General features: G+C 45.6%; 1 pseudogene; it reads left to right on the top strand.

Moving 5' to 3' along the window:
- Positions 1 to 37,497: 37,497 nt before the first annotated feature.
- LOC140493865 (beta-1,3-galactosyl-O-glycosyl-glycoprotein beta-1,6-N-acetylglucosaminyltransferase 3-like) lies at positions 37,498 to 53,199 on the top strand (annotated as a pseudogene).
- Positions 53,200 to 72,089: the final 18,890 nt, after the last annotated feature.

Here is a 72,089-nt window from a genome sequence, read left to right as displayed (position 1 = left end):
TCAAAATATACCCGCCAGGTTTGAACTCCCCTACCCTAGGGAAAATACCCCTGTCATTCAACTTATTTATGCCCCTCACAGTTTTTCAAAGATCAATAAGGTCACCCCTCACCCTCCAATGCAGCAGCCCATTACTATATCTCAAGCCCTCCATTCCTGGCAACATCTTGGTAAGTCCTTACTGAACCCTCTCCAGTTTAATAATATCCTTCCGATAACAGGGCGATGAGAATTGCACACATTAATCCAGAAGAGGCCTCATCAATGTCCTGTACAAGTTCAATATGATGTCAGAACTCCGATACTCAAAGGACTGAGAAATGAAAGTGTGTGTGCGAAATACATTCTTAACTACCCTGTCGAACTGGGATGCAAATTTCAAAGAAATATGTCCCTGAACCCTGAGGTCTCTCTGCTCTACAATACTTCCCAGAGTCCTACCGTTAACTCCTGACCTTGTTTGTATTACCAGAAAAGTGCAGCAGTACTGGCAGCATCCAAGGAGCAGGAGAATCGACATTTCGGGCATGAGACCCTTCTTCTTCAGGGTCAAGCCCGAAACGTCGATTCTCCTGCTCCTTGGATGCTGCCTGACCTGCTGTGCTTTTCCAGCAACACATTTTCAGCTCTGATCTCCAGCATCTGCAGTCCTCACTTTCTCCTTGTTTGTATTACCACAATGCAATACCTCACGTTTATCCAAATTAAACTCCATCTGCCACTCCTCAGCCCTTTGACCCAATTGATCAAGATCTCTTTGTAATCTTGGGTCACATTCTTCATGCGGTAAAAACAATGACTCCAGATGCTGGAAGCCAGATTCTGGATTAGTGGTGCTGGAAGAGCACAGCAGTTCACTGTAATACAGTAATAATTACATTCTTCACTGTTCAATTTACCGTTTTGGTGTCATTCACAAACTTACTAAACATACCTCCTATATTCTCATCCAAATCCTTTGTATAAATGACAAACAGAAATGGAGCCAGTACCGATCCCTGTGGAACACCGCTGGTCACAGGCCTCCAGTCTAAAAAACAATGTCTTCTACCATAAAGCCAATTCTGTGTCCAATTGGCAAGCCCACCCTGAATCCTATTTGATCTTACTTTACTAAAGGCCAAGCAAACAACATGCAACACTCTGTCTTCATTAATCATTTTGGTTACTTCCAAAAACAAACCCAATCAAGTGTGAGACATGATTTTCCTCGCACAAAGCCAGACTGAGCATCTCTAATCAATTCTTTCCTCTCCAACCTCTGTAAATCCTATCTCTAAAAACTTACCCACCACCAAGGTCAGACTCACAGGTCGATTGTTCCCAGGCTTCTCCTCACATCCCTTCTTAAACAATGGCACCACATTAGCCACACCCCAGTCCTCCAGTTCTTCACCATGTTTATGGATGATACAAATATTTCTGTTAGGGGCACTGCAATTTTTCCCTTACTTCCCACAACGTCCTGGGACACACTTGATCAGGTCCTGGAGGCTTATCTATCTTTATGTTTTTTTAGGTTCTCGAGCACTTCCTCTTCCATTACTGTGAACTGTTTCCAAACCATCAATATTTATTTCCCTGATCTCTCTCACCTCCATTTCTTTCCCAACAGTAAAAACTGATGCGAAATATTCATTTAGATCTCTCCCATCTCTTGAGGTACGACACAAAGACAACCTCATTGGTCTTTCAGGGGTTCGACTCCCTCTCCAGTTGCTCCCTCTCTCTTAGTGTATTTATAGAATCTCTTTGGATTATCTTTACCTCATCTGCCAAAGCAATTTCCTATCTTCTCTTTGCCTTCCTCATTTCCTTCTGGAAAATGTCCCTACACTCTTTATACTCTTCAAGACATTCAGTTGATCCTAATTGTCTCTCTAATAGATGAGCAGCTTTTGATTCTTGACTTGAACTTCAAGATCTTTATTCATCCATTGTTCCCGAATCTGACCAGCCTTGCCTTTCACTCAAACAGGAACAGAATATTTCTGAACTCTTGTTCTCACACATTGGAAGGCCTCCCACTTGTCAGTCATCCTTTTCCCTGTGATCATTTTGCTCCAATCAACTTTTGAAAGATCTTGTTTCATATCCTTTCATACCCATTTGCTTTACTCCAATTAAGAACTTTAATTGCTATCAATTTACATAACTATTTTAACATGACTAGGATTATGATCATTGGTCCAAAAGTGTTCCCTGACTAACACATTTGTCACTTGCCCTGCCTTATTTCTCAAGAGAAGGTCAAGATCTGTTTATCAAAGGAAAATTTATATCTTGATAAAGAAAATGTTCTTGCATTTGAACAAATTCTTCACCATCAAAACTTTTAACACCACAGCAGTCTGAGTCAATGCTTGGAAAATTAAAATTCCCTACTATTGCAACCTTATTATTCTTACATATATTTAATATCTCTACATATTTCCTTCTCAATTGCCCTCTGACTATTAGGGAGCCGATAGTACAATCCCATCAAGGTGATCATCTCTTTCTTATTTCTAACTTCAACTCATATATTTTCACTAAATGATCCCTCAGAAATACCTTCTCTAATTCCAAGAGTAACATTTTCCTTAATCAAAAATGCCAGTCCTTCTCCCACCTTGCCTCTTTCTATCCTTCCTGTACCATCTAAAACCCAGAACACTGAGCTGCCAGTCTTTTCCATACCTCAGCCATGTTGCTGTAATAGCGATGACATCCCAGGCCCATGTTCCCTTACATGCCCTGAGTTTATCAGCCTTACCCATGAGACCCCTTGCATTGAAATAAATGCAGTTTAAGTGTTCAGTTTTCCTTTGTTCTCAGACTTGTTCTTGTCTGTCTTTTCTCAATAACTTGATGTTTTCTGATTCAGAATCAATGTCACCTTTCTTTCTATTTTCATTGTTGTTTAGAAAGCCCCACCCAACCTCTCCCAGGAGGACCAATTCCACCATTGAACATCCCAGATGCCCTCCTTCTTCAAGGATTGCACTTTCCCCTCCCAGGTGGTCGATGATACCCTCCAATGCATCTCATCCACTTCCTGCACCTCCGCCCTTGAACCCCACCTCTCCAATCGCAACACGGACAGGACGCCCCCCCCGGTCCTCACCTTCTACTCCACTAACCTCCGGATACAATGCACCATCCTCTTCCATTTCTGCCACCTACAAACAGACCCAACTACCAGGGATATATTTTTCTCCCCACCCTTCTCTGCATTCCACAGAGACCATTCCCTCCGCGACTGCCTTGTTAGGTTCACACACACCCACCAACCCACCCTCCCCTCCCGGCACCTTCCCTGGCCACGGCAAGAAGTGCAAAACCTGCACCCACACCTCCCCCCTCACCTCCATCCTCGGCCCCAAAGGATCCGTCCAAATCCAGCAGAAATTTACCTGTACATCCACACACATCACCCACTGTGTCTATTGCTCTTGTTGTGGTCTCCTCTATATTGGTGAGACAGGGCGCCTACTTACGGAATGTTGCAGAGAACATCTCTGGGAGGCACACCCTAAACAGCCCCACCACTCTGTGGCTGAACACCTTAACGCCCTTTCCCACTCTGCCAAGAACATTCAAGTCCTGGTCCTCCTCCACTGCCAAACTCTAGCCACCAGATTACTGGAGGAAGAATGCCTCATCTCCCACTTTGGTACTCTCCAACCACACGGGATCAATGTAGATTTCACCAGTTTCTTCATTTCACCTTCCTCTACCTTATCCCAGATCCAACCATCCAACTCAGCACTGCCCTCTTGAACTGTCCTACCTTTCCATCTTCCTTCCCACCTGCCTGCTTCACCCTCCTTTCCGACCTGTTATCATCACCCCCACCTCCATCTCCCTATTACGTTCCCAGCTACCTTCCCCCCAGCCACACCCCTGCCTTGCCCACCCACTGCCATTCCTGATGAAGAGCGTGTGATTGGAGCATCGACTCTCCTGCTCCTCGGATGCTGCCTGACTGGCTGTGCTTTTCCAGCACTACAATTGTCGACTCTGACCTCCAGCATCTGCAATCCTCACTTTCTCCAAGAGCATGATTCTGCCAAGCAGAATGTCCAAATGTATACATCATCACCACCATCGACAAGTGGAAGGGGGAAGGAGAGCACTGTCTCTCTGTCACTGAGCCAGAGGGGAGCAGACTGACCCCACTATGTCTCTGTCACTGACCCAGGGGAGAGCAGACTGACCCCACTGTGTCTCTGTCACTGACCCAGGGGAGAGCAGACTGACCCCACTGTGTCTCTGTCACTGACCCAGGGGAGAGCAGACTGATCCCACTGTGTCTGTGTCACTGACCCAGGGGAGAGCAGACTGACCCCACTGTGTCTGTGTCACTGACCCAGGGGAGAGCAGACTGATCCCACTGTGTCTGTGTCACTGACCCAGGTGGAGTGCAGACTGACCCCACTGTGTCTCTGTCACTGACCCAGGGGAGAGCAGACTGACCCCACTGTGTCTCTGTCACTGACCCAAGGGAGAGCAGACTGACCCCCCTGTGTCTGTGTCACTGACCCAGGGGAGAGCAGACAGACCCCACTGTGACTCTGTCACTGACCCAGGGGGAGTGCAGACTGAGCCAACTGTGTCTCTGTTACTGACCCAGGGGAGAGCAGACTGATCCCACTGTGTCTGTGTCACTGACCTAGGGGAGAGCAGACTGACCCCACTATGTCTCTGTCACTGACCCAGGGGAGAGCAAACTGACCCCACTGTGTCTCTGTCACTGACCCAGGGGTGAGCAGACTGACCCCACTGTGTCTCTGTCACTGACCCAGGGGAGAGCAAACTGATCCCACTGTGTCTGTGTCACTGACCCAGGGGAGAGCAGCCTGACCCCACTGTGTCTGTGTCACTGACCCAGGGGAGAGCAGCCTGACCCCATTGTGTCTGTGTCACTGACCCAGGGGAGAGCAGAGTGACCCTACTTTTTCTCTGTGACTGGGTTCTGTGTGTTGATGTAAGTATCAGAAAGGAGCAAAACTTAACTTTCTCTTGGTAACTAAGGCAGGGCAGGCAGATGCAAGACTGAGGTGTCAGCTGAGAACACTTTGGGGTCAGCGATCGTAATTCAACTTGCTTCAAACTCATGACGGAAGAGGATGGATTGGATCGAAACGTTAATGTTCTCAATTGGAGTCAGGCAATTTTGATGGGATTAGACAAGACTTTTCAAAAGGTGATTGGGGCAGATGTTTGCAGGCAAAAGGAGGGCTGGACAATGGGAAGCCTTTGAAAATGGAGATAGTGAGTTTTCAGTGACAGTATGTTCCTGTTAGGGTGAAGGGCAAGGATTGTAAGTGTAGGGAGTGCTGGGTGATCAGGAATAATAACATGCTTCCCTATCTACCTAACCTTCTCCAGGACCTGCACTTCTCTAGGTTTCTGTGACATCACTCTGTTCCAAAACACCACCCTATCATTGTAACCGCTTCCAGACACTACAATCCCTTCCCTATCTCTGTAATCTACTCCACCACCTCCACCCCTCCCTCTCTCTGTATCCTCCAGCCCCTTCACCACAAACTATCTCTGTCATATCCAGTGCACATGTAGGAGACACGTCAAGTGCACAAAGGTTGCTTGTCAGTGACAGACTCTTTGTTTCATGCGAATTTCTCAGGATCTGAGAGGAAGGGTCCATCACACCAACAGCCAGAGGACATTTCCCTGTGTCTTCCCACTGAAACTGGGCTGGAACAGAATTTCTGTAAATCCCATGAATTGGTTGCTTGACTCCAGGCCCGTTTGCTGAAACAGGATCCTTTAAAACTGAGAGTAACTGGCAATGCGAGAGTTAATGATGAGAAAACAGATTCATTCAGAATCGGAGAGTAAATGTGCATCCTGTAAACAGTGAAGGGGGACATGACAGAGTACCTCACTTTCTTATCTCTGTCACCATTTTCTTTTGTTTAGTTTGTTTTTAGATGACAGTCAGTGAGGATAATTTACACCCCAATCTTTTGTTTCTGCTCTTCTCCCATTCTCCCACCTCACCTCCACCCATGGTTCCTTGCACCATTTCGGTCAATATTGTTACTCTGGTCATTTCAGCCTCTCCTGCTCTCCAGCCCATCACAGCCTTTCCCTTCTGCTCTTCTTCCCACCTTCCAGCTGAGCCACAAGTAACAATGCAGGTAGTTCCCTCTCACACACACTCACATTATCACTGACAGAGATACAGAGACACAGAGGGTCATCACTCCCACAGACTCAGACAGAGACACTGTTCAGTCCCACTCTGATCCCACCTTCCAGTGACATTTTTATTTGAACACTCAGACAGAACAAGAGCGAAAGAAATGATTTATATTTCTGTCCAAACTGGTCTGTAGACAAATTCCTGCCTCCAATAATACGTTATGGAGATTTATAATTTGAAAAGCTGTATAATCCAGATACATTAAATTAAATAAAAACAGAGACTGCTGGAAATATTCAGTCACTTTCTCTGATGAAAGGTCATTGGCCAGAAACGTTCATTCTGTTTCTCTCTCTCTACAAATGCTGTCTGGCATATAAAGTATTTGCAGCATTTTCTGTTTTACATCATGTTCAGAAGGCACGCAAGTTATTCAATTCAAATGGATACTCCCATTAGAGGTCAGGTTCTTTATTATTGATATATCACATCGAAAATTATTTGTACACTGCAATATTAGAGATACAATTACAAACACTAATAGAGATAAGCATTAAATATATAAACATTATCCATTAGACTTGTAAAGAATAATAGAGACCTGAATGCAGAGTGAATCTCACTCTCATTTACAAGACTCAGAAAAAGATTCTACACATCACACTCACAGATTGTAATGTCCAAAGACCCCACTGTCAACTCCATACACTTTAACTTGTCGACCAGTCTATCCTTTTCCATAGCTATTTTAAAACTAATAGAATAGCAGTTAGTGCTCCCCCATTAATACCTCCATCACTTGTCCTGCCTTATTTCCTGTCAGAAGGTTGGGTTTTGCCCCTTCTCATGGAGGGCCGCCTTCATATTAATTGAGAAAGTTTTCCTGAATATACCGAGTAAATTCTCCAATCCATTCCCAGTCTGTATTTGGAAGGTTAAAATCCCCTTTTCTTGTAACCCTATCATTCTTCCAGCCTTTTGCAAGCTCCCATCATATTTTCCCCCCAATTTCCTGCTGAGTCTTGGGGGGGTAGGGGGAGTGGAGTGGGGCTAGTGTATAATCCCAACAACATGATCACACCCTTCATTTTTCTCACTTCCATCCATACAACTTCACTGGATGATCCATCAGGAATATCCTCTCTGAGTACTGCCATGACGTTTTCCCTTATCAAAAACACCACTCCCCTCCTCTCTTGCCTCTCCTTCTCTCCTTCCTATAAACACACCTTCAGTGCAGGTTTGCAATTGACCACAGACCTTGTGTTTCAGAGGTAGGGGCACTGCCACTGCACCACAAAAACCCTCACAAATCAGAATTAAACCACCGAGAACATTCATAACACCTGACATAATAAGAGACACCAATGTTCGAGTGTCTGTATAATGGCGACCACTGGACCAAAACATAACATCTTCGATCACAAGGTGCAGGGAGCAACTCTCACCCAGATTTACAAAGTTTCAAGAGTTTAAATCACTTATCAGGAATACTAACATGGCAAGAATCATTTTGAATAATTTATTGATAATTCCGGATGTTTTCAGCGTTGAGGTAATCTGTGTTTTCATGCTGCAGTCAATCTCTCTCCATCAAACACTGATGTCCCACGTTTCCCAGCCCTTTAACCGATACCATGGAGGATCACCTGGGGATTGTGAGGTGCCACCACTCTTCACATTAGTGTTTCATTCAAATGTGAACAAACAGATCAGGACAACGCACATTAAGTGCTCACATAAATAAACATGTATTTGTGAAATTAAGTTTTAAAGACTGGACAATTCTGATCACATTAATAAATGAAATGAGAACTTTCATTCCGCAAGCAATATTGTTTTCCAATCAAACACTCCCATCTCTAAATCTCATTGTGTTCCAAAGGTATCCTTCTCTCCAGAATGTCCACTCAATAACTCGTTCCCTCAGTGAGCTGGATAGCTGGTTTACAATGGAGAGGCACACCAACTGCATTGGCCCTATTCCCACATTAGCTGATGTTACCATGAAGGACTCTTCTTCTTACCCTGGCCTGAGCTATGGTGACCCTGAGGTTACACTCAGCACCAGTTGCCCCTCTCCGATGGGGGACTGGTGTGTGACCATGGCCTTGGAGAAAAAGAGATGATACCAGAGGGTGGTGTGAGTATGACTGGGCTTAATGTTAAAGCTGTGTTTGACTGAGTGTGACATCAAGGAGCCTGAGCAAATCTGGAGCCAATGGAAATTGAGGAAAACTCTCTGTTGGTTGGAGTTGGACCTGACACAAAGGAAGAAGGTTGTGATTGTTGGTGGTCAGTCATCACAGCGAAAGAACATTTCTGTTGGAGTTCCTCAGGAGAATGTCCTCGGCCCAACAATCTTCAATAGTTTATAAATGTACATCGCTCCATCTTAAGGATGTTAGTCAATGTTTGCACAAAGTTCAACAGCATGTGTGACTACTCAGATACTGAAGCAGCCCTTGGCAAGTGCAGTAAAACCTGGATAATATCCAGGACTAGGAAGAAAAGTGACAAAGAACATTCGTGCCACATAAATGCCAGACACTGATTATCTCCAACAACAGAGAATCAAACCATCATCCTTTGATATTCAATGGGGTTACCGTTGCTGAATCCTCTCCTGTCAACATCTTGGGGTTACCATTGACCTGAAACTGAATTGTACCAGTGATATAAATACACTGATAACAGAGCAGGTCAGAGGCTCGGAATACTGCAGTGAATGACTCACCTCCTGATCCCCCACAGACTGTCTACCATCTACAATACACCAGTCAGGATTGTGATGGAATACTCCCCACAGGCCTGGATGGGGGGCAGCTCCAACAGTATTTCAGAAGCTTGGCACCAGCCGGGATAAAAGACCCCACTTGATTGCCACGACATCCACAAACATCCATGTTATTTTCCCCACTGACCCACAGGAGCAGCAATGTGCACCAGCGACAAGGTGCCCTGCAGAAATTCACAGAAGCTCCTTAGACAGCACTTTCCAAACCCACAACACATTCTCAACAACCACTAGGGATGAGCAATAATTGCCGACCCAACCAGCGATGCCCAGGAATGGATTAGAATTCATTTAAAATGTTACCCAATCACAACCAACAGTGGGCACTGGGTTTTAGGTTTTGTGAGTGTAAGCTGGTTGGGTCCAGGCTGTAACCTGTTTGTTATGAAGACCTGAAGAGAAATGCTGTCTGGAACAATCAGTCAGTCTTTCAGAGGCATGGCCGACATACATAGCGTCACACAGACACTGACATTCATATACCAGATTACTCACACGGGAGAGAGGTGGAAGCAATTTAAAATGTATTTGTGTCTGGACTGAAGAATATTTGGAAACATAATTAAAAATATTGTCATGAAAACAATTTGGTAAGGAAGCTATTTCCAAATTCGATATTTTCAAAGTGTTTGACCTTTATAATACTTTGAGCTGGGTGTAATAACCAGGCACGTTTGTGCACTTTGTGTTCAACAGATTTGAGTCTGAAAATTAAACCAAACGAATGGGTGGACCTGTGATTATTGGACAATTAAAGTGGACACGGTTAGTATTGAAGAACAATCATTGGACACAAAACAATTTCTCTTCACAGATGCTGCTGAGCTTTTCCAGCAAGTTTTGCTTTTGTTTCTGATTTAAAGCATCTGCAGTTTTTTTTTGGATATGGTCAAAAGATTTTTGACCTTGAATAATTAGACTTTGCTGTTGAAGGTCAGGGCAATCTTGAAATCAGTGACATTCTGACTTGAGTCACACACAAAGATGTTGGCTGGGATTATGCCGGACATCAATGTAAATGCACAGTTCTGTTTGGACCCTGAAGTTGTGGAGCTGACATACACTGGATATGGTTGATGAGGGATTCAATGTAAGACCCCATGTGCTGCAGTATTCCATCACCTTTGTAACACCTTCATTAAGGATCTGGGGCAGAATTACAGAGGCTTTATTGGTCAGTACATTGAGTGTAGGAGTGTGGCTGTACATGACATTGGTTCGGCCACTTTTGGAATTCTGGTCTCCCTGCTATAGGAAAGATGTTGTTAAACTTGAAATGCTGCTGTTGAAATATATAACATTGCCACTGGGGCTGCAGAGTTTGAGCTATTGGAGGCTGAGAAGTGACCTGTTGGTGAACAAAGAGACCTTGGAGTGCAGGTTCATAGCTCTCTGAAAGTGGAGTCGCAGGTAGATAGGATGGTGAGGAAAGCTTTCCTTTATTGGTCAGAGTATTGAGTACATGAGTTGGGAGGTCAATTTGCAGCTGTACAGGATATTGGGGAGGCCACTGTTGGAATACCGTGTGCAATTCTGGTCTCCTTCCTATTGGAAAGATGCTGTGAAACTTGAAAGGGTTCAGAAAAAATCTACAAGGATATTGCCAGCTTTGGAAGATTGGAGCTATAGGGAAAGGCTGAACAGGCTGGGGCTGTTTTCCCTGGAGCATTGGAGGCTGAGGTGTGAGCTTCTAGAGATTTATAAAATCATGAAAGGCATGGAAAGGATAAATAGACAAAGTATTTTCCCTGAGGTGGGGGAGTCCAGAACTAGAAGTTATAGGTTTAGGGTGAGAGGGGAAAGATATAAAGGAGACCGAAGGGGCAACTTTTTCATTCAGAGCTGGAGTGAGGTGGCAGGGAAAATGGTGGAGGCTGGTGCAATTACAACATTGAAGAGGCATTTGGATGGGTGTATGAATAGGAAGGGTTTGGAGGGATATGGGCTGGGTGCTGGCAGGTGGGACTAGATTGGGTTGGGATGTCTGCTACACATCTTTATGACTGTCTGACTCGATGACCTCAGAGAGGTTTGCTAAATCATGAACAGCGTGGATAGGGTGAATAGCCAAGTTCTTTTCTACGGGGAAGAGGGGTCCATACTGGTGCGCACAGGGTTAAGTTGAGATGGGAAAATTTAAGATGGACCTAAGGGGCAACTTTTCTCAAATAGAAGTCAGTGCGTGCATGGAATGAGCTGCAAGAGGAAGTGGTGGAAGCTGGTACAATGACAGCATTTGAAAGGCATCCGGATGGTTATATGAATAGGAAGGGTTCAGAGGGATTGGGGCCATGTGCTGGCAAGTGGGACTAGATCTGTTCAGGGTGAATGGGTTTAATGGAGCGGTCTGTGTCCATGCTATGACAATTTAACTCTCAGTCATCAGCATAGAGAAAACGGTGAGACACGGTTGTTGGTAGATCATTTGTCTGAATGTTGAAAAGTGTTTAGATCAACCCTGTGTCCAACGCTTGGACAGTCTGCCCCATGCACTTCCTACCTTTCATAGAGTCATAGTGTCATAGAGATGGACAGCATGGAAAATGACCATTGGGTCAACCCTTCCATGTTGGCCAGATACCCAACATTATTCTAATCCCATTCGCCAGCACTTGCCCCATATCCCTCTGAACTTTTCCTATTAATATACCCACCCAAATGCCTTTTATATGTTGTAAATGTACCAGTCTCTACCACTTCCTCTGGCTGTTCATTCCAAACACACATCAATCTCTGCAAGAAAAAAAACTGCCCTAAATTCCCTTTTAAGTCTTTCTCACCTTATACCCACAACTTCTGGTCTTGGAAATAGATACTTCCCCTATCCATGCCCCTCTTGATTTTATAAATCTCTGCAAGGTCACCCTTCAACCTCCGACACTCCAGGGAAAATAGCCCCAGCCTATTCAGCCTCTTCCTATAGCTCAAAACCTTCAATCCAACAACATCATTGTAAAGCTTTTCAGAACCCTTTCAAGTTTTATAACCTTCATCCTACAGCAGGAATTGAATGCAGGATTTCACTAATGACCTAACCAATGTCCTTGACAGCGACAACATGATCTCCCAACTCCTATATTCAATGCACTGATTATAAAATCAAGCAACCCCAGCATTGCAAAGTAGAGAGAGTGGGAACCGGCAGTGTGAGGGAGAGAGAGAGTGGGAGCAGGCAGTGTGAGGGAGAGAGAGTGGGAGCAGGCAGTGTGAGGGAGAGAGAGAGTGGGAGCAGGCAGTGTGAGGGAGAGAGAGAGTGGGAACCGGCTGTGTGACGGAGAGAGAGAGTGGGAACAGGCAGTGTGAGGGAGAGAGAGAGAGAGAGAGAGGGAGCGGGCAGTTTGAGGGAGAGAGAGTGGGAGCGGGCAGTATGAGGGAGAGAGAGTGGGAGTGGGCAATGTGAGGGAGAGACAGAGTGGGAGCTAGCAGTGTGAGGGAGAGAGAGTGTGGGAGCTGGCAGTGTGAGGGAGAGAGAGTAGGAGCGGGCAGTGTTAGAGAGAGAGAGAGAGTGGGAGCGGGCAGTGTAAGGGAGAGAGAGAGAGAGGGAGCGGGCAGTGTGAGGGTGAGGGAGAGGGAGAGGGAGCGGGCAATGTGAGGTAGAGTGAGAGAGGGAAGAGGCAGTGTGAGGTAGAGAGAGAGTGGGAGCAGGCAGTGTGAGGTAGAGAGAGAGAGGGAGCGGGCAGTGTGAGGGAGAGAGAGTGGGAGCGGGCAGTGTGTGAGAGAGAGAGAGAGTGGGCGCGGGCAGTGTGAGGGAGAGAGAGAGTGGGAGCGGGCAGTGTGAGGGAGAGAGAGAGAGAGGGAGCGGGCAGTGTGAGGGTGAGGGAGAGGGAGAGGGAGCGGGCAATGTGAGGTAGAGTGAGAGAGGGAACAGGCAGTGTGAGGTAGAGAGAGAGTGGGAGCGGGCAGTGTGAGGGAGAGAGAGAGAGGGAGCGGGCAGTGTGAGGGTGAGGGAGAGGGAGAGGGAGCGGGCAATGTGAGGTAGAGTGAGAGAGGGAACAGACAGTGTGAGGTAGAGAGAGAGTGGGAGCGGGCAGTGTGAGCGAGACAGAGAGAGGGAGCCGGCAGTGTGAGGGAGAGAGAGAGTCGGAGCCCGCAGTGTGAGGGAGAGAGAGTGGGAGTTGGCAGTGTGTGTGAGAGAGAGAGAGAGTGGGAGCGGTCAGTGTGAGGGAGAGAGAGTGGGAGCGGGCAGTGTGAGGGAGAGAGAGAGTGGGAGCTGGCAGTGTGAGGGGGAGAGAGAGTGGGAGCGGGCAGTGTGAGGGAGAGAGAGAGTGGGAGCTGGCAGTGTGAGGGGGAGAGAGAGTGGGAGCTGGCAGTGTGAGGGGGAGGGAGAGTGGGAGCTGGCAGTGTGAGGGGGAGAAAGAGTGGGGGAGGCAGTGTGAGGGGGAGAAAGAGTGGGGGAGGCAGTGTGAGGGGGAGATTGAGAAAGTTATCCAAGATTGTGGAACAGGCACATTCGGCCTGTCTGCTCCAGGCTGGCCATATTCCTTTCTCTCTCTCTCCTTGTCGTCTGTATTTTCCTTCATTTCTGGAGTTCTGTCGGGAGGCAGCAGTGGTGATGCATTGTGGGAAGTGTGCCAGCGGCCGTGGCTCCTGAGTGCTGTCGGATGGCCATCTGGGATGTGACCATAAGACATAGGACCTAGGAGTGGAAGTAAGGCCATTCGGCCCATCGAGTCGTGGATGTGGCTGTGGGCCCGAGACTAACATGGTCAGAGCAAGCCCGAAGTGGCAATGAGGGAGATACATAAATGATGAAAAGAGGTAGACCCAGCACCAATCAACGTGTCACACCGCTGGTCACAGGTCTCACAGGTTTCCATCACCACCCTCTGTCTCCTACCTTCTGTATCCAAATGGGCTAGTATTCTACCTGCATTCCACGTGACCTCATGTTTCTAAACAATTGACCATGCAGAACTTTGTTTTACTCGGAGAAAGTGAGGACTGCAGATGCTGGAGATCAGGGCTGAAAAATGTCTTGCTGGAAAAGCGCAGCAGGTCAGGCAGCATCAAAGGAGCAGGAGAATCAACGTTTCAGGCATAAGCCCTTCTTCAGGAATGAGAACTTTGTTTTATGCCTTACTGAACTATATATAAATCACATTCACCACCCTGCCTTCATCAATCCTCTTCATTACATCCTTAAACATCTCAGTTCAGTTAATGAGACATGATTTCCCACCATGTTGACAAACTCTAATCTGTCCTTGCCTTTCCAAATTTATGTAAATCCCCAGGATCCCTCAGGATCTCCCCTCAACATATTGCCCACCACCGATGTCAGGCTCACCGATCTGTAATTCCCTGGCTTCTGCTTCCTACATTTCTTAAACAATGACACCACGTTCGCCAACCTCCAGTCTTCTGGCACCTTATCAGTGACTATTGATGATATAAGTATCTCAGCAAGGGGCCCAATAATCCCTTCCCGAGCTTCTCACAGAGCTCTCGGGTACACATGGATAGGTCCTGGGGATATGTAAACTTTTATGTGTTTAAAGATGTCCAGCACCTCTTCTTCTGTTATGTGGGCATTTTGAAGATGTCCTTATTACAGATATTTACTTCCCCAAGTTCCCTAGCTTCCATATCCTTCTTCACAATAAACACTGATGCAAGATGCTCATTTAGTGTCTCCCACATCTGCTGCAGTTCCACAGGTGGGTTTGTTGATCCATAGGTGGGTTTGTTGATCCACAGGTGGGTTTGTTGATCCACAGGTGGGTTTGTTGATCCACAGGTGGGTTTGTTGATCCACAGGTGGGTTTGTTAATCCACAGGTGGGTTTGTGGATCCACAGGTGGGTTTGTTGATCCACAGGTGGGTTTGTTGATCCACAGGTGGGCTTGTTGATCCACAGGTGGGTTTGTTGATCCACAGGTGGGTTTGTCGATCCACAGGTGGGTTTGTTGATCCACAGGTGGGTTTGTTGATCCACAGGTGGGCTTGTTGATCCACAGGTGGGTTTGTGGATCCACAGGTGGGTTTGTTGATCCACAGGTGGGCTTGTTGATCCACAGGTGGGTTTGTTGATCCACAGGTGGGTTTGTTGATCCATAGGTGGGTTTGTTGATCCACAGGTGGGTTTGTTGATCCACAGGTGGGCTTGTTGATCCACAGGTGGGTTTGTGGATCCACAGGTGGGTTTGTTGATCCACAGGTGGGTTTGTTGATCCACAGGTGGGTTTGTGGATCCACAGGTGGGTTTGTTGATCCACAGGTGGGTTTGTTGATCCACAGGTGGGTTTGTGGATCCACAGGTGGGTTTGTTGATCCACTGGTCGGTTTGTTGATCCACAGGTGGGTTTGTGGATCCACAGGTGGGTTTGTTGATCCACAGGTGGGTTTGTGGATCCACAGGTGGGTTTGTGGATCCACAGGTGGGTTTGTTGATCCACAGGTGGGCTTGTTGATCCACAGGTGGGTTTGTGGATCCACAGGTGGGTTTGTGGATCCACAGGTGGGTTTGTTGATCCACAGGTGGGTTTGTGGATCCACAGGTGGGTTTGTGGATCCACAGGTGGGTTTGTTGATCCACAGGTGGGTTTGTGGATCCACAGGTGGGTTTGTTGATCCACAGGTGGGTTTGTTGATCCACAGGTGGGTTTGTGGATCCACAGGTGGGTTTGTTGATCCACAGGTGGGTTTGTTGATCCACAGGTGGGTTTGTTGATCCACAGGTGGGTTTGTGGATCCACAGGTGGGTTTGTTGATCCATAAGTGGGTTTGTTGATCCACAGGTGGGTTTGTTGATCCACAGGTGGGTTTGTTGATCCACAGGTGGGTTTGTTGATCCACTGGTCGGTTTGTTGATCCACAGGTGGGTTTGTTGATCCACAGGTGGGTTTGTTGATCCATAGGTGGGCTTGTTGATCTTTCAGGGGGCCCTATTCTCTCCATAATTACCCTTTTGTATTTAATGTATTTATAAAATCCTTTTGGATTCTCCTTAGCCCTATTTGCCAAAGCTTTCTCATGTCCCATTTTCACCTTCCTGATTTCCCTCTTATGTATACTTCTCCTGCCTTTATACTCTTCTTGAGATTCTCCCGATCCCTGCTGTCTATACCTGACATATGCTTCCTTCTTATTCTTGAACAAAATCTCATTTTCTCTAGTCATCTATCATTCCTTACACCTACCAGCCTTGCCCTTCACTCTAACAGGAACGTACTGTCTCTGGACTCTCATTATCTCATTGTTGAAGGCTTCCAACTTTCCAGCAGTCCTTTACCTGTGAACACCCACCTCCAATCAATTTTTGAAAGTTCTTGCCTAATATCATCAAAAATGGCCTTCTTCTAAATTTAGAACTTTAACTTTTAGATCTGGTCTGCCTTTTTCCATCACTATTTTAAATCTAATAGGATTAGGGTCACTGGCCCTGAAGCACTGCCCCACTGATAGCTCAGTCACCTGTCCTGCTTTATTTCCCAAGAGTAGGTCAAGTTTTGCTCCTTCTTTCGTAAGCACATCCAAATACTGAATCAGAATATTTGCTTGTGCACACTTCACACATTCCTCTCCATCCAAACCCTGAACACTATGGCAGTCCCAAGTCTCTGCGTTGGAAGAGATTCCAATGATCCAAAAATATGAATCCTTTTCCCCTCCACCAGCTCCTCAGCCGCACATTCATCTGCTCTCCCCTCCTGTTCCAACTCCCACTGGGACACAGAACTGGGAGTAATCCAGATATTACTGCTGTAGGAGTGACCGCTGTCTCTGAGGCAAGAAGACTCTGAAGGCCTGGGCAATTCAGCAGGAACAGCAGTTTATTCCAGCGGGAATCGATTACAGCCAGGAGATGAACTCCAGACCATCACACAGGACAATCGAGCTCTCTCTGTCAAACACCCACACAATACCAATCTTACACTTTCTGACATCAAAGTTATGTCAGTCTACAAGCTAACTGTTATTGTGCAGTTGATCATATCAAGTCCACAAGTCAACCAACTGGGCGATGATTCCATCAGGTCTGTAAATCAGTTGGCCGGGCAGTTAATTCCATCAGGTCTGTAAATTAATTACATCCAATTAATAATCCAATTAACTGGGCATTTTGATGACATCAGGTCACTGTCTATTGCATATCTCCCAGTCAGGGTCAAACACACGGGGCCTGTTCGCTGATGTGGTCACTTGTTTATCTTGTAACCTTTGTCCCTGAATACCCTGTGATCTGCTGAGGTTCTGCCCTGCTCCCCCATATCAGTTAATCATTACCAATATCTCCGTGGGCTAGCTGGCGTGTCTTTACTGATACAGAGAGTCAATCACCATCAAACATCTTATTCTATGGTTTTGTGAGATATTGTACTATATGTTTCTTTGTTTTTATATTAAGGCCCTTTATTTACCAACCCACTCACAATCGCTCGGTATTTACTCCTTCCGCATTTCATTCAGTCATTCATCAAACTGTGGTCTCCCCACTCCCCAGCGCACTATCTCACCCGAAACTATGAAAAGATGAGAATACTAATCCCCCTCAGAACCATTTACCGGGACTTGAACAGCTTGCAGGACACCAAACAAGTTGTCTCCATCAGCACGGACCTGTTAGATACAGATTGAATGGGGTCTCTGTCCCCTTTAAGAAAGTTACTGTCAAATCGCGCCTCCGTGAAATGGAATGAATGAGGGAGGAGACCGACAATAGGGAGTGAAATCTCAAAACCCAGCCTCGGGAATCCGTTTACTCACCCCTCTGCTTTTATTAAGTACATCTATAATTTCTGATTTGGTTAAATCATATAAGCCTGATATTCTTTCTCATACTCTCTACCCTAAAAGGGCTCACACCCTCATCCCCCTCCTACAACTACCCTCGGGGATTGACTTTTTAAGTTCCTGCCTAAATTCCTATTTTCTCTCCCCAGAACCTCGTCCTTTTCCCATCCTGTATCATGGGTTCCAATGTGTACAGCAACATCCTGCTGGTCCCTCTCCCCTTTGGGAATATTCTGTACCCTCTCTGAGATAGTTCTGAATTGTCTGGAGTGAGGGGATATTTGAATAACTGCCTGGACCCAGTTTGGAAGCTCTCTGGACAGATTTCAGATCCCATCATTGACTCACTCTTTATTAGAGGGACAGTGAGTTGCAGCAGCACTATATTTGAATTCAGGACTTTCTAAAGCCGTTTTCAATGTATTTGGTCGGGCAGTGTGTTGGGAAGGTGACCCAGCTGGTTACTGCAGTTATTGAATTGAGAAATAATCGGGTTTGTACTCTGATTATTGAATCAAACAAGAACTAAATTATCTTCAACTGAGAAAAACAATTGAGTTCCGTTTGATTTTAAAATTGAAAGAAATCAAGAGGTGTTAACTCTTTCTAAAATAACACTTAAAACTGCCCTGCAGTCTATTCCTCACAGACTTTCGAGCAACAATCGAACATAGTCACACTCACAGAATCCCACTTTACAGACAATGTCCCAGACAACACAGTGACCATCTCAGGGCAGGTCCTGTCCCACTGGCAGGACAGAGCCAGCAGAGGGAACAGCTCCGTGGGATACAGTCAAGAGGGCTGTGCTCTGGAAGTGCTCAGCATTGATGCCAGACCCCATGAAGCCTCATGACATCAGGTTAAACACGGACACGGAAACATTCTGTGTGTCTTAAAAAGTATTGAGGTAAATAAGTCCCTGGGTCCTGATGGGGTCGATCCCAGAATATTGAGGGAGACAAGAGAACAAATTGCTGCAGCATTGACAGACATCTCTGTATTCTCTCTGGCCACAGGTGAGGTCCCAGAGGGCTGGAGACTAGCTGATGTTGTCCCATTGTTTAAGAAGGGTAGCAGGGATAACCCTGGGAATTACAGACCTGTGAGCCTTATGTCAGTGTTAGGGAAATGATTGGAAAAGATTCACATGGACAAGATGTATTTGCATTAAGAAGAAAATGGGTTTATTAGTGACAGACAGCATGGTTTTGTACGGGAGAGGTCGTGCCTTCCTAACTTGACCACGTTTTTTAAGGAGATGATGAAGATGATCGATGAGGGAAAACCAGTTGATATTGTCTACATGGACTTCAGTAAAACCTTTGACAAGGTCCCTCATGGCAGACTGGTACAAAAGGTGAAGTCACATGGTATCGGGGGTGAGCTAGCAAGATGGATTTTCCTATTTAGAACTGACTCAATCATAGGAGACAGAGGGGAGTGGTGGAGGAAGCTTTTCACAATGGAGGGCTGTGACTAGTGGTGTTCACAGGGATCAGAGCTGGGACCTCTACTGTTCATGGTCTTTATAAATAATTTGGAGGAAAACTTGATGAGTCTAATCAGTACGTTTGTGGATGATACAAAGATTGGGACGATACAAAGATTGGTGGAGTTGCGGATGATGAGGAGGATTGTCAAAGGATACAACAGAACATAGATCAGTTGGAGGCATGGGCAGAAAAATGGCAGATGGAGTTTAATCTCAACAAATAAGAGGTGATGCATTTTGAAAGGTCAAAAACAGCTGGCAATTATATAGTGAATGACAGAACCCTTCAGAGCATTAACATGCAGAGGGATCTGGGTGTACACATCAACAGATCACTGAAGGTGGCAGTGTCACAGTGTCATAGAGTCGGAGAGATATGCAGCATGGAAACAGTCCCTTCCATCCAACTCATCCATGCCATCCCAAAACAGTCTCGTCCCACCTGCCAGCACATGGCCCACATCCCTTCATTCCTGAAGAAGGGCTCATGCCCGAAATGTCGATTCTCCTGCTCCTTGGATGCTGCCTGACCTGCTGCGTTTTTCCAGCAAACACATTTTCAGCTCTGATCTCCAGCATCTGCAGTCCTCACTTTCTCCTCATATCCCTCCAAACCCTTCCTATTCACATACCCATCTCGATGCCTTTTCAATGTTGCAATTGTACTGGCCACCACCACTTACTCTGGCAGCTCATTCCATTAACGTAAAATCCTCTGAATAAAAAAGTTGCCCACTAGGTCTCTTTTATATCTTTCCCTTCTCACCCTCAACCTATGTCCTCTAGTTCTGTATTCCCACACCCCAGGGAAATGACTTTGTTTATTTATCCCATCCATGCCCCTCATAACCTTCATAAGATCACCCCTCAGCCTTCGATGCTCCAGGGAAAGAAGTCCCAGCCTATTCAACCTCTCCCTATAGCTCAAATTCTCCAACCCTGGCAACATCCCTTCAAATCTTTACTTAATCCTTTCAAGTTTCACAACATCTTTCCAATAGGAAGGAGACTGGAATTGCATGCAATATTCCAGCAGTGCCTTAACCATTGTCCTGTACTGCCACAACATGACCTCCCAATTCCTATACGCAATACTCTGACCAAAAAAGGAAAGCATACCAAATGCCTTCTTCACTAACCCATCTACTTGAGATTACCCTTTCATAGAACTATGAACCTGCACTCCAAGGTCTCTTTGTTTAGCCACACTCCTTAGGACCATACCATGAATGTGTATGTCCGGCTAAGATTTGTTTTCCCAAAATGCAGCACCTCACATTTATTTAAATTAAACTCCATCTGCCATTCCTTGGGCCATTAGCCTAACTGATCAAAATCCCATTGTAATCTTCACTGTCCACTACACCTCCAATTTTGGTGTCTTCAGCAAACTTACTAACTATACCTCTTATGCTCACATCCAAATCATTTATATAAATGTTGAAAAGTAATGGACCCAGCACCGATCCTTGTGGCACTCCACTGGTCACAGGCCTCCAGTCTGAAAAACAAACCTCATCCACCATCCTCTGTCTTCTACCTCTGAGCCAGTTCTGTATCCAAATGGCTAGTTCTCACTGTATTCCATGAGATCTAACCTTGGTCACCAATCTCCCATGGGGAACCTTGTCGAACACCTTACTGAAGTCTGTATAGATCACATCTACCGCTCTTCCCTCATCAATCCTCTGTTAATTCTTCAAAAATGATAATCAAGTTTGTAAGACATGATTTCCCATGCACAAAGCCATATTAACTATCCTTAATCAGTCCTTGCCTTTCCAAATACACGTACATCCTGTCCCTCAGGATTCCCTCCAACAACTTGTCCACCACTGACATCAGGCTCATTGGTCTATAGTTCCCTGGCTTGTCCTTACTACCCTTCTTAAACAGTGGCACCACGTTAGCCAACCTCCAGTCTTCCAGCACCTCACCTGTGACTATCGCTGATACAAATATCTCAGTAAGAGGCCCAGCAATCACTTCCCACAGATTTCTCAGGTATACCTGATCAGGTCCCGGGGATTTATCCACTTTTATGCAATTGAAGACATCCAGTACTTCCTCCTCTGTAATTTTTCAAGATGTCACCATTTATTTCCCTACATTCTATATCTTCCATGTCCTTTTCCATCGTAGATACTGATGCAAAATACTCGTTTAGTATCTGCCTCATCTCCTGCAGCTCCACACAAAGGCCACCTTGCTGATCTTTGAGGGGCCCTATTCTCTCCCCAGTTACTCTTTTGACCTTTAATGTATTTGTAAAAACCCTTTGGATTCTCCTTAACTCTATTTGCCAAAGCTATCTCATGTCCCCTTTTTGTCCTCCTGATTTCTCTCTTACATATACTCTTCTAAGGATTCACTCGATCTATCCTGTCTATACCTGACATGTGCACTCGATCTATCCTGTCTATACCTGGCATGTGCTTCCTTTCTTGCTGGTGGATAAGGGAGTAAAAAGGCCTATGGCATGCTTGCCTTCATTGGAATGGGCATTGAGTATAACAGTAGTCCAAAGATGTGTGGCTTAGGTGAACTGGCCAAGGTAGATTGCCCATAGTGTTCAGGGATGTGTAGGCGCATTATTCAGGGGAAATGTGGAATAATAGGGGAGGGGAATGGGTCTGCGTGGGATATCTTCAGAGGGTAGGTGTGGACTTGTTGGGCCAAATGGCCTGTTTCCACACTGTAAGGATTCTATGATTTCTGTGATAGGCAAGTTATGCTTCAGCTTTGTAGAACTTTAGTTTGGCTGCACTTGGAATATTGTGTCTAGTTTTGATCACCACACTACTAGAAGGACATTGATGCTTTAGACAGGGTACAGAAAACGTTTGCCAGGGTGTTGCCTTAGTATGAGTGGTTTTAGCGATGAAGAAAGTTTGGATAGACCGGATTTGTTTACATTGGAATGTAGAAGTTTATAAGATTGTGAATGGCATTGGATGAAGTGGAAATATGAGGCTTTTTCACAGGTTGGGAGGGGCGTCAATTACGAGGGGCACAGGTTCAAACCACAAGGAGGGAAGTTTAAAAGAGATGTGCAAGGCCCGTTTTTCACACAAAGGGTGGTGAGTGCCTGGAATGTACAGCCAGAGGAGGTGGTGGAAGGAGACACATTAGTAGCATTCAAGGAATACCTGGACAAATACACAAATAGGAAGGGAATAGAGGGATACGGATCCTGGAAATGAAGACGGTTTTAGTATGGAAGGGTAACATGTGTCAGCGAAGGCTTGGAGGGCCGATGGACCTGTTCCTGTGCTGCATTGTTCTTTGTTCTTCTCTGTTCAGTGAGCTCTTCCTGCATTTAAAACACTACAACAGGGATGCTATGAAACAACTCCAGGTCACTGAGATACAGACCCACCTTGGAGGATACAGTGACGCATGTGGCTTTCCCAGACTAGTGCACTTGGAAGTTTGAATATTGAGTTTTACTTTTAAAAAGACACCTCCGCTAGATACTATTGAGACAAAAATATCAGTGCAATCACATTTTCAGAATTCCAGTGGCTTTCCAGTCAGATCACTACTTCGAATCCCTTGATTAGATTCCAGTCTGTAACTCACTCCGAGGTATTTATTATTCTAGATATAAACCTCTTGGAACACGCCAAAAACAATTCACTGGAGAACCACAGCAGGTCTGGCAGCATCTGTGGAGGGATAGGAGAGTTAATGTTTCTAATCCAGGTTAATTGGAGTTTTGAAACAAGGATCCCTTCCTCCCAGGAACTGAGACTTCTCTGAACTGCTTCCAATGCAAGTATATCATTTTCATAAAGGAAACCAAAACTGAGCGCAATACTCGATGTGTGGTCTAAACAGTGACCGTGCAGTTGTAACAAGACCTCCCTCCTTTTATACACTACTCCCTCCCTGAGGGGTAACATTTTCGTGCAGAGGGGGTGTGTGTATGGAATGAGCTGCCAGAGAAAGTGGTCCAGGCAGGTACAATTCTAACATTTTGAAGACATTTGGACAGGGACATGAATAGGAAAGATTTAAAGGGATAAATAAAAATTGAATCGTTTCCAGAACACTGAAAGTAAATGTAATCTTGAACAACTCTATTGCAATCCTTGTGCAGAATTGCATGTGAGACAATCTATTTTACTGAATTTGCCTGCGTCAAGGATGTGTTACTCTACTGGATCAGTTGCTGTTTATGAGATAAATAACCCATTATCCTGCTAGGTTTTCCAATAGTTATTCCAACTCTTCTTTTTTTTGTCTGTAATTGATTTTGATTTTATTGTCACGTGTACTCAGTACAAAGGTACAGGAATACAGTGAGAAGTGTATAATGTCACCACACAATGCACCATCTTAGGGACAAATACCTTGGCACAGAATCTTAAGAAGAAGATATGAAGAATGAACAATGTTAAAAATTCAATACTTTTTATTTTTAAAGTAAATATACAATAACATAAAACACATGATGTAAGTTTAAAAGTTCCACATTGCAGACATTCTTACTTTTAAGTGGAAAATAAAGGAATAAAGATGCAGGTTCCAACATTACAGTCTTTCTTAAGTGCTTAATCTCAGTTGGACCGCACTTCAAAGAATCACCTTGAGATCCTCTATATACTGCTTGAGGAAACTTTCATGAATGCATTTAACAAATTCATTTGCTCTCTTGAACCTATTCCACTCTTTCATAAGTTTATGGCTGATAAGTCTATGTTTTGAGTTCCCAGTGTAACCTTAGATTCTTGTTATGCAAGGGAATAAATCTACCTGTGACTTAAAAATATCCATTGTCCTCACCTCTCCCACTTTCTGGGACAGACAATTCCAAAGTTACACACCCGAAAAAAGAATTCTCTTCATCTCTGTCCAAAAAGTGTGACCCCTCACTAATTTTATAAACATGGTCCCTAATTCTGAACTCACCCACAAGCAGAAACATCCACTCCACATTCACTGTGTCAAGATCATTAAGAGCATCTATACAGTTTGATCAGATCACTCTTAACTCGTCTAAACTCCAGCAGAAACAAACCCAGTCTGAGCACCTAACCCGATTGCACAAGCCACTCTTTCAAAATATTCATCGAGTAAACCTCCTCTGAACTGTCTTTAATGCATTTACATCCTCTTTCAAAATAAGGGACTGTTGAAATGAATTATACGTTCAGAGTTAAATAGAATTATTATACCGTAGTAATAGAAAAACAGCAGGTTTCAATTAATGAACCTTGTACCAAGTGAACCTTATGCATCCTCGAGGTTAGTGTCAGCGGGAGTCTACAAACAGCAGTTAGTGCCATCAAGTCGTTCCAGATTGGCCTTGGGGCCAGAAGAGGTTTAGAGGCAGGGAGGTGATGGTCACTGACAAGGGATGGGGCAAAACATTGACAGACTAAATGATCTCTGACTGAGTGAAATCTAATGAATCTTGGGAAATTCAAAGAATTTGCATTAATGCATCTACAACCGAATTAACAACCTCTTTTAAGACTCTGGGATGAAGACAGAAGGTGATGAGACCTATTATCAGTTTGCTGAGTCCAGCCTCCTTAGTGACGGTAATTACATTGTGTTCATCCCTCCCTCCTACTTCCTGACTTACAGTTGGGTTGACACTGAGGAGCACATGCAGTATTCTCTGGGGAGATACTTGCTCATGCATGGGTGAATGCGATTGGTTGAAGTGTTTCAATCATGCATCTTCTTTCCATGTCTGCTCAGTTTCAATGGATGTTGAGATTTGGAGGGATAGAGTGGGGGTGGGAGAGAAAGTCTGAGGGTGAGAGAGAGATTGTGACCTGGAGAAGAGAGAGATTGATGTCCAGTCTGATGGTGGTTGGGGCTGGTGGAGGTGGTGCAGAGAATGGTGGTGATGTTCAGATTCAGAGAGGAGGGGAGAGGGTGAGGGAGATTGGGATGATGATGCAGACAATCTGGAACTGTGCATGTGCTCAGTTCAGAGTCAGTATGCAGACACAGTTGGCCTGAAGTTTCAATGTCAGCAAAACAGTGTCTTACCACTATTACTGAAATGCTTTTTGTATCTTCTATAGTGAAGATAGAAGCAAAGTACTTATTCATTTAATTCGCCATTTCCTTAACATCTATGGACGAAGGATTTTTGCCTGAAACATCGATTCTCCTGCTCCTTAGATGGTGTCTGACCTGATGTGCTTTTCCAGCTCTGCGCTTTTTGCCCCCTATCATCTCCCAATATCTCAATATTCTCACTCCCCAGAGGAGTGACACTCACATTGCGTTCATGTTTTGTTTTTAAATACCCATGGAAACTCTTGCTTTGTTGTTTTTAAGATTTTGAGTTGGGTTCTGAGATTCCAATTTCCTCCTTCTAATTAACCTTTTTCTGTGCCATGCTTTATTTTTTAATCAATCATCTGACCTGCCAGCCATCTTTGCAATATCCTCAAGTTGGACGGTTTCTTCAACTTTTCAGTCAACCACAGAAAGCGAGTCCTCCCTTTAAATTCTCTTGTTTCAGTCAGAATATACTTATTCTGAGGTATCCTCTTAAATCTCTGCCATCACTGTCTCGACTGATCTCTCTCCGAGCCAGTTATGCCATTCACTTCAGCTGGCTTAGTTTACATGCCCGCAGAGTGGACCTTGTTTAAGTTTGAAATACTTACCTCAGAGTTAATCTTCTTCCATTCCATAATGTGATGGCTGCTACATAGGAGAGCCTTCACACTGAGATTGTTTCATAAATCCTGTCACATTACACAGTATCAATAAGATGATAATAACATAACCTTCTGTCTGGTTGCTTCAGAACACGCAGCTCTAAGATACTTTCTCGAAGGTCATCAATAACCTCTCATCCACGTTACTGCTGCCAACCTGATTTACACAATCTTTGTGTAGATTCAAGTCAGTAGTGATGATTGCCATCTCACTATCACAAGCAGCCAATACTTCATGTCTAACATCAGGGGGCCTATCGATCAGCCCGTTGAGTGGCTGCTATCCCTTAACTGCCGCCTCAGGCGACTCTCTGTGTGGAGTTTGCACATTCTCCCCGTGTCTGCGTGGGTTTCCTCCGGGTGCTCCAGTTTCCTCCCACAGTCCAAAGATGTGCAGGTCAGGTGAATTGGCCATGCTAAATTGCCCATACTGTTAGGTAAGGGGTAGATATAGGGGTATGGGTGGGTTGCGCTTCGGCGGGGCGGTGTGGACTTGTTGGGCCGAAGGGCCTGTTTCCACACTGTAAGTAATCTAATCTAATCTAATCTAACTGTCCTCATGCTGTATTTATTTACATCAATGTGTGCTATGGATTTGTTTAAGTTGACAGAAAAGCTGCCCACGTTCAGATACAGAGCTATTATTTTGATTTGTTTAAATACAAACATATTGGACAGGCTCATGTGAACAGAAACCATTTATATTTGTATCTTGGGAAAACGGTCTGTCTTTATGTTGCCCATCAAAAGAAGCCAAAGCCTTTTCAACAGGGCAAATGAGAGGGATTTATCTTGCATGTGCATTTCCAAAACACAAACTTTCATGTCTGGAAACTGAGCTGTCTGAGTTGATGTTACTCAGCAAATGAAGATTAAAATATCTGCTCCAAAATGGGGGTGGCAGAGCTGCTTATTGAAGCCAGTGGAGAGAAAGTAGAGTTAACATTTCAAGTCCAATTCTGCAAAAGGGTCAAAATGTTAACTCCACGGGTCTGGCAGCATCGGTAGAGAGATTGCAGAGAGAAACATCCAGCAATTTCTATCTGTGTTTCAGATTTCCAACATCCACAGTTCTTTCTTTTATATTATTGAAAATAGTGACCATCCATTTGATTATCTCCTGTTTTCAATATCGAATTTATCCAGACTGCGTCTTAATCCAAACTTTTAGCACCAAATGCCAATGAGTATACAATGGGCATTCAATACTGTCTCACACGCCACCTGACTTACTGTCTGTCTGGCCTGTTGCATTAGCCCTTGAGTAAGTCAGTTACGCAGCAGGTCAGACAGACAGTAAGTCAGGTGGCGTGTGAGACAGTATTGAATGACCATTGAATACTCATTGGCATTTGGTGATAAAAGTTTGGAATCCAGTGACCAGAAACCAAACTTTGGTCTCAAGAAATCTGTTTGGAAATCCATCGAATGTGACAATTCTGTCCCCGACCCAGAGTTCCGATCTCTGAAACTCTCCAGAGCAACTTGATGGAATGTGACTGTGACAGATTCATCGCACATAATCATGGAATTCTGTTGCTCAGCTGATACAGAGCTGCAATCTTCACAGAAGATTTTTGTCAAATCTATGTGTTTCCTGAGTCACATCCTTCCTTCACATTTCAGAAGATCGCTTTGATAAATAAATGAAGATTGGATAATGCAGATTGCTGAGCTGGTACAAGGATGAGCTGGTCATTCTGCCTTGAGTGTATCCGGATCGTTGGGAAAAGGAGCAGTATAATCAGGCCTGACTCTATTGTGTCAATGCATTTCAATGGGGGTAATTGTGTCTATTTGGGGGCAAAAGCTGGATGGTTGAGGTTGAATTGCAGAGTCCAGTTGGTGGGAGTAATTAGAATGTGTGGGTGGTGGTGTTTTCTGGTCAGTTCTGGGTTGGAGGATGGTTCTAACAGTCAAGGTGTTTGATAGGTCAGATAAGGGGAGGGTAGGGGGTGGGGCTGAAATCGAATGATCCATGATGTATGTTTGTAATTTCAGCTGACAGGTTTTGGAGGGTCTGGAGGTTTGTGGGGCTGGACCTGGAAGTTAGCTTACTCACTTGGTCACTGAGTATTCAGAAGGTAATGTGTGGGTTTGGATAGTAATCACATGGGCAAAGGAACAGACTGATAGATGGGAATGTTTAAATAAACCAAGATAAGATATCACAGGCTGGGGAGCTGGTACACAGGGAGCTGGGTGTTAAGCCTTGGGTGTTCTTGATGGTCAGGGAGAAGGGTTGACAGAGGGTCATGGGAATTTGAAATGTGCAAGTCATATCATCAGGATTTCCATATGTATCTTACTTACATATCTAATCTTTAGTGATCCAGGGACCATGATAGTTCCAAAATATCCCATATCACTTCCATCTGTGTTTCAAATGTCAGCAGAGAAAATATTCACTGTCCTGTGTCCTCAGCAAGATTTTATTGCTCACTGTACAAAGTATTTATTGTTGAAATAAAACCAATTCTCGAAACAGGTGCATTGTTCATTGCAGTTTTATTATGTTCAGAGGGAAGGGCAGACTAAACTCAATGATGAAACATTCTTGCAATCAATTTATTTTGTTTGTTTGCCTTGTTCTGAGCCAATGGAAATGCATTATTTTCAATTGTAGCTTGATTTGGCTTGGTAGCTGGGCTTTAATTGCAAAACCCTCATATTCATTCCCCAAATTTACACAGGCTTTAACTGCTTAAACTGTCGCCATTTGAGTAGGATCTGGCCCTTGTACAAAACTTGAACATGAACATCAGTCCTGAGCCACCAGAATCGAACTCGGGGGAGGTTCTGTCATTCAGAGGAGACCTTAAATTGTCATGAAAACTGAACATTGAACTCAAAACGTTAACTCTGTCTGTCTGTCTCTCTCTCTTTCCATAGACGCTGCAAACTTGCAGCATTCCCTCAGCACTTACTCTTTTTCCTTGTTTTAAATTGTCTCCCACCTGCACTCTCAAATGTCTTTATTGTTTAATGTATCAGCCATGGATTACTTGCGAACAGTGTGCTCTAAGACACAGATATGAACGGTTTTATCTTCAGATCTGACTAAAGGCAAAAACTGTGGATGTTGGAAATCAAAACGAACATCGAAAATGCTGGAGAAACTCAGCAGGTCTGACAGCATTCGTGGAAAGAGAAACAGAGTTCTGAGGAACAGTCACACTAGACTCAGTGTTAACTGTGTTTCTCTTGCCTCAGATGTTACCAGAGCCTCTGAATTTCTCAGGCATGTTTTGAATTTGGTTCTTTCAGATCTCCAGTTCCATCTGCAGTTCTTTGTTTTCCTTTCTATTTGCAATATATTATAAAATATTTCAAAACACAAAATAAAGTCCCATTTCCTATTCAAAAACTGCAGTCATTCCAAAAACAAAAAAAAAACTCAGCAGGTCTGGCAGCATCTGAGGAGAGAAATCAGGAGTTAATGTTTTGGGTCCAGTGATCCTTGCTCAGAACAAAATCTGTCAATGATTTTTCTTACAAACGAGCACAGTATAACAAATAACCATTAATATTCCAGGAGGCACATTCCACCTTTAAGTCAAGGTTCCAGAAAGACATACCTGGATAATTATTAAGTGCTTTCAAATAATTAGGACAAAACATATTTGTCATTAGTTCGAAACCCCATACATTTTACACACACAGATATTTTACACTGGGTCTTTTGTAGCATCGCCCAGTTGAGGCAACCTGCAAATACATCCAAGCTGTCACTGATGCCTCTTTCTCCAGATTAGACTTGTTTATATCATTCACCCATAACAAGGAGAGCCAAGCAACCCGGGCAGTGGGATTCTCTGCCATCACTACCTTCCCCCAGCTGTAGGGTGCCATAGCCTGTACCCATGTTACTTTCAGACTGCCCTATCACCAATCTGCAGAGCTGGAGAGTGGAAAGGTTTTGTCACTTCAACAATGTTTAACTTATATGGAACCATCGATGCCAGAGTTTGGAGAATTGTTTCAGACTGTCTTGGAGCTGCCGTGATGTTGATGTAGAAGACAAGTCCTGAGATCCTGCCTCCTTCCAAAGACCTTGGGCCACAGAAGAAGAGCTGCAGGGAATTAAATGAAAAATTCTCTAAATTTGGTTCATAACATGTTTTTCTTTTCTAATTATTCTCTCCAGGGATGTGGCTTTTTTGGTAAGGCTGCCATTTGTTTTCCATCCATTATTACCTTTGAACTGAGTGTCTTACTTGACTATTTCAGATGTCAGTTAAGAGCCAACATAATTGCCATGGATCTGGAGTTTCACTAATAAACCTGTAATCTGAGAATCAACAGTGATTAAATGGTCATCATAGGCTAGGTTTTAAATCCAGATTTTATTGAATTCATATTTCACCATCAGCTATGGTAGTATTCGACACCATGATTTCCAGAACAGTGGGTTAGTGCTCAGGATGACCACATGACAATAATGCCATAAGAAACAGGAACAGGAGTAGGCCCTTAAGCTCTTGATCCTGCTCCACCATTCAATAGGATCGTGACTGATCCAACATTCCTCACTTTCACCTTCCTGTGCTTTCCCTGGAAGCCTTGATTCCCTGACTGATCAAGAATCTATCCATCTCAGCCTTAAATATACACAAGGACTCTGCCCCCACAGGGGGTACTGTGACAAGGACTTCCAAAGACACAAAGAGAAGAAATTCTTCCTCGTTTCAGTCTTAAACTGGCACCCCTTGATTCTGAGACCATGCTTTCTGGTCCTCGACTCCCCCATGATGAGAAACCTCCTCCTAGCATTTTCCCTGTAAAACCCCTCAAGAATTCCATATTTTTCAATTAGATCATTCTTCTAAGTTCCAGTGAGTAGAGTCCCAACCTGTTTAGCATTTGCTATTTAGACAATCCTTGCTCTCTGGGGATTAGCCTAGCAGACCTTCTCTCAACTGCCTCCAATGAAATTTCCCCAAACAAAGGGACCAAAACTGCCCACATTACTCGAGACTGATAGAAGTTTATTAAAGAATGATGGGTATGGATAGAGTTAATGCTAGTTGTCTTTTCCCAAGGGTGGGCATTTCAAGACGAGGGGGCACATTTTTAAAGTGAGAGGAAAGAGATTTTAAAAAGATGAGGAACTTTCTTTATGCATAGGGTGGTTTGCATGTGGAATGAATTTCCTGAGAAAAGGGAGGATGTGGGTACAATTGTAAGGTTTAAAAGACATTTGGATAAGTACATGAGTGGGAAAGGGTTGGAGGGCTCTGGGCCAGGAGCGGGCAGGTGGAACGTGTTGAGTTTGGGATAATGTTCGGCAAGGCTTTGTTGGACCGGACGGTCTGTTTCCATGTTGTATGGCTCTATGTGGTCTCACCAGTAAGTATTCCCTACTCTTACACTCCAATCTCCTTGAAATAAGGGTCTATGAATGTTATCAAGATGCTAGTGCGTCCCTGAGGCAATGGCAAAATGAAGATACAACACTGCCCATGCTTCCACCAGGGCCATAGTTGAACAATCATAACTCAACCACTTCAAGATGAGTTGGAAGCTCCAGTGGGGCATTGCAGTATCGATCAGAAATGGGGCACTGTGCCTTTCTCAAGTGCAGTCGACAAACAGGGTGTGGACTGTAGGTGGAGGAAATAGGGGATCAGCAGTAATCTTCTGAGAGTGAAGATGAAGATAAAGACAAGGACATAGAACAGGGTGAACATACATGAGCACAGACATACCTACATTATAGGGTAATGCACTGTCAAAGACAAGAAAACAGAAAGAACCGAATTGCAACACACTTCTAGGATGAATAAACTAGGTTTAGACTTCCTCATGTATAATTGTTTTTGGTTATATGGTAACAACCATGGTTCAGGCAAAATATATGTGGACCAAGTTATTTTTGTAATCATCCAACATTCATGGGTTGTTCTCATTACAGAGAGATGTGTATACTCAGTTTGGACTGTTTAGTATCTACACATCATAGACCCTTCAAACGGTTGAGAAGATAGCAGCAGCAGTCAGTGAGAAAGGGACACTAACATAGCTTGCTGCTAAAGTTCGGTAGTTTTATAGCCTGCAGTCAAAATATGTAATTCAGTGTAATGTCATCTCTCACAATAGTAAGTTAAGAGCATTCCTGAAGCATTTTATAAGAATGATCCCAGGAATGAAAGGCTTGTCACATGAGGAGTGTCTGAGGACTCTGGGTCTGGACTCAATGGAGTTCAAAAGAGTGAGGGAGATCTGATTGAAACTGACAGAATACTGAGACCCCATGGTAGACTGGATATGGAAAGGTGTTTCCACGAGTAGGAGAGACTAGAACCAGAGGACATAGCCTCAGAATGAAAAGGTGATGCTTTAAAGCTGAGAGAAGCTATAGACCGGTAAGCCTGACATTGGTGGCTACTTGGGTGCCCATGTGGGTGCCCATGGGCCCCAGCTATGCCTGCCTCTTTGTAGGATATGTGGAACAGTCCATCTTCCGCAGCTACACTGGCACCAACCCCCACCTTTTCCTCCATTACATCGATGACTGTATCGGCACTGGCTCGTGCTCCCACGAGGAGGTTGAACAGTTCGTCCACTTTACCAACACCTTCCACCCCGACCTCAAATTCACCTGGACCGTCTGAGACTCCTCCCTCCCCTTCCTAGACCATTTCATTTCTATCTCGGGCGACTGAATCAACACGGACATTTACTATGAACCAACCGACTCCCACAGCTTCCTAGATTACATATCCTCCCACCCTGCCCCCTATAAAAACGCCACTCCATATTCCCAATTCCTTCGTCTCCGGCGCATCTGCTCCTAGGAGGACCAGTTCCAATAACGTACAACCCAGATGGCCTCCTTCTTCAAAGACTGCAATTTTCCACCCGAACATGATCGACGATGCCCTCCACCGCATCTCCTCCACTTCCCACTCCTCCGCCCTTGAGCCCCGCTCCTCCAATCGCCACCAGGACAGAACCCCACTGGTCCTCACCTATCACTCCACCAACCTCCATATACAGCATATCATCCGCCGTCATTTCCGCCACCTCCAAACGGACCCCACCACCAGGGATATATTTCCCTCCCCTCCCCTATCAGCGTTCCGAAAAGACCACTCCCTCCGTGACTCCTTCGTCAGGTCCACACCCCCCACCAACCCAACCTCGACTCCCGGCACCTTCCCCTGCAACTGCAAGAAATGCAAACTTGCGCCACACCTCCCCCCTTACTTCCCTCTAAGGCCTCAAGGGATCCTTCCATATCCGCCACAAATTCACCTGCACCTCCACACACATCATTTATTGCGTCCGCTGCACCCGATGTGGCCTCCTCTATATTGGAAAGACAGGCTGCCTACTTGCGGAACATTTCAGAGAACACCTCTGGGACACCCGGACCAACCAACCCAACCACCCCGTGGCTCAACACTTCAACTCCCCCTCCCACTCCACCAAGGACATGCAGGTCCTTGGACTCCTCCATCGCCAGACTATAGCAACACGACGTTTGGAGGAAGAACACCTTATCTACCGCCTAGGAACCCTCCAACCAGAAGGGATGAACTCAGATTTCTCCAGTTTCCTCATTTCCCCTTCCCCCACGTTGTCTCAGTCAAATCCCTCGAACTCAGCACCGCCTTCCTAGCCTGCAATCTTCTTCCTGACCTCTCCGCCCCCACCCCCACTCACACTCCAGCCTATCACCCTCACTTTGACCTCCCTCCACCTATCGCATTTCCAACACCCCTCCCCCAAGTCCCTCCTCCCTACCTTTTATCTTAGCCTGCTGGACACACTTTCCTCATTCCTGAAGAAGGGCTCATGCTTGATCGTCGATTCTCCTGCTCCATGGATGCTGCCTGACCTGCTGCGCTTTTCGAGCAACACATTTTCAGCTCTGATCTCCAGCATCTGCAGTCCTCACTTTCTCCTCAATTGAGTCAAGATTAGTTTAGGAGAACTGGTTGGCATGGACGAGTTGGATTGATGGGTCTGTTTCTGCATTGTACATCTCTATGACTCTGTCACCCCCTCCACCCAGTACACTCCTCCCTATCTCTGTAACCTCATCCAGCCCTGACACCTTCCCTATCTCCAGAACCTCCTCTACCCCTACACCCCACCCTATCTCTGAATCCTTCGCCAGTCCCAATAACCCTGTCTTAGCTGTAACATCAATGCTCATTATCACTCCATGATGTCAGCCCTCCTGCGATTCCAGCCTCTTGACCATCCCCTGATTCCATCACTCCACCGGCCTTCAGCTGCTTGGGCCCTCCATGTTATCATCTCATGAGACTTTGAGCAATTTGCATTTCCCTTCTCTGATGAATCCTGTCCATTTTTTCCTGGAAACAATGTTATACCTGTTGTAGATTTACTAGAGTAATTCAGGAAGGGTCCCTCAACAGCACCTTGTAAACCCAACATCAATATCACCTTGAAGACAAGGCCAGCAATATGACGCAACACTACTCCTTCTGCAGTTACTCTCCACTTCACCCTTAATCCAACTTTGAAAATAATCATCCTTCCTTCAGTTTTTCTGGGACAGAATCCTGGAACTCTCTCCCATGTGACTTTGCATTTGTAGTCAGGATTCTTAAAACACAAGGACAGTGGAGTTAAAGAGGAGAGTTCGTTATCATTTATGCCGGAGAGATTCGGGGGATGGGTAACAAGGCTGTCCCAGTCAGTGATGCCCACTTCATGTGAATCCACAAACAAGTATGTCATTGTGATGTTGCCATGGGAATGCACATTACATTCCTGTTCTGAGGGATACACAGGAACAGTAGGAAATGAGACTTGGTCGAACCAGTCAAAGAGCCAAGATGTTTCACATCAGTGTCCCAGCGAGATGTGGACAGTTACTAGGTGAGTCAGGGTGAAACAATACCTGCTGGAGTGTGGTGATCTTCATTGTTCAGCTCTCTGAATATTGGAGTTGTGATGGTGTGCTGAGGTTGGACAGGAAGTTGGTAAGACCAGTTCTGGAAGACTGTGTCCTGTTCTGCTCACGCTGCTTTAGGAAGGATATTATTAAAATGGAGACGGTTCAGAAAAGATTGACCAGGATGTTGCCAGGAGTACAGGGTTTGAGATATAAAAATAGACTGGAGAGGCTGGAGACATTTTACAAAGAACATTACAGCACAGGAACAGGCCCTTCAACCCTCCAAGCCTGCACTGACACATTTTGCCTTCCATATTAAAACTGTCTTCACTTACAGGATCCGTATTCCCCTGTTTCCTTCCTATTCATGCCTGCTGCTGGATGCTTATTGAAAACTCCAATTGTGTCTGCTTCCATTGTCTGTTCTGGCAGTGTGTTCCATGAACTCACCACCCTTTCGATGATAAACATGCCTCACATATCTCTTTTAAACACCCCCCCCCGACCCCTCCACCTTGAACCTGTGTCCCCAAGTAACTGACTCTTCCACCCTGAGAAAAGACCTCATACTTTCCACCCTATCCATGCCATTCACAATCTTATAAACTCTCAACCTCCTGCATTCTAGTGGAAACAAACCCAGTCTATCCAATCTTTCTTCACAGGTAAAATCCCCCATTCCAGACAACATTCTGGTAAACATTTTTTGTCCCCTCTCTGAAGGATCCACATCAGAACTGTATGTGTTTTTCACTGCAGCATAGAAAATTGAGGGGTGACCTTGCTGAGGTTTATAAAATCATGACAGTGATTGATAAGGTGAATGACAAGGATCTTTTCCCAAGTGTGGGGGAGTTCAGACTCAGGGCCATGTTTGTAACGTCAGAGGAAAAAGATTTAAAGATTGAGGAGCAACTCTTTTATCCCCAGAGTGGTTTGTGATGGAATGAACTTCCAGATGAAGTAATGTATGTGGGCACAGTTACAATGTTTAAAAGATGCCATCTCTTGATGCCAGTCGTTTTTTTTTCTCCATTCTGTGCTACTGAATGCCCAAATTTCTGTGACATGCATTTCTGGAGGACTAACATGGCAAGGGAGTACATGTTAAATAGGAGGACCCTGGCAAGCACAGAAGATTAGACGGATCCTGGTTTGTGTGTTCCAGCCATCCGTGAAGGCAGCAGGATAGGCAGGTAAGGGAATTAAGAAGGATCAAAGCCACTGAATACATGAGAAGGGAGGTGTCATGTTGGAGCTTTACAGGATTTTGGTGAGACCACAGCTGGAATACTGTGTGCAGTTCTGGTCACCGCATTATAGGAAGGATGTGAAGGGGGTGTAAAGGAGAACCACCAGGATGTTGCATTCGATTGAGCATTGCCTAAACCTGTTGTGTGTGTGTGTGTGGCGCTATGGTAACCTACCTAGCCTGCACATCCCTGGACATTATGGGCAATTCAGCATGGCCAATCCATCTAACTTGAACATCTTTGAAATCAGAGCACCCGAAGGGTACCCAAGCAGACAACATGAAAAACTCCACAAAGCCACCCAAGGCTGGAATCAAACTCTGGTTCCTGGCACTGTGCTCCAACAATGCTAACCTCTGAGCCACTCTTGGACAGGGGATTTTTTTTGGATCCGTATCAACTTGCTGTGCTCAGATTCACAGCTTTATTATGAATGGTCTATTCACCATAACTCCAATTTTGCATCAGAGAGAGAGAGAGAGAGATGACGGGTGGTGAAGTTTGATTTAATTTGACTTACTATTGTTACTTTTTTACAAATAAATTCATGGGATGGGGGCACCATTGGCCAGGCCAGTGTTTATTGCCCATCCCTAATAACCCAGAGGGCAGTTAAGAGTCACAGTACAAACAGGTCCTGCCCGTCTCCTGGTCCTCTCTTCATCCAAGGGTTACCCCTCCCACATTGTTGTGGGCTCGATGGCAGGTTCCTTCCTGAAAGAGCATCTCAGCCCAGGCTGGGGCGTGGGTTATTTGACTTGGCTGGCTCTGTGTTCTCTCTGGTTGTAGGTTCTCCAATTGCAATCCTCTCCTTTACTTCACCCGGGCAACACCGGTCCAGGAACGGCTGAAGAGAAGCAGAGACCGGGAAAGGAAACGCCTGTTGCCAGGCAGGCAGACAGGAGCGAGAGGAGCCCGGACTCCGACAGAGAAACAACGGAACATTGGCTGGGTTTCATCCAGAGGAGGGCGGGAGGAGTTACTGAGAGAGACAGAGAGAGGGAGAGGAGTTACCGAGAGAGGGAGGAGAGGAGTTACTGAGAGAGACAGAGAGAGGGAGAGGAATTAGTGAGACAGAGAGAGAGAGGGAGGAGTTACACAGGGACAGAAAGAGAGGAGGAACGAGAGAGGAGTTACTGAGGGAGAGGGATGAGTTAGTGGAGGAGAGGGATTACAAAGGGAGAGGGGTTATAGAGGGAGAGTGATTACAAAGGGGTCACAGATAGAGGGAGAGGTGTTAAAGTGGGAGAGAAATTCCAGAGGGAGAGCAGTTCCGGGGGGAGAGGGAGTGAAAGTCGGAGTTATTCGTTGAATCTTTGGGAATAGGAAAGACAAAAGTCTAACAAGGAGAGGGGACTGGCTGCTGCGACCTCTCCAGCAAATTGCAGTCACTCCTTCCCCACGGTCTAGTGAAGGCAGTGCTGCCCAGCACAGAGAGCATCCATTCTGCATTTGCCTATCGCCTGTCGGATGGGGACATTGCCCTCGGGAAAGCGCTATGCCCAAGCTGAGCCAGCGTTGTACCCACTGGTCGTGCCTCAGATCAGCGCTGTGTGTGCTCAGTGTGGTCTTGTTGTGCCAATGGCTGCTGGTCCAGAGAGGAGGGGACCGGCTGACCCTCAGGCTGGTGAAACCAGGCGCCAGTCCAATGCAGGAGCACCTCCTGCTGGTCGAGGAGAACTCCACCTGCTGGCAGATCATCCAGGGGGACAGGCAGGAGGTGGAAAGGGCCCTCCTCAACTCCATTACTATCTCCCTCAAGCACCAGGCCGTCACTGAGGGAGATTTCTGAACATGACCCGAAATTGCAGATCGTTTGTGAGGGCCCGCAAGTATATCACTGTCCCCCTGAGCCCTGAGGAGGAACACTTCCCCTTGGCTTACTCCATGGTCATCCACCAGAGCATTGAGATGTTCGAGAGGCTTCTACGGAGCATTTACGCCCCACAGAATGTCTACTGTATCCACGGGGACCGCAAATCCCCGAATCAATTTCATGCGGCTGTTCGGGCCATCGCTTCGTGTTTCCACAATGTCTTTGTCGCAGCCAAGCTGGAGTGGGTCACCTAATCTGGCTGGAGCAGAGTTCAGGCAGATCTCAACTGCATGAAGGAGCTGCTGGAGAGCCCTGTCCCCTGGAGGTACTTCATCAACGTATGTGGCCAAGACCACCCCCTGAAGACCAACCGGGAGATAGTCCGCAGCCTCAGAGCTCTGAACGGCTCCAACGTGATTGAGTCGGATCCTGCACCAGGGTTCAAAAAGGTAACCGCCTTTCTGTCTGCTGGGCCTCTCTTCATCCAAGTGTTTTCCATCCTCCCTCCCTCCATCATCTCTCTCTCTCTCTCTCTCTTCCAGTCCTTCACTCCCGACTGTACAAAGAGAGACAGGGTTGTTAAAATTGTTCAACTGCATGGAGGGAGGTTCAGAATGTACAAAGGAATAGAGAGGAGTTGGAGAGTTGAGCTGCAAACAGAGTAGAAGGGCAATTGACGTTTCAGGTCGGAAACTTTCATCAGAACCCGGGGAGAGGAAGGGGCTGCAGAAAAAATGTGGGCGTGGGGCTGGGGAAAGGTGGGTGGGATGGCGATTGGTGGATGCAGGGAGGAGGTGGCTGTGATTGGACAGTGGCGGGGGGGAGCAGATGGGTGGAAAGGAAAATGGTCAGGTGAAAGGGATGGCGTTGAAAGAGAGGGCTGAGCCTGGGATAAGGCGGGATATAGACTGATTACGAGAGTATACAGGAATGTAGGTAGGTTAAGAGTGGAGGAGAAAGTGAGGACTACAGATGCTGGAGATCAGGGACAAGAATGTGGCACTGGAAAAGCACAGCAGCTCAGGCAGTATCTGAAGAGCAGAAGAATCAATGTTTCGGATATAAGCCCTTCATCAGGAATGAGGCTTGTGGGCCAGGAGGCTGAGAGATAAGTGGGAAGGGTGTGGGGCTGGGGGTGGAAGGAAGCTGGAAAAGTGATAGACAGATGAAGGTATGGGGGGGGGGGGGGGGTTTGTGGAAGGTGGAGTGGACAGGTGGGAAGGAAGGTGGACCGGTCAGGAGGGTGGTGCTGAGTTGGAGGCTTGGGACTGTGATAAGTTGGGGTGGGGAAATGGGAAAACTAGTGAAATCAACAATGATCTACCTGGTTGCAGGGTTCCAAGGTGGAATATCCAGGCGTCAGCTGGTAAGGGTTTGGTGATGGAGGAGGCCCAGAACCTGCATGCCCTTGGTGGGAGGGGGAGTTAAAGTGGTAAAAACAATGACTGCAGATGCTGGAAACCAGATTCTGGATTAGTGGACTTTTGCCCGAAACGTCGATTTCGAAGCTCCTTGGATGCTACCTGAACTGCTGTGCTCTTCCAGCACCACTAATCCAGAAGGGGGCAGTTAAAGTATTCAGCCAGAGGCGGTGGGGTTGGTTGGTGAGTGTGGGTGTCCCAGAGATGTTCTCTGAAACAATCCACAAGTCAGAGTTCTGTCTCCCCGATGTAGAGGAGACCACATCAGGTGCAATGGATGCAGTAGATGACATTGGTGGAGGTACAAGTATACTTCTGTCAGTTGTGGAAGGATCCTTTGGAGCCTTGGACTGAGGTGAGGGGGAAGGTGTGGGTACAGGTTTTGCACTTCTTCCAGAGGCCAGGGAAGGTGCCAGGAGGGGACAGTGGGTTGGTAGGGGGTGTGAATCTGACAAGGTAGTTGCAGAGGGAATGGTCTCTGAAATGCAGATGGAGTGCAGAGGGAAATATGTCCCTACTGGTGCGGTCTGTTTGTAAGTGGCAGAAGTGGTGAAGGATAAAGCAATGTATCTGGATGTTGGTGGGGTAGAAGGTGAGGACCAAGGGGTACTGTCTCTGTTGTGTTGGGAGGGGTGTGGTTTAAGGATGAAAGTACAGGAAATGGAGCAGATGCACTGGAGAGCATTGTCAACCATGTGGGAGAGGAAGTTGTAGTTTTTGGAGGTAGGACACCATCTGGGATGTTCTGTGATGGAAGTGGTCCTCCTGGGAACAGATGCAGCAGAGGCAGAGAATAAGGGATAATGTTTTTACAGGGGTAGGGTGGGAGGAGGTGTATTTCAGGTAGCTGTGGGAGTTGGTGGGTTTGCAGTAGATGTCCGCGATTAGTCGGTTGCCAGAGATGGAGAGGTCCAGGAAGGGGAAAGGTGTCAGAGATTGTCTGGGTGAATTTTGAAGAAGTAGCAAAGAGGATTAATGAGGGCAGAGTAGTAGATGTCATCTATATGGACTTCAGTAAGGTATTCAACAAGGTTCCCCATGGGAGACTGATTAACAAGGTTAGATCTCATGGAATACAGGGAGAACTAGCCATTTGGATACAGAACTGGCTTAAAAGGTAGAAGACAGACGGTGGTGGTGGAGGGTTGTTTTTCAGACTGGAGGCCTGTGACCAGTGGAGTGCCACAAGGATCGGTGCTGGGCCCTCTATTTTTTTGTCATTTACATAAATGATTTGGATGCAAGCATAAGAGGTACAGTTAGTAAGTTTGCAGATGACACCAAAATTGAAGGTGTAGTGGACGGCGAAGAGGGTTACCTCAGATTACAACAAGATCTGGACCAGATGGGCTAATAGGCTGAGACATGGCAGATGGAGTTTAATTCAGATAAGTGTGAGGTCCTGCATTTTGGGAAAGCAAATCTTAGCAGGACTTAAACATTTAATGGTCCTTGGGAGTGTTTCTGAACAAAGAAACCTTGGAGTGCAGGTTCCTAGCTCCTTGAAGCAGAGTTGCAGGTAGATAAGATAGTGAAGGCAGCGTTTGGTATATGGTCCTTTATTGATCAGAGTATGGAGTACAGGAGTTGGGAGGTCATTTGTGGCTGTACAGGACATTGGTTAGGCCCTGTTGTAATATTGCGTGCAATTCTGGTCTCCTTCCTATTGGAAAGATGTTGAAAGGATTCCAAAATGATTTACAAGGATGTTGCCAGGGTTGGAGATTTGAGCTAAAGGGAGACGCTGAATAGGCTGAGGCTGTTTTCCCTGGAATATCAGAGGCTGAGGGGTGACCTTATAGGAGGTTAACAAAATTATGAGGGGCATGGATAGGTTAAATAGACAAAGTCTTTTCCCTGGGGTCGGGGAGTCCAGAACTAGAGGGCATAGGTTTCGGGTGAGAGGGAAAAGATATAAAAGAGACCTGAGGGGCAACATTTTCATGGAGAATGTGGTATGTGTATGGAATGAGCTGCCAGAGGATGTGGTGGAGACTGGTACAATTGCAACATTTAAGAGGCATTTGGATGGGTATATGAATAGGAAGGGTTTGGAGGGATCTAGGCCGGGTGCTGGCAGGTGGAACTAGATTGGGTCGGGATATCTGGTCGGCCTGGACAGATTGGACCGGTGATCTGTTTCCATGCTGTACATCTCTGTGACTGTAAGTGGGTACTGCAGATGCTGAAGATTACAGTCAAGATTAGAGCAGTGTTGAAAAAGCACAGCAGGTCAGGCAGCATCAGAGGAGCAGGAAACCCCTACATCAGGAATAACTTCACAGAGGCCATTATCCAGTCACCAACTCACCATTTTGTTTACACATGGAGTCCTTGACACGGATCCAGCTTCCTCAGAGCCAGCTCAGAGTGAACAGAACATCTGATCATCCTGTTTATTTTTTTCGGAAGCAGCCTCAGGAGTAGCAGTCGAAGTCGTCCCCAGGTGTAGGTAGGCCCAGGCAGCAGCAGCAGGGGTGCAGGCGAGGTCCAGGCTTCAGTAGGAGGAGCAGGCCCAGACTATAGCAGCAGTGGTGGTAGTAGCTGCCTGTGCAGCTGCGCACAGCTTCAAATTAACAGAAATAAGCAGAAAGAAACCCCAGAAAACAAATCACAACAAACCATGAAAGAAGATTTGAAACTCCTTTTCAGTAGGAGGACACCAACAGCAGCACATAAGACACACTGAAGCTGTTTCGAAGTTAGTCTCCTCTCCTCGAGAGGATTGAAGAGTCCTTCATATGCTGATCCAGCTCCCCTCGAGCCAGCTCTCAGTGAGCAGATCCCTTGACATGCCTGTTTATTTTTCTTCCACTACCACCCGACAGCAGTCATACTTATTTTTCCCTTGTACCCATGTCATGTGTGTAGGTGTCAGATGCAGTGAAAAACAACAAGTGTGTAAATCTTAATTTATATGGGAAATAGAACCCACTCACTTCAATAATTTCAGTCCAAGACAAGATCTGCAGCAGCAGTATCATCTGATATACTCTTGCAAGAGTGGTATCTACAAGGTAGGCACACAGTACAAAACCTTAATACAATTCATTTCTCTTTCCCTCCTCCCACTACTCTAAACCCAGCGCCCATTCCTCTTGTTTATCTCTTGCCTTATCTGGCCTTGTGCCTAACAGTACAGGTTTTGCTTGGCCATTTCACCACATCCCTCTGTGGTCTATTGTTAGCGTATATCTTCCTTCAGTGCCATCTGCTTCCTTGCTTGCTAAAGCAACTTTTCCTCTCATTCTTCGTCCACACGGAGCCTTATGACCTCTTGATTGTGGTTTTTGTTTTTGCAGAAGTGGGAAACAGATGCTTACAACTGTTTGTACAAGTATATCTAGCTTAACCTACACTCCCCTTCCTCTTTCATGATTCAGCTTTGTGATTTTCGCAGACAACATTTATAATAACATTTATAACATATAGCAGAGGGATTGAATTCAAGAGTCGTGAAGTGATGTTGCAGCTGTACAGGACTTTGGTTAGGCCACAGTTGGAGTACTGAGTGCAGTTCTGGTCGCCTCACTTTAGGAAAGATGTGGAAGCTTTGGAGAGGGTGCAGAGAAGATTTACCAGGATGTTGCCTGGAATGGAGAGTAGGTCGTACGAGGATAGGTTGAGAGTTCTCGGCCTTTTCTCGTTGGAACGGCGAAGGATGAGGGGTGACTTGATAGAGGTTTATAAGATGATCAGAGGAATAGATACAGTAGACAGTCAGAAACTTTTTCCCCGGGTACAACAGAGTTTTACAAGGGGACATAAATTTAAGGTGAAGGGTGGAAGGTATAGGGGAGATGTCAGGGGTGGGTTCTTTACCCAGAGAGTGGTGGGGGCATGGAATGCGCTGCCCGTGGGAGTGGTAGAGTCAGAATCATTGGTGACCTTTAAGCGGCATTTGGATAGGTACATGGATGGGGGTTAATCTCGGTTGGAAGTTCGGCACAACATCGTGGGCCGAAGGGCTTGTTCTGTGCTGCATTGTTCTATGTTCTATGTTCTAATTGCTCCTCACAATTTATATTCCATCACCAGGAAGAAAGGAAACAGACAGTCCTGTTTATTTATATTTTATTAAACAATTCACAGTTTATACAAACAATTACATTTACACCTGTATACAGAGAAACAGCAATTTTACAAGGGAGGGGAATGACAAAGCCAAGCCCAAACCCTGACATTCAACCGGTTTTCAGGGAAAGGAGGACAAACCTCAAATCCCAGTTTCAATCATTACGAACAGTAACAATGACATTCCCTACATATAAGACAGTCCAACTGTGTAAGAAACAGAGCATACAATACAGACCCCCAAAAAAACCAGCAAGCCTCCACCCCCCACCTCCCCCCCCAATCCCTCCCACCTTCTGGCCGCTCTAAGGCAGCCCGCCCCTACGCGCCTTCCGGCTCTCAGTCCGGCCTGACACACCTTTCGACCACCTGTAGGACAGCCCATCCAGATTACCCCTTCTAAGGGCGACTGCGCTCAGAATGGCCTACCCACCTACTGGCTCTAGGGGCAACTGGCATCAGGGTGGCCTACCCACCCTCTGGTTCTCAGGGTGACAGCTTTCAGGACGACCCATGAACATCCCAGTTCACAGTAAGGCCTGCCAGACCCAGGGACACACAAGACAGTGCAGGTGATAAGCCCAACAAGAAACACAATAGAGTTAATTGTGAAAAAATAGAGTCCTTTCTGGTACACAGAGTCCAAATAGTGAGTCTTCAAAAAAAAAGAGTTCTCAGGAACAGAGTCCACTCCAGTTTACAACATGTGTTGTCAGAAACCGAGTCCCCTGTTAAAAACAAGGTCTACAACCAAGGGCAGAGTCCACTCCCAAAGGCAGCAAATGCACACCCCACAGCACACAGGTGTTCAGTCTCCATGGAGTCCTGGCACATCCTTGGAGAGCCAGGCCCACTCACAGGAACACAGTACATTGTAAAGGTGGTTAACATACAGGGGTTTTGGTCCATTCCTGAAGGGAAGGTCTTCTCCCAAACTCCAGGATACAGCTAGTGCTCACCTCCCAGCACACACACAGGTGTTCAATCTTCAGAGGCCCAGTCTCAGAGCTAGACCTCCCCACAGGAACAGCTCCTCTGGTAAAATGTATGTCTTCTACAAGGGCTCAGTCCAAACAGTGAGGACACATACAAAAAACAAAACTAGAGTCCAAGGGCTAAGCCCTACCACAAAATTAACATTGTCCTTTTCTTAAAAGTGAAGAAAAGAGTAACACACAGACTATAACCAGTCAGTGAAACAACAGTCCCCTAATGAGAACTGAGTTACACCTGAAACACAGTCTGTGCATCAGGAGTTTAACAATCAGTCCTCCCTAAAGGAATGCCAGTTAACAAACTGGCTAAATAATTCAGCCAGTTCAGGAATCAGGTTTCCCCCACACAAAAAACAAGCAGAAACCAACAGTAACACACTGACTGTGACCCAGCCAGCACAGAGTCAGTCCCCTAAATTGAGAAGACCTCTGAATCTCCTGTTTATAAATTTTATTAAACAGTTACAAAGCAGTTTACAAAAACAGTTAACATTTACAACTGTATACAAGAGACAGCAATTTTACAAGGGAGAGGAGCATTCCCCTTTTTATTTTTTTATTTTATGAAACAAGTACAAAAAAAAGGTTACTGCACAACAGTTAACATTTACAGCTGCAGACATCAACAATTATACAAGGGAGAGGAGCAGCAAAGCTCGGCCTCAAGCCCTGCTGTTCAACCAGTTTACAGGGAATTGAGGACAAACCACAAATCCCAGTTTCAAATATGAAAAGACAGCAACAATGACATTTATGCATAAGACAATCCTGCTACGTTAAAAAGTGCAGATAATACAGACCCAGCAAGCCCCCGTCCCTCCCACCTTCCGACCACTCTCAGGCAGCCCGCCCCTACGCGCCTTCCGGCTCTCGGTCCGGCCTGAGACACCTTTCGACCACCTCAAGGACTGTCCGCCCCAGTACCCACCCGGGGTGACAGCGCTGAGGACAGCTACCCACCTTCTAGCTCTCGGTCTGCCCCTACGTACCATTGGGCTCTCACCCACCCCGATGCGCCATCTGGCCAATGGCTATCCTGGCACACCTTTCAGCCACCTCTAGGACAGCCTGTCCCCTTCCCTGGGACGACAGCGTGCAGGGCAGCCCATAAGCCTTCTGGATCTCAGCCCGCCCCTACACGCTTTCTGGCTCTTGGCTGCTCTGATACAGCTTTCGACCACCTCTAGGACAGCCCATCCCGATTACCCCTTTTCAGGATGACGGTGCTCAGAATGGTCTACCCACCATCTAGCTCTCGGGGAGACTGTCATCAGGGTGGCCTACACACCCTCCGGCTTTCGGGACAGCCTACCAACCTTCAGGTTCACAGGATGGCCTACCCACCCTCCGGCTCTCGGGGTGACAGCTTTCAGGACGACCCACGAGCCTCCCAGCTCACAGTAAGACCTACCAGACCCAGGGACATGCAAGACAGTGCAGGTGATAAGCCCAACAAACCATATGATAGTTAATTACCAACAAACAGAGTCCTTTCTCGTCCAGAGTACATTAACACAGACATTTTTCTTCAAAATGTAGAGTCCATTTCCAGACCTGAGGGGTGGAGAGAGTGCCACACAAGGCCTTGATGAGACCACATCAGAATTAGACTGTACATTTTTCTCTCATTTAAAACATAAAATAATTACATTGACAGCAAGTTTCACCTGCCTTTTTCCCGGGGATGAAGGTTGAACAAATTGGCTTTTACACATTTAAGTTTGGAAATCTGAGAGATCGTTTTGAAATGTATAAGTTTCTCTGAGGGGACATGGTAAGGTGGTTGCTGGGACATTGCTTTCTCTTGTAGGTTTGACAAGATGTTCTGTAGAATAAGATATCGTCAGAGTCCTACAGCACCGAAACATACCCTTTCGTCCAACTCATCCATGTTAACCAGTTATCCTAATTGGAACTAGTCCCCTTATCCTGTCTTTGGTCCATATCCCTCTAAACTTGTCCTATTTATGTCGTCTGTTAAATCTTGTGATTGTATCCATTACAACAATTCTTTTTGGCAACTTGCTCCGTATTTGCACCACCCTCAGGTCTCACCTTAAACCTATGCCCTCTGGGTTTGGACTCCCCCATCCTGGGGCTATTCACTTTTATTGATTTCCCCCACAATTTTATAAACTTCTATATGGTCACCCTTCACCCTCCAATACTCCAGTGAGAAAAGTCCTAGCCTATCTAGCCTCTCCTTATAACTGCAGTCCTGGCAACATCTTTGTAAATCTATTCAGCATCCTTTGCAGTTTAACAACACCCTTCCAATAGCAGGGCAATCACAAATTTACCCAGTACTCCAAAAGTGGCCTCACCAATGCCTTGCAGAATTATTTTCCCCTGAGAGGTCTGTTGCACTGTGTAAATCTCTTCTGTACGAAGTTGTGAAGGCTGAGTTGATGAAGTTATGAAAGGGTGAGCAAGGTGACCTTATTTTTAAAACAAGATAAGGACCCCGGGGCAAACGATAGAAATGTGGAATTGAAATTGCAACCAGAAGAGCAGTGATCTTCTTGAATGGTGGAGCAGACTTGAAGGGACGAATGGCTGACTTATGCTATGATAGTGGTGGAGACAAGTTATGCCTTAGTTCAGATAAGGAGTAGGGAGTTTTCTGACCACTCAGCTAAGGGCTTTGGTGTCCCTCCTGATAACATGAACCTTGAAGTTAATCTCCCTCTGCGCCAGTCACAGAATTAAAGAATTCTTGCGGAAGGATGCCATTCAGCCCATCGTGTCTGTAATTATTCCGCATCTAGTACCAATCTCCTGCATTTCCACATTCAGCTCTGGCAACATCTTGTAAATCTTTTCTGAACCAATGTCCTGTTCAGCCACGGCATGACCTCCCAAATCCTACACACAACGCACTGACCAATAATGACAAGTGTAGCAAATGACTTCTTCACTACCATGTCTATCTGCGACTCCTTTTTCAAGAAACTATGAATCTGCATTCCAAGATCTCTTGTTTCATCATCACTCCCCAGACTTTACCATGAAGTGTATTGTTCCTGCCCTGATTTGCCTTTCCAAAATTGAGCACCTCACATTTATCGACATTAAACTCCATCTGGCACTCCTCGGCCTATTATCCCATCTGATCAAGATCCCGTTGTATTCTGAGGTTGACTTGAAATATTACTCTGGATGTAGGTTTGCTCATTGAGCTGGAAGGTTCATTTTCAGGTGTTTTGTCACCATACTAGGCTACATCTTCAGCGAACCTTCCAACTCAGCGAGCAAACCTACATCTAGAACCTCAACCTGAACTACAAACCTTCTCAAACCTTGCTGATATATTACTGTCATGTATAATCGAGTTACAGTAAAAAATGTTGTCTTATGTGCTTTACAGTCAGATATTGATAGGTTAAGTTGGCAAAAATGTTGGCAAATGGAGTGCAATGTAGGAAAATGTGAAGTTGTTCATTTGGAAGGGAAATCAAAAGAATAGAATATTATTTAAATGGAGAAAGCTTCAGAAAGCTGCAACACAAAGGGACTCAGGGGAACTAGTGAATGAAACATGGAAAGCTTGCACACGGGGGCAGCAGGTAATTGGGAAGACTAATGGAATGTTGGACAAAAACAGAAATTTCTGGAGAGACTCAGCAGGTCAGGTAGCATTCATGGAGAGAAAGAAGAGTCAATGTTTCGAGTCTGGTGACCTTTCTTTAGAACTGAAGTGGAATTTTTGCCCTTATTTGAAGGAGGGTTGGAGTATAAAAGTCAGGAGGAAGTTAAGAGAATGTTCGGTGGGATGGCCCCATTATGGAGGGATTGTCTTAAAAACAAAAGGCTAAACAGGATTCTACTCACTGGAGTTTAGAAGAATGAGAGGTGACCCCATTGAAATGGACAGGATTAAGGGGCTTGACTGGGTAAATGCTGAAAGGATGTTTCTCCTCATGGGAGAGTCCAGGTCCCGGGGGGGGGGGGGGGGGGGGGGTATTGTCTCAGAATAAAGGGGCACCAGTTTGAGACTGAGATGAGGTGGAATTTCCTCTCTCAGAAGGTTGTGAATCTTTGGAATTCCTTGCCACAGAGAGCTGTCCTTGTATATATTTAAGGTTCAGATGAATAGATTCTTGCTCAGTTGGGGAATTAAGCATTATGGGGATAGGGCAAGAACATGGACTTGAGGAATGTTGAATCAGCCATGATCCTAGTGAAGCTGGCTTGAGGGACCAAATGGCCGACTCCTGTCCCGACTTGTTAATGGTCTTACATTTACTGATGAACCTGTTCAAAGATGTTATCGCACAACTCTGGAACAGAAGCGACTTGAACCTGGGTCTCCGAGGCTCACACCGCATGGATCCTAGTTTACTTTATATCATGCACTTGACATTCATGCTGGTAGTTACGGCTGCAATTCGCACCAACCTGCTTTAGATCAAATTAATGAAGCGAAGCCAGTGCAGGTTTTCAAAAGGTAAGTCTCCAACCTCGCATCATGCATTGATGAAGTAGCTGAGAATTTGAATGCAGAGAATATTGTCTGAACTGGATTCAATGAAGTGTTTCACTAGGCACTAGATAAAAATGGCTGAACAACAAAATTGACAACACAAGCCCTGATTCATGGATCTTGTTTTGGACGAGAGGTTGGTAGGTTGGTAGGTGAGAATGATCCACACAGCTGGGACATATAAACATCAAGACCCGGAGCAGGAGAAGATGATTTGGCCCTCCGTGAGGCCCACCGTACTATATGATCGTGGCTAATCCTCTATCTCAATGCCATACTACCGCTTTCTCCCCATGCCTTTGATGCTTTTGAAACGTAAATATTTGTTAATCGCATTCTTGGATATATTCAATGACTCAAACTCCACAGCTTTCTGTGGTACAGAATTCCATTACTTCACTATCCTGTAAGTTAAATGTTTCAGTATCTCAACCCTAAATAGACGACTGCTTTTATTCAATATGTCAGTGATATCAATCTTGGAGTATGTGGCAAAATGCCCATATTCGGGGCAATGATAAACCTGGAGGATTGGCAAATGGTGAGGATGATGTGAATTGTCCAGAGTCACCACAGTGAACAGACAGCATCCAGTCAGAGGTGAATACAGAAGAGTGTAAGGTGATATGTTTTGGGAGAAGGATGTGGAGAGGTAATAGAAATGTAATGGCACAATCGTAAAGAGTGCGCAGGATTAGAGGGATCTGGCAATAAACATTCATCAACATTAGAAGATGGGGGAGGCCATAAGAGGGTAGAAAAGCAGAAGGCTTCATAAATAGAGGCATTGATGCCAATAAATGGGTGAGTTATGCTGCCTGTCGAATTGGTTTAGCCCCAGTTGGATTGTTGTGGTCATTTCCGGTGACTATAAAACGATGTGAGGGCCCTCAGGACAGCGCGGAGATTTTGCAGACTGGTGCCAGGGTTTAAGTTGGATGGCACAGTTGGAAAGGTCAACGATGCTCCCATTGGAACAAAGGAGATTGGGGTGAGGTTTATTCAATGGGTACAGGGTGAGCACTCGGTAATGAAGACAAGGAAATATACTTCACTGTTCACCAATTGTCCAAGTGCAATGGAATGCAGATCTAAGATTTTGGGTTAGAGGCATGGTAGGGAGATCTGAGGAATTGAAACGTAAATGAAGCCTAAACTACATTTGTATGAGATGATGGCAAGTTCCGATGTAAGTTTGAAAAAAAAAAATCTGCTCCCATACATACAAGGAACAAGAGTAGGCTATTGGCCCTTTTGATCCTGTTCCACCATCCACATTCCTGCATACCATCTATCCTCCCCTTGGTAACCAAGGATCCATATCTCCCATGCATGATGCCACAAGGACCGAGGATAAAAGATATCTTTTGACACAATGTAAATAAAGTGTCTTGTGTCTTGCAGAAGGGGTGGCACGGTGGCTCAGTGGTTAGCACTGTTGTCTCACAGCGCCAAAGACCTGGGTTCGATTCCAGCCTTGGGCGACTGTCTGTGTGGAGTTTGCACATTCTCCCCATGTCTGCGTGGGTTTCCTCCGGGTGTTCTGGTTTCCTGCCACAATCCACAAAGATGTGCAGGCCAGGTAGATTTGTCGTGCTAAATTACCCATAGTGTTCGGGTACATTAGTCAAGGGTAAATATCGGGTAGGGTAATGGGTGTGGATGGGTTGCTCTTCAGAGGATTGGTGTGGACTTGTTGGGCCAAATGGCCTGTTTCCATACTGTAGAGAATCTAATGTGTGGTGTCCTTCACTCTGAGGGAGGAGCTTTGGATTCAAGTCCTACTCCAGGAGCTGATGGCCATAGGAAGGTGTCTTCATTGCTTTTGTGAGTCACTCAAGGGTATGGGCCAAGTGCTGCAAAATGGGATGAGAATAGTTCGAAGCTTGTCTTTTTGACTAGTGCAGACACGATGGGCTGAAGGGCAACTTATTATTTTGGTGCTCTAAACCTCAATAACCAGAGAGCACAGAGTCATAACATCATACAGTATGGAACAGACCCTTCAGTTCAACCTGTCTGCGCTGACCAGTCTTCCTAATCTGACCTAGTCCCATTTGCCAGCCTTTAGCACATATCTCTCTAACCTATTCCTATTCATGTCCACATCTAGATGCCTTTTAAATATTGTCATTGTACCAGCTGCCTCCACCACCTCTTGGAAGCTCATTCCAGGCACACATCACCCACTGCGTGAAAAAGTAACCCCTCAGGTCTTTCCCCTCTCAACTTAAACCTATGCTTCTAGTTTTGGGCTCCCCCACCGTTGGGAAAAGACCTTTGGCTATACAGCCGACCTGGAAGGAATCAAAATGGGGCAAGAACAGAAAAGGAGGTCAGCTAAACAATTCTGAGCAGCAACAGAAAAGTGCAGCCAAGCACGTATGGAAGCTAGCTAGCTTACTGAAACTGGCTCCCATTAAGTGAGAAGGCAGGAAGACCGAAACAACACTCAACAGGTGTTGTAGAAGTTTAAGGTCAATGATCTAATGCTAAACGTCACGTACCTAGATCAGGATCTGATTGATCAGTTGTGTTGCTAAGGCTTGAAATCAAAATGTAATTCGTGAAAGGGGAACGCTGATTTGTGTGTAAAAGTGTGATTGCAACTGCCTGTTTCAGACTCTCCAGGCAAGGGTGGGCTTTGACCCGGCTGGTTGAGTCTTCTTGCATGTATGTGATAAAGGAAGCTGTGTGAAGTGTACTATCATCTGACTGATCATTTCAACATCTATCCATGCTCCTCCTGATTTTATGAACTTCTGTAAGGATACCCCTCAGCATCCGACACTCCAGAGAAAATAGCCCTAGCCTATTCAACCTCTTACTGTAGCTCAAACCCTCCAATCTCGGCAACATCCTGGTAAATCTTTTCTGCACCCTCTCAAGTTTAACAACATCCTTCATTTCGAAGGGCGACCAGAATTGTATGCAGTATTTTAAAAGTGGCCTCACCAATGTCCTCTACAGACAATAGATCACACTTGGTAATGGCAAAGGCATATCAGAGATAGTCAAAGATACTCCTACTTATAGACAATAGGTGCAGGAGTAGGCCATTCAGCCCTTCCAGCCAGAATCACCATTCATTATGATCATGGCTAATCATCCACAATCAGTATCCTGTTCCTGCCTTATCCCCATAACCCTTGATTCCACTATCTTTCAGAGCTCTATCCATCTCTGTTACAGCTGCAACATTACATCCCAACTCCTATATTCAATGCGCTGACCAATGAAGGTAAAGGTATCAAACACCTACTTCACCACCCTGTCTATCTGCAATGCAACTTTCAAAGATCTATATCCCTGCACACCATGTCCTTCTCTCTAAGGCAAAAGCTCTGTGTTCAAGTCCCACTCCAGGAGTTGATGACCACAGGAAAGTGTCTCCATTGCACTGGTGAGGCATGAAAGGCGATGTTCCCAGTGCTGGAAAATGAGACTGGAGTAGCAAGGAGCCTGTTTTGCCAGCGCAGACACGGTGGGCTGAAGGATCTATTTTTCTGGTGCTCTCAACCTTTATCACCAGAGGGCACAGCTTGAAGCCAGATCCACTGGGAGAGTTTGAGGATGGGTTTAATGTTTACTCAGCGAATGAGCATTGGGAGATGGTTTGGGAGGCAGGGATATGGGGAAATTGGCAGGTGACTGGCACTAGGCAATAGGAGTGAGAAAGGCCTGAGGGGCTGAATGGCCTTGTTCTCCACTGTAAGGTGAGTAACTGAGAGAAGGAGTGTGCATGGATCTTGCTGGAGCTGGGGGCGAGGAGAGTGCAGAGGAGTTGGGGAGGGAAAAAGCCATAGGTGAAGTTGAAAAGCTATCATTTCTGCTTTCTCATCTCTCTCACTCTCTCTTGCACTTGCCTTTTAGAAATGTTGGCAATACCACCACGATACCCTCGACCAAGTCGTCTTGACGGCACAACTCAAAGACTAGCCGAACATCAGCCCCTCCATCTTCGTGGGCAGCGCCTACTTCATGGCCTCCAGAGAGTTTGTTGGCCATGTGTTTGACAGTGCCGAGATCCAGGCCTTCCTCAAGTGGTCGGAGGATACCTACAGCCCGGACGAGCATGTGTGGGCTACCCTGCACAGAATGCCCAATGTACCAGGCTCCATCCCATACACCCAAGCAGCCACCAGGACACTTGGCCGGGCAGTAAAGTGGTCCTTTGAGGCTGGTTCACGTTGCGAGGGGTGCCCTATACCCTCCCTGCACGGGAAGGTATCGCCACTTGGTTTGTGTGTATGGGGCAGGAGATCTACATTGGGTGGTCCGTCAGAGATGTTTCTTTGCAAATAAGTTTGACCCCAACATGGACAACACGGCAGTACAGTGCATGGAGGAATATCTCCGAAACAGGACACTTGGTAAAACTGGGGATGGGTTAGAGGTTGGGATGGAGTAAACCTCGGTGATGTTGGTAGGGGTGGTGGGTGAGACATCGTAAACACTGAGAGACTGGGCACTGTGAGACTGTATAGTATAACACTGGCTGCTGTGGAGGCCAGGCACAGTGAGACTGCATGCTGTAACATGGCCACTGGAACACGAGACAGTGTGAGGCTGGGCACGATAGTGTTGGGCACTGTGGAGATTGGATACCTTAATACTATCCACTGTAACACTGGGCGCTGTGAGACTTAGCACTGTAACATTAGTTACTGTAAGAGTCAAAATGTGTGGTGCTGGAAAAGCACGGCAGGTTAGGCAGCATCCAAGGAGCAGGAGAACCGATATTTCAGGTATAAGCCCTTCATCAGGAATGTGGGGGAGTAATGGGGTTGAGAGATAAATAGAGTGAGGGTGGGGCTTTTGGGGAAGGTAGCTGGGAAGGTGCTCAGTAAATCCAGATGGGGGGGGGGTGATTGTGATCGGTCGGTGGGGAAGGTCGAACATATAGTTAGGAAGGAAGATGGACAGGTCAAGAGGGGAGAGCCGACTTGGAGGGTTGGATCTGGGATGAGGTGGGGGGAGAGGAGAGATTTGGAAACTAGTGATGTCAATGTTGATGCCATGTGGTTGAGGGTCCCAAGGCAGAATATGAGGTGTTCTTCCTCCAGTCGTCAGATAGCTTGAATTTGGTGGTGCACGAAGTGTCATTGTGGAGTGGGAGGGGGAGTTGAAGCAGTTGGCCACAGGTCGATGGGGTTAGTTGTGCCCAGTCTCACAGGCACACATCCACCAATAATACTCAACACTGCACAAGTGGACACTGCTTGACTGGAACACTGCACGGGTGGGCACTGCATTACTGGAACACTGCATTACTGGAACACTGCACTAGTGGGCACTGCATTACTGGAACACTGCACTAGTGGGCACTGCATTACTGGAACACTGCATTACTGGAACACTGCACTAGTGGGCACTGCATTACTCGAACACTGCACAAGTGGGCATTGCATTACTGGAACACTGCACTAGTGGGCACTGCATTACTGGAACACTGCATTACTGGAACACTGCACGAGTGGACACTGCATTCTTGGAACACTGCACGAATGGACACTGCATTACTGGAACACTGCACGAGTGGACACTGCATTACTGGAACTCTGCACGAGTGGGCATGTACAGCTGGACACTGCAAGACCAGTGTTGTGACCATCACTATTTTTATATTTTTCTCATTTTGGTTTGGAACTGAGTCCAAATTGAGAATTGAACTTTGAACAGTGGCTAGTTCTTCTTTAAAAAAAAACTGGAGACACAAAAGACTGATGTTTGCTGTGAGGATCTGGCCAGGAAAGGTAATGCAGGTGAATTACTGCTCTCTGAACACAGCAGACGCTTCAGCACCGAGATGTAGTTCTGCTCAGGGACTGACAGCTGGATGGATATTGAATGGGTCAGTCAGTAAGAGGAATGCTGCCAGGCAGGTAATCACAGAGAATGGTGAGAAAGAAAGCAAAAACCATGAGTGACCTCGCTCTGACTGGATTTTGGGCTTGGAGGAACTGCTTCTTTGGAAGTTGCTGGACTGGTCTGGTGTTCTTTTTGGTAAAAACAATGACTGCAGATGCTGAAAATCAAATACTGGATTAGTGGTGCTGGAAGAGCACAGCAGTTCAGGCAGCATCCAACGAGCAGCGAAATCAACGTTTCGGGCAAAAGCCCTTCATCAGGAATAAAGGCAGTGAGCCTGAAGCGTGGAGAGATAAGCTAGAGGAGGGTGGGGGTGGGGAGAGAGTAGCATAGAGTACAAAGGGTGAGTGGGGGAGGAGATGAAGGTGATAGGTCAAGGAGGAGAGGGTGGAGTGAATAGGTGGAAAAGAAGATAGGCAGGTTGGACAAGTCAAGGAGGCAGTAACTGAGCTGGAAGTTTGAAACTAGGATGAGGTGGGGGAAGGGGAAATGAGGAAGCTGTTGAAGTCCATATTGATGCCCTGGGGTTGAAGTGTTCCGAGGCGGAAGATGAGGCGTTCTTCCTCCAGGCGTCTGGTGGAGAGGGAGCGGCGGTGAAGGAGGCCCAGGACCTCCATGTCCTCGGCAGAGTGGGGGGGAGTTGAAATGTTGGGCCACGGGGCGGTTTGGTTGATTGGTGCGGGTGTCTAGGAGATGTTCCCTAAAGCGCTCTGCTAGGAGGCGCCCAGTCTCCCCAATGTAGAGGAGACCGCATCGGGAGCAACGGATACAATAAATGATATTGGTGGATGTGCAGGTGAAACTTTGATGGATGTGGAAGGCTCCTTTAGGGCCTTGGATAGAGGTGAGGGAGGAGGTGTGGGCACAGGTTTTACAGTTCCTGCGGTGGCAGGGGAAAGTGCCAGAATGGGAGGGTGGGTCGTAGGGGGTAGTGGACCTGACCAGGTAGTCACGGAGGGAACGGTCTTTGCGGAAGGCAGAAAGGGGTGGGGAGGGAAATATATCCCTGGTGGTGGGGTCTGTTTGGAGGTGGCGGAAATGTCGGTGGATGATTTGGTTGATTCTTTTTGGTTTGACTTTGTCTTGTTATTTCCCCCGTTGTTAACTTGTTAAAAGGTCTGACATGAGAATGTGAGTCTTCGGGAATGAGTATTAGTCTCCACAGGTCTGCAGAATTTGTTCGCATTGACTGGTGACTTTAAGTTCAAACATGGTGTACAGTTCTTGTGCCTGTAATACAACCCAGCATCAAAGGATTTCATGATGGCCTATTATTTATCATTGAAACTGTTATCAACTGGCAAATTAAAATTTTAAACAAGTTTATCTCTTAATTGTCTGCTGGTGTGCGAATTGGAGGGGTGCATGGGTTTATGATCATCTGAGTTCTGCTAAAGTGACAGAAACAGAAATTAACAATCTATTAAGTTATAAACTTGATATCCAAGATCTGTTATTTGTAAATTCTGGTAAGGAACAATTGAACGATTTTGTGGGTCATTGAATGGTTGAATGTCACTGTGTTGCAAATCCAGTGATCGGGAGGTTGGTTTTGGTTCAGCTTCCTTTTCCTGTATCACTCCGGACACCGTACCTCCAGGCACAATAACTCTGGACACTGTCACTCTGGTTACAACACTGTCACTCTGGACACTATCACTGGATACTTTGAGATCAGACTGTGACATTGGACAGTGTAATGCTGGACATTGCGATGTCAGATGTTTTAACTATAGACACTAACACTGGAAATAGTGACACTGGATATCATTTGGATGCAGATAAAAAAGGAAAACAGTCAAAAAGAAAACAAATGAGATAGAATCTACTTGTAGAAATGGGAACTAAATGGGACTGAGTGAGAATGATTATGGCTGTTTAATGAACAGAAATCAGAACACTGCAATGATGTCCACATTTAATTGAGGGTCTCGGGGTGGATTGTATAAAGAATATCAGATATGCAGGAGTCCGTTTCAGACTGGAATCTAATCGAGGGGTTCAGGGTGGTTTCTGTACAAATGATGGAAGCTGACCTATGTGTGTGAATGTCCCGAGTTAGTCTAACATCCATGGATTGTTTAATGGAGCTTGCTTCATACTTCAAGGACTCAGACATCTCCATTTTATCCGTCTCCCACCAAAATTGACAGGGCAATGACAGCAGAAGCTATACAAAGAGAAATGTTGTCTCTGTAATGCCACATGTAATGCCAACTGTATACATCCAGGGCAGGAACAATCCTGGGATTGATAAGAGTAAATCTCCCTCCACTCCATCCTCATCAAACACTCCCAGGACAGGGACAGAATGGTGTTAGGTCCAGAGGAAGAACTCACCATGACATTGTTCCCATCATTGTTCCTTTGGCTATGGGTTTGAAATGCCATCCCCACACTGTCAATGACTATAGATCGGTCTCTGAATTTTGTTTCATCATTTAAGATGTATTCAGCCCAGTGAGCCCTCACAGCTCTCTCTCCCTCATAGGCATACACAGTGTGTCTGTCTCTCCTCTTCTGTCTCCCTATTTCTCTCCCTGTGTGTGTCTCTCTCTCTCTTTGCCTCTCACTTCCCTGCCTCCCTCCCTCATCTCTGCTTTCTGTGGTTTTTCAGTGGGTTCGTGACACCATTGCGATGTTAAGAGAGACTGTACTATGAATGTCACAGTGTTTGCTGTGTCCTGGAGGGTGGAGGACTAGCTGGTGGGCAGTAAACAAGGTCATTTCCAGCTTGGTGAGCTAGTACCACCCCAGCCTCAAATTTACCTGGACCGTCTCAGAATCCTTCCTCCCCTTCCTAGAACTCTCCATTTCTATCTCGGGCGACCGACTCAACACAGACATTTACTACAAACTGCCTGACTCCCACAGCTACCTAGACTACACCTCCTCCCACCCTGCCCCCTGTAAAAACGCCATCCCATATTCCCAATTCCTTCGCCTCCGCTTCATCTGCTCCCAGGAGGACCAATTCCACTACCGAACAGCCCAAATGGCCTCCTTCTTCAAAGACCGCAATTTCCCCTCCAACGTGGTCGACGATGCTCTACACCACATCTCCTCCACTTCCCGCACCTCCACCCTTGAACCCTGTCCCTCCAATCGCCACCAAGACAGAACCCAACTGGTCCTCACCTTCCACCCCACCAACCTCCGGATACATCGTCATTTCCGCCACCTCCAAACAGACCCCACCACCAGGGATATATTTCCCTCCCACCCCTATCAGCGTTCTGGAGAGACCACTCCCTCCACAACTCCCTCGTCAGGTCCACACCCCCCACCAACCCAACCTCCACTCCCGGCACCTTCCCCTGCAACCGCAAGAAGTGCAAAACTTGCGCCCATATCTGCCCCCTCACTTCCCTCCAAGACCTCAATGGATCCTTCCATATCCATTGCAAATTCACCTGCACCTCCACACACATCATTTACTGTATCCGCTGCACCTGATGTGGTCTCCTCTACATTGGGGAGATAGGCCGCCTACTTGCGGAACGTTTCAGAGAACACCTCTGGGACACCCGCACCAACCAACCCAACCACCCCGTGACTGAACACTTTAACACCCCCTCCCACTCCACGAAGTTCATGCAGGTCCTTGGCCTCCTCCATCGCCAGACCTTGGCCACACGATGCCTGGAGGAAGAGCGCCTCATCTTCCACCTAGGAACCCTCCAACCACATGGGATGAATGTAGATTTATCCAGCTTCCTCATTTCCCTCCCCGCACCTTATCTCAGTCCCAACCCCCGGATTCAGCACCGCCCTCTTGACCTGCAATCTTCTTCCCGACCTCTCCGCCCCCACCCCCTCTCCGGCCTATCACCCTCACCCTCACCTCCTTCCACCTATCGTATTCCCAGCGCCCTTCCACCAAATTCCCCCCCCCCACCTTTTATCTCAGCCCGCTTGGCACACTAGCCTCATTCCTGAAGAAGGGCTTATGACCAAAACGTCGATTCTTCTGCTCCTCAGATGCTGCGTGGCCTGCTGCGCTTTTCCAACACCACACTTTTCAACTCTGGTCTCCAGCATCTGCAGTCCTTACTTTCTCTGAGTTAGTACCCAGTGGGGCTGGCTGAAGGGTCACTGCTAAAGACACAGACATTTTCAATTGATAGCAATGAGTAGCTGAAGGGAACAATGTTTCCAGATTCACTGAAAAGACCTACAGTGGGTGGGAGAGAAAGCTGTGGGGATGACCAAAGATATGGGCAACTTCATCGAGTGAGGAAGGAATTAGCAGATGGAATATAATGTGCAGCAGATATTTCCAAGCTAACTTAGTGACTGATTAAAATTCCCATTCCTTGCCCAGTCCATCCTTCTACACCCAAAGGTGATTTGTCCCTGTGGGACAGCAGTGTAGGTCAAACTGCGGGATATGAAGATGGGAACTGTGAAGTGTTCCCAGTCTGAGCCACAACATGAGGAACACAAGGATTGAGATGATTATTCTGTCGTGGAAGGTGAATGAGTTTTGGAAACAGGGTCCCTGTGATTGACAACACTATAAACCTGGCAGCATCCAGAACCAAAGTAAGGCATCAGAGGAATCACAGATGGAAGTGGGAAGGGACTGGGCAAGGGCAGAAAAAATCGAGTCAATGTTCTGGGGACATGAGTTTGAATCCTATCGTGGCAGATGGTGGGAATTGAATTCAATTTCAGGGGAAAAGGATGGAGTCTCCCCATTAAAACATTGTTGTGAAAACCCGTCTGATACATGAATGTGCTTTAGGTAAGGAAATTTGCCATTTGACCTGGTCTGGCTTACATGTGACTCCAGACCCACAGCAATGTGCTTGACCTTTAACTACCTTCTAGGCAATTGGGGATGGAAAATAATGCCGGCCCAACCAATGATGTTCCCATTTGTGAACAAATTTAAATAAAGTTCTCCAGCTCTGGTACCCTCCTGTGCCAACTCTCCAAGATTGATGAATTCTTTGGCAATGCAGTTCAGTTCAGTTCAGTTCCCAGTTCAACATTTAGCTCAACTAACAGGGTTTGTGTAGCTCTAATTTTAATGTTTGCTTTAATGATTAATTGCATTAGGTACTTACCTGTGATCGTCACTCAACTTGTCCAAGATCATAGAATCCCTACACTGCAGAAAAGTACCATTTGGCCCATTGAGTTTGCATCGACCCTCCACAACCCAGGCCCTGGTCATGACACGGGCTGCTTCAGGCACAGCCAACTCCATTTTCAGCTTGTCTTTCTCCCTCCCTCACAACTATTCATCCCTTTGTCTGCCAGACTGCTCTTCTCTCTCTCTTTCTGGGCTCCATCTATTGGAGGACTGGACACAAGTAAGTTGTTCTCTCTTACTGGTTCCCTTCATGCGAGTTTCAGGTCTCGTCTGGTTGACAATGTCCTTCACGAAGTAATGAATTTGGTCCCTCGTGCTGCGACTGCAAATCTGATGCTCCCCAGTCAGAATCTGTTCTCCACCCTTGCCATTTGAAGCACGTCTTTGAGGTGGTGTTTAAAGGGCAATCAACATTTAGGAGTGAAGTGATGTAATAATCAGCAAAAACAACCTAGACCATGTCTGTCTTGCTACCAGTTGTTAGGAAGAAGTACTTTACTGTGTTGCCAATTTCAATGTCGAAGCTGAAACCGAATAGTATTCCTGTTTTCATTCCTCACTCATGTCTGAAACACACATCTTTAACCCTACATTATATATCAGTCAGAACTATTTAATGTCTTCTGAAAACTCTTCTGGGCCAGACCAGATAAGATTCCCAGATTCCCTTTGGTGAAGGACATGAGTGAAGCAGATGTGTATTTACAGCAATTGGTGTTTGGTTCTGCAATGGGACTATGAAACTAACTTTCAATTCCAGATGGATTAATTATTTGAGATTAAATTCTGCCAATTGCTGGTATTTATATCCTGGGTCACTGCAGCACAAGTCCAATGAGGTTCCTCCAGTCCAACTACATCACAATTTACATTATTCCCCAAATATCAACACCTTAGTTTCCTACAGCACTGTCTGTGCAGCAGCTCATTTGATTCTCTCTCCCCCACCACTTACAAAAATTTGTTACTGTGTAGCTGCTACAGTTTGATTTCAAAATGTGTGCATTTCAGTTGGAAAAATACAAATGATTCTGTAATTTTAACTTTATTAATTGGTTGGTTATTAATCATTTATTTCATTCTTAGATTATGGATTAATCAATTCATTTCAGATGGAAAGAGGTAGCTCTGGTCACTGAGATAATGCAGGGCTGGTGTCTGAGTATTTGTGTGATCAAAGGATCAAGAAGTTGCCAACTATTTGGACTCGATATTACAGTGTGGTGCATTTCTCTCACCTCTATAAAGGATAAAGCAAAACACATGAGACATTACATTGACTCAAGGAAAGCAACTCCTGGAATTCTGAAATAAAATGGGAGCGATGTTGAGTCTTCCTTGTTTCAACAAGACTCAGTGGAAAATTTCAGTAGCAGCTGGTGAGCGTTGGGGTGTGGGTGACAGCCTCAAGCAGAGGGAGATAGAGCTGTGATTGTGAAGGTTTTATAGAATCCTAGAGGTCTACAGCATGGAAACAGGCTTTTCAGCCCAATTTGACGATGCCACTCAGTTTTCACTGTTAAATAGTCCCATTTGGCTGTGTTTGGCCCATATACCCTCCCCCCACCCCACCCCCCGCCCCCCCCACCCCCCCAGTTGTCCCTCACCCCCAGAGAATATGGATAAAGAGGACTCAGTAATAGTAATGCCACTGAATTTCATGATAAAATGGTGAAACTTAACAATAAGTCTCTATACAGAAAGTTATCCTTCATGTCAAGGAAAGAGCAGTAATGAGGTGAGGTGATGTAATGCACATGTGCAGGACAAACAAGACAAGGAAATGCACGATGAACAATAGGACCCTGGGAAGCATTGACAATTAGAGAGATTTGGGGGAATGTACACCAGTCTCTGAAGGTAGATAAAGAATGGAGATAATATACTTGCTTTTATGAGCCTGACATCTTGTTTCTGTCCTTGGGATTTTCACTTGCGATCTCTTCCTCCTTTGAACTCTCTTTCTCTCCTTCCCTGCATCTGACTGTCACTATCTCATTTTCTGTCTGTTGGTTCTTCTCTTTTTCCCTCAATTCATTTTCTCTCCCTCTTTCTCCCTGGGCCCTCTGCTCTGTCCCAGTGGCAGGGAAGGGGGATTGGGAAGATTTGGACTTAGTGCCAAAAGTTGCTGTACAGTTAATGCAGTAGGATACACATTTCCCCTGTCTCTCCCTGGTTTACCCTCATGGCTGTCCAAACCGGGCCAGGGGATGGAGGGATGAGTGGAAGGGGCATAAAGTACCTTTCTCATTGAGTGTGTGATCGGTTAGCTGCAGACTGGAATCTGGCTGTGCATTACAGCAGTCAGTCAAAAGACCAGTTAGTCTCTGAACATACTCACCATGTCCTTCAGCCCAGGGGTTGTGAGTCTGTGAGGGGAGGCGGAGTAGCCATGCCCCTGAGTTCTTTAGCGGAGGAATGGGAAGCAAGGAGGTGGTGGGAGAGAGCCAGGGAGAGGGGGAGTGTTTGATGGGGTTTGAGGGGGGAAGGGGCTGTTTTAGGAGAGTGAGAGATGGAGGGGTGAGAGGACAAAGAGGCAGAGTATGAGACAGGGCAGAAGAGCGGTCTCCCCAGGTAGGGGAGTAACAATGCCATTCGGGGCAAGGCCTGAGTAGCTGGACAGCACCAGGATAATTTAAATGGGGGTGTGGGAGGAGAATGGGGGGTTGTTGGTGGTTGTGGTGGTAGGGAGGCATAATGGGCTGAAAGGATTATCTGTGTGATGTGAAGCTTCCATAATTCTGGAACTGGGATCTTGCTGTGCACGAAAGCAGTCAGCTCCAGGCCAGTTAGTCCAGGCAAACTCATTAATCTCTGCGCCAGGGAGTGGGGCTCAGCATGATATGGGGGACAGCAAAATATTTGTGAGGGTACACATTTGGTTAGAAATATATTTGTGAGGGCAAAATAATTGGGGAAGGGCAAACATTTGGGAGGGGAGTAAAATGGGAACAGAATAGGGGGATGCAATATTGTGTGGGCACTTTCAGATCGAAGAGAAAAAGACAGGGTGAAAGAGAAAATGAGAGAAAGAGACAGAGGGATTAAGTGACAGAGAGAAGAGAGGAAGAGTGGGGATGAAGAAACAGGAACAGAGAGAGAACAGAGAGATCAAGGAGGAGGAAAGCAAGCGAAGAACAGAGACAGAGAGAGCTAGAGAATCTCAGAGAGGGAGAGAGAGAAGGGCAGAGGGAGAGATAGGGAAGAGAGAGAGAAAGAGAAAGATGGAGACAGAGAGAAAGAGAAGGACAGTGAGAGGGAGATAGAAAGAGGGAGGCAGACAAAAGGACAGACAGAGAGAGAAGAGAAAAGATCAGACAGGGACAAACAGAAGTTAAGACATGGACAGACTGAAGTGGTGATACTCATATTCCAGTTAGTCCCAGCTCTCTTGGTGGTGTCTCATATTCCCTCTCTCCCATGGGGTTTGCTTCAGCCTGGGAATGTATCAGTGTGTTGTATATTTGTGAGTAATCTCGGTGTCTGTGTCTCTGTCCAATGGAGTGTCTTTTGTTTTGGGGGTTAATTCCCTCTTTCTCTTGTGTTTAAAATGATACCCTCTGCTGAACACCCCGTGCCACTGCACAAGCATCAACAGCATTTCCTTCGAGTGAACGTTTTTGGAATTGAAGTAACAGGTTGTTATTCCATCAAAAAGTCTGATCCACTTCATTACTCCCTTGATGTAAAACATGCAGTGCCAGCAGCTACCCTGACATATACAATGTACTGGGGGAATGTTCAGCTCAGTGTTGTTGTTACTGCAAACATTTATAAACTTTCAATTGTTAGCTGGCAATAACAAGTCCCTTCAATATTACCTTACTCCCACCCTGATATACTTTCCAACCATCAATAACCACAAAGCAGTCTGGGGTTATTCAGCACCTAAATGTGATCTTCAATAAATCACCTCACTTTCACACAATGATTCAAACAACATGAAAAAATGACAAATAAAAACTGGAAGAACTGTGGATGTTGTAAATCAAAAACAAAAACAAAAGTTGCTGGAAAAGCTCAGCAGGTCTGGCAGCATTGGCGGAGAGAAATCAGAGGTAATATTTCAATTTACGTGGCCCTACCTCAGAACTGTCATCCAAACAGGAGCTGAACATACTAAACTGCCCTATGTGAGGTCAGTTCCCTGAATAGCCATCCCCAACCAGCAAAAGGGTCTACTCACGAACAACTACCCATAAAGTGAACACAGGCGAGTAGTCATTCCCACTCACCTCCTTTCCAATCATCCAGAATGCAAGAAAGATGCAATAAAAATTCTAAGAAGCAGATTGGCTAAAATTGCCCAGCAAGATCTTGAACTGACTTGTACTACGGCAATTATAACAGTTGGAATTTATATATCTATATAAATCTGCCTCTGTGGTGTGAATCACCATCACTGCTTGGACAGACATCCCATGTGACAATCGGTGCAATGATGTCCCACACCATGAAGCAATGAGCATCTTGTAAATCACAGTTGACAGATGATTCATATTCTTTTAGCAGTGTGCTGCTGATGGACTATGAATCAACTGGTGATCCATTTAGAGTTTCCAACCGACGAGTCTCTCAATGTTGAATTTCAGTTCAACTGGAGGGCACAACAGACAGAAAGCACTGCAGATGCTGGAGATTAAAATGAAAGAGTGTGGTGCTGGAAAAGCGCAGCAGGTCAGGCAGCATCAAAAGGAGAAGGAGAATCGACGTTTCGGGCATAAGCCCTTCTTCAGGAATGAGGAGGGTGTGCCAAGCAGGACTGAGAAAAGGGGGAGGGGAAATGAGGAAGCTGGAGAAACCCTCCAACCACCAGGGATGAATGCAGATTTCTCCAGCTTCCTCATTTCCCCTCCCCCCACCTTTTCTCAGTCCCAACCTTCAGACTCAGCACCGCCTTCTTGATCTGCAATCTTCTTCCCAACCTCTTCGCCCACACCCCCTCTCCAGCCTATCACCCTCACCTGAACCTCCTTCCATCTATCGCATTCCCAAACGCTCCCTCCCCCAATTCCCTCCTCCCTACCTTTTATCTTAGCCTGCTTGGCACACCCTCCTCATTCCTGAAGAAGGGCTTATGCCCGAAACGTCGAATCTTCTTCTCCTTTGATGCTGCCTGACCTACTGCGCTTTTCCAGCAACACATTTTTAAATTCAGTTTTGCAACCCATTTAGGAAATTCTATCTGTGAATGAGCACTCTGGTTTAGAGCCAAAAGCTGATGCGGACCACAACAACTGCTAGAACTCACACTAGGTAATACTTTCTTAAAACAAATACAAAGAAAAACAGGAACAAATTCAGATCCTTATCCTCAGAATTCTCAAATGACAGAATCACATCGAACAGAAGAGACCCTTTGGACCATCATGTTTATCCCACCAAAATGACACTAAATCTACAACAGTCCCACTTTCCAGCACTTGCCAACCACCCAGTCAATATTTGTGTCATCACTGACTTACTTAGTATCCCCAACCACCCCCACTCCCACCCCCCAACGACACACACATTCACCCACATACATGAACACACATATGCAGACATACACACACTCACTCACATACACCACACACACACACACACACACACACTCTTTATTATCATTTACGAATATCACAAACAATAAAAGATCCAAAATTGATCCCACTGGATACCAGTCTCCAATTACACTAACAGCCTTCTTTCAGCTTTGCCTCTGCTTCCTCAGACTGAGTCAATTTGCTAATTTATTCTGAATTCCATGTGTTTTTACATTTGTTGTTAATCTCCTCAATGTGGCTTTGGGGCAGTTCAGTGACTCAGTGCTTAGCACTGCTGCCTCACAGCACCAGGGCCCTGGGTTCGATTCCAGACTTGGGTGACTGTCTGTGTGGAGTTTACACATTCTCCCTGTGTCTGTGCAGGTTTCCTCTGGGTGCTTGTCTTACTCCCACAGTCCGAAGGTGTGCAGGTTAGGTGAATTGGCCGTGCTAAATTGCCCATAGAGATAGGTGCATTAGGCAGGGGTAAAGGTAGGGGAATGGGTCCGGATGGATTAACCTTTGGAGGGTGAGTGTGGACTTGTTGGCCTGCATGGCCTGTTTCTATACTGTAGGGAATTGAATATAATCTTGTCAAAGGCTTTGCTAAAATCCATATAAACTACATCAATTGCCCTACTCTCATCCAAAGACCTGGTCACTTCCTCGAAAATTTTCACCACACTTGTGATGCATTTTGTCCCTCTGACAAAACCACGCTAACAAAAATGAACAAAGAAAATTACAACACAGGAACAGGCCTTTCAGCCCTCCAAGCCTCTGCTGATCCGGAACCTCAATTAAAATCCATCGCCTATTTTCCAATGATCTGTATCCCTCTGTCCCCTGGCCATTCATGTAGCTGTCGAGATACATCTTAAGCAACGCTATCATATCCATCTCTACCTCCTCCCTGTGTAAAGAACTTTCCACGCATATTTCACTTAACCCTTTCCCATCTCACCTTGAACTTGTGACACCTAGTAATTAAGTCCCCCACACTGGTAAAAAAAAAGCTTCTTGCTATCCACCCTGTCTATACCTCTCATGGTTTTGACCTCAGTCAGGAAACTCCGCTCAAACTCCATCTTTTTAATGAAAATAATCTAATTCTACTCAACCTCTCTTAATAGCTAGCACCCTCCATACCAGGCAACATCCTGGTGAATCTCCTCTGCACCTCTCCAAAGCATCCACATCCTTCTGGTAATGCAGCAACCAAAACTGTCTGCTGTATTCCAAATGTGGCCAAACCAATGTCCTATACAACTGTAACATGACCTGACAAATCTTGTACTCAAACCCCCGTCCGACGGAGGAAAGCATGTTATATGCATTCTTGACCACTCTATTGACCTGCATTGCCACCTTCAGGGAAATATGAGCCTGAACACGCAGATCTCTCCGTATGTCAATTTCCCCAGGGCTTAAGTCCAAAGATGTACAGTTTAGGTGAATTTACCTTGCTAAATTATCCATTGCGTTCGGGGATATGTAAGCAAGGTGCATTAGATAGGGGAAGTCTAGACTAATTGGTGTAGGGGACTGGGTTGGTGTGGACTTGTTGGGCCAAATGGACTGTTTCTACACTGTTGGGATTCTAATTTACTGTATAGTTTGCTTGAGAACTGGGTCTTCCAAAATGCATCACCTCGCATTTGCCTAGACTGAACTCCATCTGCCATTTCTCTGCCCAACTCTCCAATCTATCCATATTCTGCTGCATTCTCGGACAGTCCCCTTCACTAACTGCTACTCCACCACTGGTCACAGTTCTTCATTTTGAGAAACTCCGTTCCACTATTTCTCACAGTCTCCTGCTGTCCAGCCAATTCTCTAGTCATCTAGCTCGTCCAGCCTGGATCCCATGCAACTTCACTTTCTCCATCAGCCTGCCTTGGGGAACCTTATCAAACGCCTTATTGAAGTCCACGTAAATGACATCTACAGCCCTTGTCTCATCAATCAACTTTGTCACTTCCTCAAATAATTCTATTAAGTTGGTATTATCTCAGAGAACAGATAAGGGAGATCTAGTGGACGTGGGTATTTGGATTTTCAGAAATCTTTTGACAAAGTCCCACATAAAACGTTAGTTTGCAACATCAAAGCAAATGGGATCAGGATAATATACTGACTTGAATTGAGAATTCATAGCAAACAGAATATGTATTGTTTGGAGTGGAAGGTAATGACACTGGGTAGGATAAAGATCAATGCTTGGGTTTCAGTTATTCGCAATAGCCTTCGTGAGTTTTTTTTTTCATTCATGCGATGTATATACTGGGTTCTCGAGACTACTCTCAGATATGTTGTTTATTTATTAATTGGATAATTAATATGACAGGATACTTCATCATTTCTTTGACTTGCAGTCTGAACTTGAACTGAGTGTTTATGCAGCAATTTAAATTCACCAGTGAAACGCCAACCATTGCAAATATAAATGCTGAAATGTTGTAATATCTCAGGTATGTTCCCCGAATGTTGTAATAAAAAAGAATTCTATAATTCTTGCACCAACCACAGAATGATGAAAGTGTCGGATAACAACAAAAGTAAAATCACAGACTTTCTTCTGCTTTCCATCTCTGGGTCACTGGGATTCTCTCCTTTGCTCTGGCCCTTCAGTCTCTGATGGGCCCGACTTGTCACAGAAATATGTCTCACTGTCAGGACTGAGCGACAGAATTAAAGTGTATGGAACCAAGGGCATTAAAACCCAATCAAAACAGTCAAATCCCACCCAACCGGCACAGAAAAATAATTCTGCTTTGGATAACAGAAACAATTGGCAATTACCTCTGTCGGTTCATATCTATAGTAGAAGGGGATGTTTTTAAAAATAGACCAGAATGCATGTTATCCAGAGGACGACAGCTGCATTTTTCTTGGTGCATTACTGTGTATCCACGTTCTGGAAACAGATGACAATTAAATCGATCAAAGGAGGAGGTAACTGTCAACCAGACAAAACAATTTTTGGCTGAATGAATCAGAACATTGTGAACACTACACAGTGGTGAGATCCAGGAAAGACAGGGGAAATTAATACATTTAATCTGCCACAGAATAACCTCTGGGATTATAATAAATAGATCTGCTGTCACCACAGCCATGAGGTAACGGCTGGTGCAGGTTGAGAGGCTGCACTTTCCTTCGGCCAGCCTCATAATTCCGAGTAAACAGGTCCTTCCCCTGTTTAAGATACCCCTTAAAATTCATGTCCTTGAATGAGTTATTGTCATCTGACATAATATAGACAATAGGTGCAGGAGTACGCCATTCTGCCCTTCGAGCCAGTGCCACCATTCATTATGATCATGGCTGATTATCCTCAATCAGTATCCTGTTCCTGCCTTATCCCCAAAACCCTTGATTCCACTATCTTTAAGAGCTCTATCCAACTCTTTCTTGAAAGTATCCAGAGACTTGGCCTCCACAGCCTTCTGGGGCAGAGCATTCCACACACCCACCACTCTCTGGGTGAAGACGTTTCTCCTCAACTCTTTTCTAAATGTCCTACCCCTTATTTTTAAACTGTGTCCTCTGGTTTGGGACTCACCCATCAGCGGAAACATGCTTCCTGCCTCCAGAGTGTCCAATCCTTTAATCATCTTATGCGGCTCAATCAGATCCCCTCTCAGCCTTCTAAACTCAAGGGTATACAAGCCCAGTCGCTCCAATCTTTCAAGTAAGATAGTCCCGCCATTCCGGGAATTGACCTCGTGAATCCAAGCTGCACCCCCGCAATAGCCAGAATGTCCTTCCTCAAATTTGGAGACAAGGTCAAGAAGAGAAATATCAAACAGAGAAGCAAAAGAAAGAAAGAGAAAAGCGGTCGGAGCAAATGAGTTCTGGCACAAGAGCCGTTCTGCCATATGGTGCTGCCATCTTAGGACGAAGCAAACTTGTTGCAATCTTACTAACCATACCTCCTATATTTACATCCAAATCATTTATGTAAAATGATAAAAAGTAGTGGACCTAGCACCAAATTCTGTGGAGCACCGCTGGTCAGAGGCCTCCAGTCTGCTAAACAACCCTCCACCACCATCCTCTGTCTCCTCTTCCAAAGCCAATTTTGTAACGAATTGGCAAACCCACCCTGAATCCCGTGTGATCTAACTTTACTAACCAGTCAACCATGCAGAACCTTGTTAAAGGCTGCACTAAAATCCAAGTCAACAACTTCTGCTCTGCCCTTAATCTTACTGATTACTTGCTCAAAAAACTCAAGCAAGTTTGTGAGGTTCAATTTTCCTTGCAAATAATCCATGCTATCTCTACTCAATCCTTGCCTCTCTAAAAGCATATAAAGCCTATCTTTCAGAATCATCGCCAACAACTTACCCACCACTAAAGTTAGACCCACAGGTCTATAGCTCCCAAGATTCTCCTCACATCCTTTCTTAAACAATAGCACAACATTAGCCAAACTCCAGTCCTTTCGTTCTTCACCCATGTTCATAGATATACAAATATTTCTACTAGGTTCCCCGCAATTTCCTACCCAACTTCCCACAACATCCTGGAACACATATAATCAGGCACTGGAGGGTTACCTATCTTTACATTTTCTAAGACCTCCAGTTCTTCCTCATAAACTGTTTTTTAAAAATCAATATTTATTTCCCAGAGTTATCGAGCCCCCATTTCTTTTTCAACAGTAAAAATTGATGTGAAATATTCAGTTACCATCTCTCCCACCTCCTGAGGTTCAACACAAAGACAACATTGTTGATCTTTAAAGGGTCCTACTCTCTCTCTCTCTCTCTCTCTCATTGCTCTCCTGCTCTTGAAGTGTTCATAGAATCTTTTTTGGGTTATCTTAAATCTTACTTGCCAGGCTATCTAATTTTCCATGTTTGCCTTTCTGATTTCCTTTTTAAGCATGTTCATACCCTTTTTATACCCTTCAACCAACCGAGATTGATAGGTTCTTGTTGTCTAGAGGAATTAAGGGCTACGGGGAGAACGCTGGCAAGTGGAGCTGAAATGTGGGGAGAACGCTGGCAAGTGGAGCTGAAATGCGCATCAGCCATGATTGAATGGCGGAGTGGACTCGATGGGCCGAATGGCCTTACTTCCACTCCTATGTCTTATGGTCTTATGGTCTAACAGGACCAATGCTTCTGAACTCTCATTATCGCACTTTTAAAGACTCCCACTTATCAGTCATACTTTTACCTGTAAACGGTCTGCTCTAATCAACTTTTGAAAGTTATTGCATCATTCCCTTAAATTTTGCCTTATTCCAATTAAGAGCTTTAACTTTTTTGGAAGATTTATCCTTTTCCATAGCTATTTTAAAACTAACAGCATGACAATCACTAGTTCCAGTCACTTGCTCTGCCTTATTTTGCAAAAAATATTCAAGTTTTGCTCGTTCTCTACAGGAACATTTATATATTGATAAAGAAAATTTTCTTGAACACATTTAACAAATTCTTCACCAACCAAAACTTTAACACTACGACAGTGCCTCAGAAATATCTATTCTAATTGCAGTGGTAATGTATTCCTTAATTAAATATGCCATTTAATTAAGGAATTAATTACTCTCTTACTATCCCTCCTATAACACCTAAAGCCTGAAATGTTGAGCTGCCTCTCTTGTCAATTCCTCAGCCAAGCTCCTGTAGTAGCTTTGACATCCCAAACCCACATTCCCATACATGCGCTGAGCTCATCAGCCTTACCTGAGAGTTAAATCATTCTCTGACCGCTCATGTCTGTCTTTTCGAATTAACTTGCTCTTTTCTGATTCGGAACCATCCTCATATTTCTGTCTATTCACTGTGACTTAGAAGCTCCCAACTCACCACTCTAAAAATGTTGACAGGATCCGAAACTAGAACTAGCAAATCTCCCCAGTCGGATATTGGTCCCTTTCCAGTTCAGGTGAAACCCATCCTTTTTCAACAGATCTTTTATGTCCCAGAAGAGATCCCGATGATCCAAGAAACTGATTCCCTGCACATTGCACCACCTTTTCAGCCACTGATTTATCAATCCTATCCTTCCCTCAAGCGAAACCCCAAAAACGCAGAAATGCTGTGCCGTCCACATTTCGGAAATAAGCCCTTCATCAGGAATGTGACTTGTTTTCAATAGATTCCAGTATCTGCAGTAATCTGCTCCTACATTTTCCCCAGTATCAGCTTTTATTTCTCCTTGTCTCACAATTATCCATCCCCTTTATCAGTGTCTCTTCTCTCTCTTTCTGGGCTCCATCTCCACCTATTGCAGGAGTGAGAGCCAATAACTGCACTTTTTTCCGAGCTACTTTCAGTACTGATGAAGGGTCACTGAATCTGAAACGTTACCTTTGTTTTAACTCCACAGAAGCTGCCAAACCTGCCGAGTTTCTCCAGCGATTTCTCTTTTCATCCACATTCACTTCCAGATGACGTTCCCAACACGGGACCGCACTTCTATTGGCTATAAGCACGAGATTGACAGATGTTCTGATCAATCAGAGCTGGATGAGAGTAAAGGCCCGCCCTGAGGGCTCACGCGGGGTCTCGAGGCGCGGCCGTTTAACCGACTCTGCGCGAGCTCGCGGACTGGGGCCTCGCGCTGGAGAGAAATAAGAGTTTATTTTTAAGTCTTTCCAGTGAAGGTGAGAAAACATCTATGATACTGATCAGTAAACTGTTAATGTGCGGATACACTGAGGAGGAAAGTTTTTCTATCCAATTACCTGTCCAAATGATGTTGGCACTCGGGGTTAACAGGACACCAGATCAGGATGAGATCCATCCAAGGATCCTGATTGAAGTGAGAGGGGCACTGGACACAACA

This window comes from Chiloscyllium punctatum, chromosome 22, assembly GCF_047496795.1.
Source record: "Chiloscyllium punctatum isolate Juve2018m chromosome 22, sChiPun1.3, whole genome shotgun sequence".
Classification (NCBI taxonomy): Eukaryota; Metazoa; Chordata; class Chondrichthyes; order Orectolobiformes; family Hemiscylliidae; genus Chiloscyllium; species Chiloscyllium punctatum.
The sequence above is the reverse complement of the archived record's forward strand: the minus strand, read 5'-3'. Positions and strand labels throughout refer to the sequence as shown.